The sequence below is a fragment of the Chrysemys picta genome, chromosome 2 (assembly GCF_011386835.1).
Source record: "Chrysemys picta bellii isolate R12L10 chromosome 2, ASM1138683v2, whole genome shotgun sequence".
NCBI classification, from domain to species: Eukaryota; Metazoa; Chordata; order Testudines; family Emydidae; genus Chrysemys; species Chrysemys picta.
In genome coordinates, this window is record NC_088792.1 from 156,149,887 (window position 1) to 156,221,975 (window position 72,089).

The 72,089-nt window shown below is 43.0% G+C and overlaps 1 protein-coding gene and 1 long non-coding RNA gene across 2 annotated transcripts; both read left to right on the forward strand.

The window, feature by feature from the left end:
- Positions 1–1,447: 1,447 nt before the first annotated feature.
- LOC135981131 (uncharacterized) lies at positions 1,448–6,556 on the forward strand. Its single transcript, XR_010598093.1, has 3 exons — positions 1,448–1,578; positions 2,133–2,325; positions 5,131–6,556. It is a non-coding gene; the product is annotated as an uncharacterized LOC135981131 (long non-coding RNA).
- A 14,636-nt stretch (positions 6,557–21,192) lies between these two features.
- Positions 21,193–52,563, forward strand: ADRA1A (adrenoceptor alpha 1A). The gene is made up of 3 exons (XM_005285183.5): positions 21,193–21,501; positions 22,979–24,705; positions 51,670–52,563. The coding sequence occupies exons 2-3, from the start codon at positions 23,823–23,825 to the stop codon at positions 52,188–52,190; spliced, it is 1,404 nt and encodes a 467-aa protein (XP_005285240.1). The 5' UTR covers positions 21,193–21,501; positions 22,979–23,822; the 3' UTR covers positions 52,191–52,563.
- Positions 52,564–72,089: the final 19,526 nt, after the last annotated feature.

The window sequence follows — 72,089 nt, forward strand, 5'->3', positions numbered from 1 at the left end:
AAGAACATTCTAAGAAAGTCACGCTAGGTCATTATCATTGGCTTCTTGGGCAGATAAAGTAAATTAATATACTGCTTTTCTCATTAAATTCCTCTTCTCCTCCTTGCCACCCTCCTTGCTAAAATGAGTCAGAGTTTTTAAGACACAGTAGGATGGTAGCAAAATTAGCACCAGGTTCAATAATATTGTGCTGCAGGGTTAAAGAACCACAATTATCGTTAGTTTTTCTCCTTAGCCTAAGTTGCTCGAGCATCAACAACAAATAATTGACTTGCTCTCCCACCTGCCACATACACACTGTTTTGGGTTGGTAAATCAAACAGGAAGAACAAGAAAACCCTTCTCCCTCAATTTTTCCAAACTAAAATCTTTTCCTGATTGATCTCCCTCTTATTAGTCTCCTGGGGATACTATGGCTCCAGGCTGCAATGACTGATCTTAACTCCGAGTTCTCACGTGGACACAGCACATTCTGTTTAGAGCCATGGCAAATTTTTGTAACAAAATCCGTAAGTGCGGGTTGATTTTCTTGAAGCTTATGAGCCGGATCCAGTTTATGGTTTTTGCATGGAAAACATAAAAGTCAAACAAAACTAAAAGGCTGGGGTTGGCGGTTTTTCAACTAGAACCTTATCCCAAGCCACGAAGTTCAGAGAAGATCTGGATCTGACTTACTTTCCCAAAGTTTGTGGGTGTTCAGATATAGAGTCTCGGTTCAGGCTCGTTTTTCAGTATAAAGAGAACTTTAAAATCCCACATCCCTGCCAAAAAAGTAGTATGCACAGACATCATGCAAATCAAAGGCCCCGATCCTATAAAAGGTTGAGCACACAACTCTTATTGTGGTGTAATAGCAAGGTGATAGCTACATTAGAGATTCACAGGTGTAGGCCCCCAAAATTGCTTGAGTTTTGCAAATTCTAGGGAGCAGGGATTTTCAAAGGCACGAATAACTCCAGTGTAATTAATTTGTGGAAATGCCAGTAAACTCAATGGGTTTACAAACACAATTCCCATTTTGATTGATCATTGTTGGAAGGTTGAGGGAGGATAATAGTTTCCACTAACAGGGAAACGTTCATCTGAATATCTCAAAAGACTTGACCAATATTAATGAATCTGTAGAACACCTCTGTGAAGTAGGTACTTATGTTCTTTCCCTAAGGCATAAAGTCAAATATCAGTCAATGACAGAGCTGGGAGTAGAACGTAGGAGTCCCGACTACTAGGCTCAGATCCACAAAGAGATTTAGGCACTGTAGCGGGGTAGTCACCCGCTCCTGCCTGGGAAGGGTTAAAGCCAGTGCTGCAGAGGGCTGGGGCTGTGGAAGGAAAGACCTGGGCTGATTGAGGGAAGTATCCGCAGCTGGGTCACACCCCAATCAGGCTTCAGCTGGCCTGTATAAAGAAGCTGGGAGGCAGGAGCTTAGCAGTCTCTCTTTACACCCAGAGAGAAAAGGGCCTGGCTGCAGGGAGCTGAGACAGAGTACCTAAGTGGAGCAGGGCTAGGGAAAGGCAGATGAGCTGGGGAGCTCCAGCCTGGAAAGCCCCAGGCTGTGGCCTAGCATTGGGCCAAAGGTACTGGGGGTTGCAGAGGGCAGCCCAGAGGTAGGCCAAGGCAGCAGGTCCAAACCCAACCTTGCCTGTGATGAGTAACTGATACTGCAGTCTACCCCAGGGAGTGGGGCTAGATGGTGACTGACAGTGGCCTTATTCTGAGGTGTGGTAGGGATAGTGAGTGGGGGTTCCCCTGGGAGGGGAGACCCAGCGTGTGTGGGTACTGCCAGGGGGCAGCACCCAGAGCAAGGGGCACCGGGGTCCTGGGAGAGACCCAGGGGCCAGAAGGGGCAAGGCGGATCACCGGCCTGCAGAGGGTGCTCCGGAGGCTGGATTGAGCTAATTCCCGAAGCAACCAGCAGGAGGTGCCGCAGGGGTGAGTCTGACCCTTTACAGGCACCTAAACCCCAGAGTTAGGCACCACTACGATCCACAAAACAGCCAGGGGGCCAGAGAGAGAGTAAGAATGACACTCTAGGATGGTGGCTTAGAGCACCCACCTGGGAGCAGAGGCACACCTGGATTCCTGTCTCCTTGTTCCAAATATAATTATTTATACTAAATTATTTATTTAGCAGGTGCATAGTCGTCTAGCCAAGCGATGGCATCTTCAGTGGCGTGATGCAGTTCTTCTAGGCCACCGCTGAACCTAGGCAGCAGGCATTCCTCGACAATGTGTGTCATCGTCTGTGTTGGCTGCACAGAGACCTTGCCCGGTCCGGAACCTGTTCAACAGGGACCACTGGCGACGGGGCAGGTCAAAACCAGGTGGGCAAATCGTGGGGTCGGCAACGAGGGACTGGTTGGGGATTATAACCGATATCCATTCCTCTCACCAGAGGGTTTCCACCCTAACATCCTGGCATGGCGGATGAGATCATAATGGGTGACATGACGGCAAAATGCAGCTGGTGGTTTAAAATGAAACCGTTTCAATAGAAGAGCTTGAGGGAGACCCACATCTGACTGCCTCATAGCCCAGTTGTTAGGGCACTGTCTTGAGAGATAGGAAACCCCTACTCAAATCTTTTCTCCTGCGTTTCTTGCAAGAACGGAGCTAAGGCCATCTGACTCTCTGAGACGGGTCCCCAGTTGTGGATCACAAGCAGAGACAGGTGCCGGCCTGTAATCTGGACTTTGGCACCTAAATCCCTGAGCGGGATGAGGTTTAGGACACAAACCTTTTGTTAGCATCTTCCATTGGCTAGCTCAGGCAGCTCCCTGCCTAGCATGCTGGCTTTTGTGGATCCCATTTGTAGGTTCCTATCTTTCCCCATGCATTGTGTAGGGAATCGAAGTGCCTAACTCTGGGTTTGTGGATCCCATTGTTGCTCCAGCTGTGCCGATGCAGTGTTTTAAGTGTAGACCTGCCCTCAGTGACACAACACTGAAGTCCTCTGTGGACCCTAGAGCCTGATTCTCCATTGCCAGGCACCTTGTATATCTACTTACCCCTGTGCAGAGGCAGTGTAAAACGCTTAAGTGGTAGCATTTTACTGCAGCCACTTTGCACTTGCATTGCACAGCTGTAAATGACTGCACAAAGAGAATCAGATCCCTATCCCACTGCCCTAACCACAAGGCACTCAGTACCTACTTGGTAATTCCCATTTGTTATCACTGAGTGGAAGACTGATTCCTTTTATATTTCTGCTTGGCATTTAACATGTGGTCTGAATTTACAAGAATTATTCCTTGGAAAGAATCACTGAGCAATTAACTGTAAACTAATCAGCCTCTCCTCCATCGACAGAATAAGAGAATTTGTATTTCTCCTTCTAATTGTGCCCTTAGTCCCTTAGGGTATGTCTACACTACGCGCCGGATCGGTGGGCAGCGATCGATCCAGTGGTGGTCGATTTATCGCGTCTAGTCTAGATGCAATAAATCGATCCCCAAGCACTCTCCCGTCGACTCCTGTACTCCACTGCCGTGAGGCACAGGCAGAGTTGACGGGGGGGAGCGGCAGCAGTCAACTCACTGCAGTGAAGACACCACAGTGAGTAGGTCTAAGTACGTCGACTTCAGCTACATTATTCACGTAGCTGAAGTTGCGTAACTTAGATCAATCCCCTCCTCTCCCCCCCCAACCCCCAGTGTAGACCAGGCCTTATATAGCCAGCTGTTTGTAGTTAGGGTTGGGTCCAGAGAGTGATAAATAGCACAATACATCATTCTTTCTTTATGAAATATATCATGCTTTTCCACTGTAACAAATAGCCCATTTCTTTTCACTCCACTATAGCACAGGTAATATGCAATTTCAAATTTAAACTGCTTTGTAATCCATGTAACAGTGGAAGTTGTTAGGAATAAATTGTGTTCTCCTGGACTTTCATTCATTGCCATAGAAGGAAAACGTAGCACATTTAACCATATACTTTGGTATACGAGTTGGCATTCCCAATATTATTTGTTCTTCGTGCTGATTAGCAGTACTTCATTCAAAGCTTCATGGGAATATGAGGGAGACGAGGTAGGTGAGATAATATCTTATCTGACCAACTTCTTTTGGTGAAAGAGACAAGCTTTTGAGCTACACAGAACTCTTCTTTCTCTTTTGCTGACAGACGCTGGTCCCATAAAAGATAGTATCTCAATAACCTTGTCGCTCTCATATCCTGGGACCAACAGGGCTGCAACAACACTGTAAACAATAAAGGAATATAAGAAATCTATTAGCTTCCAGTCCTCTGTAAGATTGTCCCTGACAAGAACACTTTATAGTGTTTTAGCATTTTCTAGTGTTCTGTTCTGGTGGTTTTTAAAGCACTTTCTGTTCCATACAACTTTCCAAAACAGACACGGAAAAGCCTTATTTTCAAACCCTGGCATCATACAAATCAACTCAGACTTAAGCACATACATGTCAGTTTTAGATGCTGATTTAAATGCCCAAATGTGGGATCTGAACATTCTCTGCTGGGGGAGGGCTTTGCAAAATAGACCCAGTGTATTTTACTGCTAACTGCTTGAATTGCAAATGAACTTTAAACAGCAAAATACTTCAGGGCCCAAACTGGTTTTATTTGGGTCTTATAGAATGACAAGTACATTAACAAAATAGTGATCCAGATCCAATTACTAATACTGTACCCTCAAAGTTTAGGTGTGTTTGGATTCAGGATTTTGCTTTAATCTATTATAGAGATAGGGAAAAATGTAACATTTGGAAGTGGAGTTGGCATTTTTACAGCTGAGTACTCGTGAGTATAAGTAGCTCCGTGCGGCCAACCCACAATATTTAAAAAAAAGGTTTGAGCTGAATCCAGTTCTAGAAATGGGTGAAGGTTGAAGGAGAAATCTTTCTTTTCCCTTCTGAACTTTGTTTGCTCCTTCATAATGTAAACTACTTTGTTTATTAGAGTGTTTTACAACAGATATATTTAAAAATCCAATATGCAGAGCTATAGCTAAGATATGCACCCAGTCCAAAGAAAAGATTCTAAGCACCACTCTTCCAGTAATTTACCTCTCCTTCTGGCATCCACGAAACATAAGCTAGGAATGAATAGCATCCTGTGATGAATGTGGGAATTTTAGTAATATTTTTATGATTCATGTATGCCTCAGTTTCCCTAGGTGTTTTGTATTGCTATGAATGAGTGTAAAGGGAAAGGCCGAGGTGTTTCACTCATGTAGCCACCTGATTGGACACCAGCATTGAACAGAGCCTATGCATGTGAATGGAGGAGCCAGAAGAGACAATGGCAACCCAGATGACTGACAGTTATCACCTGGGGAGGCAGCTGAACATGTGACCATAGCATGGGGAAGAGGTGTCAGGTGTCTGTGATAAAAGCTGGGCTCACAGAAGCATTGCAGCGCCTTCCTGGGACTAAGAGAAAGCGCTAGAGCTAAGAGAGATTCTACAGCAGCTTGGATTGGTGGAACCCTGGCTTTGGCCACTCTGAAGTCTCTAAACCTCTGGCTTCTCTATGCTGACCAAAGGACTTCTTGATGCTGTATTTCAGTTGACTAATAAACCCTACTCTGTTTTGAAAAGTCGCTGCAGATACCTGTGAACATGCATTGATCCCTGAAGGGGATAAAGTCTCTGAGTGACACAGACTCCTATTCAGACTCCCTGGGCAGAGTTCATGGTGAAAAACAAGAGTGCTGGAGCCCGAAGGCTCAGCCTTGGAGGCCACATGACCTACCTTTGTGAAAGAGAGTGACCCCTTGGGAGACCATCTATGGTCCGGGACATAGCACAGATCCTATAAATCCATGACGCCCCATTGGTATTGCACCATGCAGAATTAAGCTATGGGCTCCAGCTGCAAACTGAGGCTCCATATCTGGACTTAGAAACTGTCTGCTAACTCTATACCTCAATGTTCAGAGGACTCCAATGCTGGAGTTAAGTTTCAGCCCACACGATATCTATATCTATATATAGTGGAGCTGGGTTTAGCTGCTGAATAACCCCCTCTCTGAACTCCCATAGAGCTTAAGGCCAGAAGGGAGCATTAGTCTGACCTCCTGGCTACCACAGGCCATCCATTTTCACCCAGACACCCATGCATTAAGTCCAGACACTTTGGTTAGATTAAAACATTTCAGTGCTTAGGTGACTGAACTGTGTGTCACAGGGAGAGAACAGGAGCGATCGAGGCACCACCGATCCCCGAGACCCCTGTAAAGTCAGGGAATTGATGAGATATACCCACATGATCCAAGCAGAGAGCCAGGTCCCATGTGCGGAGGAAGATGGAAAAAAAACCCAAAGGTCCCAGCCAATCTGACATAAGGAAAATGTTTGTGGGTGTTCAGATCTGCAGGCTTTGATTCAATTCCATTTGTACTCCCATTTTCTCAGACAAAAAAGGACCAGGATAAAAAGCTGCAGTAGTCATCTGCTCATTAGAGCTGATTAAGGCTGCACTTCAGGTCACTACCATGTTTTAATTTTCTTTGTCACACTTACAATGGTACCAATTATCTACTGAAATAAGGAGACCATTTCTGCTTTGAAAGTCTCCTTGGGAAGAAATACTCTGAGCTTAGGAAAAATACCCAACACTGTTGCATTAAAGTCACGGCTGGTGTCAAAACATTTTGCTTTTGCAAGCCTAATTAGTTATTTTTGCCTGCTGAGGTTTTTAAGCAGAGTAGTTAAATATTCAGTCAGGAGGGTTGGTTATTTGCTTTGTTTTTATTGCTTTGATTTTAATGAAATGTTAATTTGCAGTAAATTATTATACAATCATAAGAATCTGGTTCTGAGGAAGGGAATTACTGATGTGTATTTGAGTAATAATGGCCAAAGAGCCGGAAAACCTAAGAAGAGGAATACATTACTCAAATACTCACATCTTTAGGGAGAAATGACAACCTGTTTGCTTTAAGGGTGTGAAAATGCTCATCAAGCCTGCCTCAAATCCCCACAGCCACAAGTCTGCCACTGAAATGTAAATCAATGTTTCCGATAAGCAGAGTTGATAGTAAATTAGTGGAAGAAAAACAAGAAACCAGCTTAAAAACAGAACTGACCCGATGAGTTTGTAACCACACTAGGAGTCTGGAAGTTGTCGATTCATTCTGTATAATGCTATTTGGGCTTTGAGATCCTTACATGAAAGAGCTTATAGAAGTGAAAAGAGTAAAGAACAATTATTTAGTATTTGTATACTAGTGATACCTGAATATCCTAATCAGCACCTGACTTGCTGTACAGAAATGAAGTAAAAAGGCAGCTCCTAGCCCATATCGCTTGGCTTATGACAAAACACAACAGGTGGATGAAGAAGCAAACAGATGCCAGAAGAAAGAAGCAAGCTGTGCCCAAGTAGCATTGAGAGGGTTTTGTTGGCAGCACAGAGTTGAATCTGAAGGAGGATGAAGCAATGTCTTTATGGATTTGGGGGGCGGGGGGAAGAGAGTTTTTCATGTAAAAACCTCCGTAAACCTGCTTTAAGTCTGTGTTGTCTAGTGGTTAGAGCAGGCGCCTGGGAACTGTGTGTATTCCCCCTGCATAATACCATTTGTGCTTTGAGATCCTTGGCACTATAAAAGTGCAAATCCCAATGAAAACTGTCTAGTAGTTTAGAGCAAAGAGCTGGGAGCCAGGATTGCTGGATTGTGGGCTCTAGAGAAGTGCAGAAGATTACAACGATACAATAAAGAAATACATGCTAGGGCGCTCTTTAAAAAAGGAAAGCAGTTATGTGACTTCCTCTTGATCTATGCCACAGAGTGGGGAAGGGGGAAGAGAGTCAGACTGCATATTTCGCCATTGCTCTATTTGTTTATCACTGTGCAGAGGAGAAGACTCCTGCCTCCTTGGTCTAATGAGCAAATCAGAACTATAATGCACCTGGGATCAAACTCTTCTCTTCAAAAAGCTTGATGCCACAGGACCATCTCTAGCACCTTAACCCAGATGATACCAATGGGAGCCAACCTATCAGAAAAGCCTTGTCAACAGGGCCAGTTGAAAATGTTCTGGTTCTCTAGCCTATTCCTTGGAAAGGACTCCCAAGGAGTGAAACGAAATGAGAAAGCATCGCAGTGTTGATTGTTAATGAAGACCAGCAACCGCAGACTTGGCCGTTTTTTCCCCCTACCAGGCATGTCAGAGGGTGTCATTTAATCAGTGGGAATTATCATAGCGGTTGAAGGGGGGGATTGTGGATACATCTAACCCCAAATCCACATAAATAAAATATCACATGTAGTCTAAACAGTGTGAGCAAAACTCCCCTGCTACCTTGGGATGATATTCCCCCTTTCTGTCCCCTAATTGACTCGCCGTCTCATCTAAAAACAATCTACTTTTGCTTTTCTTTCTTTCTTTGCTGTTATTTACTATTTAACTGTGTAAAATCGACGGGATAGAACTCGAATGTTAGGCTATGTACAAAACAAAGCTGTATTTGCCCCTTTAACAACGATTGCACTATTGCCAATTCTTGTGATGTTTCTCCTGAGCCTTGGGATATTTGTTGTCGTTTGTTTGTTTGTTTTTTCAATTCCCAACTTCTGAAGGCCTGTGATTATGAGAGACTCTCTGGAAGAAAACTTGAAAAATGTGAACCTTAACAACTGAAAAAGCAGAGGGTAAGTTAAAAAGAACTCAATGTTTCTTGTTTACAATCTCATGATTGGGGGAGGGGGACTGACTCATGATTTTTGAATGCTTGGGGCTGGCAATACGATATTGTGTCACATCTCATGAAGTCATCCTTTGATGTTGGTATAGAGCATGGCCTAGTGGATAGTGGACAGGGACTTCAGCTCTGGGTTCTCCTCCCAGCTCTGTCACTGACCTGCTGGGTAACCTTGGACAAGTCACTTCCCCTCCCCGGGCCTCAGTTTCTCCATCTGTAAAATGTGGATAATGACACTGACCTCCCTTGAAAAGCACTTTGAGATCTATGGATAATTTCATAGCTTTCTATTTGTATTAGAGCACTATTAATTATTATAGTATAATGGATATTGCAAGTGGGTGTGCTTTGAGAAAGGCTTGGAGAATGGAAGTTGGAAGAGAAGTTGTTCGTGGGTGTGCTGCTACCTGGGTGTGGAGCAGCTGCTATTGTTATGCAAGAGTGTTGGATGTGGCTGGAGAGTTCAAAGACTCCCCCATCAAGTAGCAATGCAGGGCTCTGACTGCTGATCAGAGCAGGGTGGCCTGCTGCAGTTAGAAGTAGCTTTGGTTGTCACCTGCTAGACGGATATAAAAGAAATGGGAACTTTATATGATTAACACACATCCTCCTAGTGTTCATGTGGAGAACAAGCTAGTCTGTAGTCAGCTCTGGGGCTGTGCAGGAGTGGGAGTACTCTGGCTGCATTATAGACTAATTGGATTTTTAAGACAAAGTGATCTCTCTCCTTCATTTGGTTACCCCGGATGCCACCCACTCTTCCATTGGTATGACACTAGTTATTTATCTATTTATACTACTCCCCCCATCACCTTTTCTTCTAGATTCTAGAACATCCCCTGCTGGCCAGTCTGTGACAGGATACTGGATTTGATGGAGCATTAATTTATTCTGGCAGTGCACATTCTATGTATAATAGAAAGAGGCCAGTACTCTCAGCAGAGTTTCCAGGGTTCCAAATATTGACTTCAATGGGTTTTGGGTCAGATACCTCAGTCCAAGGGATCATCCTGTCATCAAAAAGTTGTACACCGCTAAAATGACTTACTGTTGTCATATTTCTTTTAAAGCTGCTGTCTTTCGCTGGGTTCTTTTCCCGTTTATGAGGGTCTGGGACAAGATATATTGTCAGTAAATAATGAGGAAACATACTTCTGCAGAGAGACTGGTAAATCAGTAACACCATCCATTCTTTTCACATCCCCTCTAAAACACTATTGTGTAATGTTGCTGGCAGAGAATCGCTGCCTGGAGGTGGCAGTGGGTAAAAGAGCTCTGCATTTACAGTCTGCAAAGTGCCAGGGGCTTCTTCTAAATGAAAGGTCCTATCTATCAAATGTAAGTGATGGTTATGCTCTAAATTGCTTAGGAGGGAAATTCAGGCAAAAGTTGCTGTTCAAACACAACAGGGAGATAGGGACTTATAAGAGATGACAGTACAATATACTAAATTGTAGGGCAACCGAAATCGAGGATGGCAGCACACAAAGCCCTGGCTCTATAATGATGATCCCAGCAATCACTATGACATGAGAGGATAGATAAAACTCGGACTGAATTCCAGCTCCAGGCAGGAAAAAGCATCTATATAAACAAAAGAGAATTTCTTCCCCAAAAAGTTTTCAAAGTTGAGATTATTTAACGCAATCAGGGAATTGGTGATTGTTGTTTTTGGATAGGAAAGTAAAGGTGCAGACTTATAATGAACTGCAATATCAGACCTAAAGCTAAACGAACGAGGAGTACTTGTGGCATCTTAGAGACTAACACATTTAGTTGGGCATAAGCTTTTGTGGGCTAAAACCCACTTCATCAGCTCAAAGAGCGGAGTACATGAAAAAATGGGAGTTGCCTTGCCAAGTGGGGGGGGGGGGGGTCAGTGCTAATGAGACAATTAAATTAAAGTGGAAGTGGGCTATTCTCAACAGTAGAATACCAAGGGAGGAAAAATCACTTTTGTAGTGGTAATGAGGGCAATGTAATCAGGGTGGCCCATTTCAAACAGTTGACAAGAAGGTGTGAGTAACAGTAAGGGGAAATTAGTTTCTGTAGTGACCCATCCACTCCCAGGCTTTATTTAGGCCTAATTTGATGGTGTCTAGTTTGCAAATTAATTCCAGTTCTGCAGTTTCTTGTTGGAGTCTGTTTTTGCAGTTTTGTTGTTGAAAAATTGCCACTTTTAAGTCTGTTATTGAGTGTCCAGGGAGTTTGTTTTCCGACTGGTTTTTGAATGTTATAATTCTTGATGTCTGATTTGTGTCCATTTATTCTTTTGCGTAGACTGTCCGGTTTGGCCAATGTACATGGCAGAGGGGCATTGCTGGCACATGATGGCATATATCACATATATCACCTAAAGCTAGTTCTGTATGAGGAGCTGATGAGTAATACATTATTATTTCTATTCCAGTATTGCCTAGAAGCCTCAGTTGCAACCAGGACCCCATTGTGCTAGGTGCTGTACATGCACATAATAAGAGAATAGTCTTTGCCCCAAAGAGATTTCAGTCCAAATGGACAAAACCAACAAAGGGTGTGAGAGAAAACAGAGGTAAAGTGACTTGTCTGTGGTACCAAAGCAAATCAGAAGCAGGAACAGACCCCAGGTCATGTGATTGTGTGTCTGGTATACTATGCACTGGGCCATACTACCCCTTGATACATGTAGGTGGCTATGCAATATACAAATACCTCATTAAAGTGACCATTTTAAAATACATTGCTACAACATACGGTGCTCTTTCCATGTATTTATATATTCCCCCCCACACTAGAACAATTCTTTTATATAATACCTTTGAGCCCAAAAGGATCCCAAAGTACTTAACATACTGAAAGCTCAATTCAAGCTAGAGCAGAGAAAGTGGCACAAAACCCCACCTTCACCGTTAAAGGACTTTGTAGAAAAGCCACATGACTATTGCAGAGATGTTCAATCTGGAAACCTTGGCTAGACACAGAAGATAAACAAGAAAGTGTGTGGGGGGGAGAGTGAAACTGAAGTAGATTCTCAGCTCCTGATCGATCTGCTTCAGCAGTAGGTAAAATCAATCTTCCTGAGGTTAGCAATAGGCCTCTCTGTGGTTGGATGTTACCAGATCATCTGAGTCATAAGTCATGCCAAGAAATTCATTAAAGCTATTCTTCCTGAGTTCCATGCAAATAAATATATAAAAATATCTATCAGTGCCAATTCGTCAGCCTTCAGACGCACAGAGATCACACAATAGCCTCGGAGACAGCTCCTCAGCTGCTGGAAATTGGCATAACTCCATTAATTTCAATGGCCCTCTGTCTCTAAATATATCTCCCCCAACCTCTTGTCTCTGTTAAATTACGTGAACGAAACCATTCCAGGTTGGTGTTAGTAGCTCACTTCATTACTAACATTTCTAGGGTGTTCCAAAGATGACTGGAAAATAAAACTATCAGAGGGGTAGCCGTGTTAGTCTGGATCTGTAAAAAGCAACAAAGAATCCTGTGGCACCATATAGACTAACAGGCGTATTGGAGCATAAGCTTTTGTGGGTGAATACACATGCATCTTACGAAGTGGGTATTCACCCACGAAAGCTTATGCTCCAATACATCTGTTAGTCTATAAGATGCCACAGGACTCTTTGTTGCTGGAAAATAAAAGTGTGAGGGGTTGGATCACAGAAACCTCCTTGGGAGCTGCCACCCAATGTACCAAGACTACCCCTGTTCCTGTTTTCCCTGCCAGCTCAGGACTCCAGGACCCTGTCTTACTGAGCCAGACACTCCCGTCTGCTCCAACACAGACCCAGGGTCTGAATCACTTGCCCCAAAGCTGCAAGTTTACCTGAAAACAGCTCACAGTACTGTGCTTGTCTTTAGCACTCAGATGCCCAACTCCCAATGGGGTCTAAACCCAAATAAATCCGTTTTACCCTGCATAAAGCTTATGCAGGGCAAACTCATAAATTGTTCGCCCTCTATAACACTCATAGAGAGATATGCACAGTTGTTTGCCCCCCCAGGTATTAATACATACTCTGAGTAAATTACTAAATAAAAAGTGATTTTATTAAATACAGAAAATAGGATTTAAGTAGTTCCAAGTAGTAACAGACAGAACAAAGTAAGTCACCAAGCAAAATAAAATAGAATGCGCAAATCTATGTCTAATCAAGCTAAATACAGATAATCTCACCCTCAGAGATGCTTCAGAAAGTTTTTCTCAGACTGGACACCTTCCAGGCCTGGGCACAATTCTTTCCCCTGGTACAGCTCTTGTTCCAGCTCAGGTGATCGCTAGGGGGATTCTTCATGATGGCTCCTCCCCTCCTTTGTTCTCTTCCACCCCTTTATATATCTTTTGCATAAGGCGGGAACCCTTTGTCCCTCTGGGTTTCCACCCCCCCTCACTGGAAAAGCACCAGGTTAAAGATAGATTCCAGTTCAGGTGACATGATCACATGTCACTGCAAGACTTCATTCCCCACTTGCCAGCACACACATATACAGGAAGACTAACAGGTAAACACAGCCATCTGCAGACAATGGTCCTGGTTAATGGGAGTCATCAAGATTCCAAACCATTATTAATCACCCACACTTTACATAATTACAATAGGCCCTCAGAGTTACGTTTTAGATACAAGAGTGGTACATTTCTACAAATAGGATGATCACACTCAGTAGATTATGAGCTTTGTAATGATACCTTACAAGAGACCTTTTGCACGAAGCATATCCCAGTTCCATTATATTCACTTATTATCAAATCTTTATAAAACTATCCCAGTTACATTATATTCACTTATTATCATGTTTTTATAAAACCATATAGACTGCACAACCTCACAAAAAGTATTTTGCTTGTTGATTAGCAGTTTTAGGGATGAGGCCGCAAATCAAGGGTTGTGTGTTAGACTTAGAAATGGACCAAGTTTGGAGGATGGACCCAGCTTTCCCAGATGTGGAGCATGTTCCAATTCAGAGCAAGTCTTAAATTCTTTAACAGTGGGATTTTCATAGACTCGAGTCCCATTGATTTACAATCACTTAGGCACTTTTGCATATGCCATCTTGAACTCTAAGGCTGAGATTTTCAAACTCCCGCTGCTTTGAAAATTTCAGCCCTCGTCTTTTATCAAAGACATTTGTAAAAACCCCATCATTGTTCCTGTGCATAATTTCCAGCAGACTAAGTGCTGCTGTCCTGCAGAGAGAATAACTTTAATCTGACTGCATTCAAACAGTACATGTAGATCTGTTCATCAATGTCTCTCCAGTAGGTTTAACTATAAGTGTTATGCCCAAATAAATTTGTTAGTCTCTAAGGTGCCACAAGGATTCCTCGTTGTTTTTTCATGTATTCAATGATCGTCTTCAGTGTATGAGCAACTGTAACCCACCAGCAGTGATGCTGGCTCCTTTCTAAATACTCTGGAGTTGCAATTTACCTCCAACTCAGCTGTTCTATGAACCTCCGGCTTTCCTCATCTCTGGGGAAATCCTTTACCTGCTGAATGGGAGAAAAGTTTAATGGAGCGTATTTAAATCATTTTGCTCATCAGTGGGTTTTTCCTATTTACCCAGGTGTAAACTGAAACTTTCCTAAACCCTGGGGGCTGATTTCTCAAAGCAATACTTTTTATCACTTTGTTTTAACAAAGCCAATAACTTGATAGATAGGCTTGTCATAATTTGATTTTTATTGTTTATAATATTGATGGATAATAATGTTTATTTTAAGTATTTTTGTCTATTTTTATTGATTTAAATTTTCACAATTGTGGGAAATCATGGGGTTTAAGAATTTGTTTTTATTTTTTATCAGTTTCAATGTTCACAGTTGTGAGAAATTATAGAGGAGTCAGATGATAATTATTTAATGACAGTAGCCACTGAGATCTGAAAAGTTAAATCACACTGTTAATGTTGAAGTTAAATTAGAACCATTAAAACACATGGTCAATATCACATTAAAATGTACAAAATAAATATCCTGAAATCAATAAGTTCTCAAGCAGCATTTTTCTTACTTTCCCTATATGTAAATTTCAATTATTATTGATTGAAATATTTTTTCCTTGGTGCCTGTGTGCATGGTGAAATTGACACTTACCAATGTTTACTAGTAAAAATCTAATACTTCCAAGCCTATTAAAGGCATATCAAAGAGCTGGCACCTAAACCAAAGATTAAAATATAAAGAACTCTAGCAGCACGTTGTAGCTTATTTTTCAATTAACTCATTTGGGGGGAAAGCCATATTTTTAGATGCAACTAAAAGTCGTGATTATCCTCTCACTTACAGTGAAGAGGCTCTATTGATGCAAAGGCCTGAATTCACATTTATATTATGGGTATGTCAGAGATGTGACTGCAGCAAAGAGGGTTGCTTTGATCTAACATCAGACAATAACAGAGAAGCCATGGCAGCACAGTCAGCAAACACAACAAAAGGAGAGAAAAGTATTATTATTCACATTTTACAGATGGGGAAATCTGACGCATGGGGACTAAGTGCCAGATCCACCAGGGGCCTTAGGTACCTAAAGCCTAGATTTAGGCAATTAAATCCCAGTTTTAGGCACCACTGTAATGCACAAAGCCCTTCCCCCCGGCTTGGCTTGTAGGTACCTCCACACATTCAGTGCCTACATTTTTGCTACAAAAATCAGCCTTTGTGGAGACCAGTGATTTTCAAGGCACCTAAAAGTCCTTTTGTGGATCCAGACCTAAGTGACATGCCAGAGATTGAATACAATGTCTGGGGTAGAACCAAAAACTGAACCCACATCTCTTGAGTCCTACTCCAGTGCCTTAACGCTGAGACCATCCTTCCCTCTATGAACCTACGCTACTACTACCTAGGCCATCTCCACCTGATGATGTGACTAGGTGTAGATCTTCACTGCATTGTAAACTCTGATCTGTGGGACCCAGGCTAGTGTATTCGGTGTTTCCAAGCCCACCCTTGAACATCCACACTGCGTTGCAAAACCTGGGTTAACAATTGTTAGGCCCCGTTCTCTCCGCTGTGCTAATGCATCTATACTGCACTACAAAGACCTTAGTCAGGTCTGCGGCTTGAGCTGCATTCCACACCTCAAGATGACAGGGAGACCTAAGATTGACCCATCTTCCTGGCAGGGTCCTAGGACCTTGGCCCTGAGTGCTTGCTGACCCAAGTCAGACTGATTCATGCGTGAACGGAAAAGGGGCTTGGTCTCAAATCTGAGTCAGAGCTCTGGCTTAGTGGGCACAGTAAACATACCCTCTAATGGATAGACCATTTCTGGACCTCCAATTGCATGTTTTATATAGGCATATAACGGTCATTGTCAACCACTCCTCTGACCTTGGTCTGCTCAATTGTCTCTCTGTTTCCATGAGCTCCTCACTGCAAATGAATTTGTTTCTTTGTGGGTTGGAACTGCAGTCTGGCACTCTCTCCCCAAAGGGAAGTGAAACAGAAGGGTGTCCTAGGACAAGGACATTAATCTTAAATAAGGCGATTCCTCCTGAGCATGGCATTGATAAGTGCAGTCATGAATCTAAATTTCTTTTTAATTGTGCAATTAAGGGTGTGGAGTAAGCTTGCAGTGCGAGAAGGGTTGTACACGTCTAGACCCCTACAGTGAAGAAACATCAGCTCCATTTAAAATCAGTCTTGCTTCAAAACCTCTTGCTCTTCTCATTTTGATTCCAATTCCCCTAACTCATCAAAAGCCAGGACTGAACCACTTTCCTTCATTACTCATGGAAATGAGGACATTGGTTCAGGCTGATAGCCTTGCGCTGGCTATCTGCATGGGGTATGAACCACTCAAATCCAACTTAAGCCCTCAAAATAGACCCTCAATAGGCTTTGTTTTGGCTTTCTGAATTTCACCCTAAGAACACATCAGCAAGCCATGTAACGGAGATACTTAAACTTTATTTACACCAATGAGAAAATCATGTTCTGATCGATAAGAGAGTACACAACATATGTATATTTCTCAGCGTGACTTTATTGTAAAATACCAAGAACATGCCTTTAATAGAGTTTGTTGGAAAATGCCAATTATTTTTTTACAATACATTTTGTAGAACTTTTTTTTTTCCTCTCTCTAAACTTCCCTCAAGAATATTTGGGATTTTCAATGAAAAACTGAAACTGCATTTTTTTTTTTTATAATTGTGGTATTTTGATTTGCCTCCTTTCTCTCCCTATACTCCCCCAATTTTCCAGTGCAAAACTTTCTGCATATTTTTTTTTTCAGTTTTTCCATCAAGAAACTGAAAAACTTCAACAGAAATAAAAAATTTCCACAAAATTGGTTTCCACTGAAAAGCAATTGTGATGGAATTTTTTCAACCAATTCTAGTCTTGAGCTGTGAACAAAACAACTGCTTTTGATAGTGCCTATCTTCATTTGACTTTTCTCTTCACTCCAAATACCACTCATCACACTGAATGCTCATTTCAGTGAAAGGCTAACACTGAAAATTCTACTCACTGTAACAATATCTCACAAACAAGCATTTTCTGGTTGTGAAATGAAAACCCATAACACTTCAGGACTCTGAGATCTCCTATGAAAAACTGAGTAGTATGATCATTTTAGTAATAATGCTTCCCTTCTCCCATTTTTGTCTGTCTTGTCTATTTGGTTGTTTTTCACTATTTGTTTGTACTGCACCAAGGGCCCTGTCACAGGGTCAGAGCAGGCTCGCCCACTTTTGTGCCTGTACCTTGTGTTTAGACTGGTATAATAAAGAGCCTTCTTTTGCTGGATCACCCAAGTGTCTTTATTTACAGTACTTGTGCAGTTCCCAGATCCCACAACAGTTAGTGCCCCACAGACCCTCCTCAGGCCCTTGAGGTTTCCTTGTTGGTAAGAAGACAGAGATACTACCCTCCTATCTCCTCCCAGGCTAGCCTCCTCACTGAGGTTTGCCCAGAGCTTTTATAGCCCTCTCCTGCTCCAGCCTAGCTGTCACTACTTAGCTCCGTATGTTCCTCTAAGCCAGCCCTCATTAGGGCTTGCAGCTGGGCTCCCTGCTGAGTACCTGCATCTCTACACCTGGTCTCCTGGCCCCAGAGCAGGCTGCAGCCAGTATTTTGGCAGGGCTTCAAAGGGGGTTTTACCCCTTCCCCTGCCACAGACCCCAAGCAGAGCTGGGCACTCTAGAGTATTACAAATAAGAAATACAATCTTGAAAATACCTAGTAGGGATGAATGGGCAAACCTCAGAAGTTTGAGCATTTGTGAACCTCTTGAGCTATTTTTGAGGTTTGCAAGGTTTGAAAAAACTCTTACCTTCTCAGATCTTTTTCTTCTGTAATTTACTCCCATGGGATTTTGTGTTTTCAAACTAAGCTGGTGAATAATGAGTAACTGCAATTGTCATAAGATGAGGATGGATTCTACTTTTCAACCTCATTCCTGAATAAAAACATTTGGGATCTTCTCAACTTCATATGCTTTTCTGTTGTTCTCTTACACTTTTCTTACCTGCAGTAAAGGCCAGCAGGTGATAGCGAGCTGTATAAAGTTGTGAGCGCATGGGGTCTAGGAGTCAGCGCTTCTAATAGTCTCAGCTCTGCAATTGATTTTCTCCTTGCTAACTTGATGAGCACTCAAACCTTGCTTCACTACAGTTCACCAGTCTTTAAAATGAATATTACTCCCCAAACTCCAGATATTTAGTGACTTCACATGGGTGTTGTGAGACTAAAGGAATTAATGTTTGTAAAATACTTTGGGATCATTTCCATATTAATGTCTAGTATCTGTATCATCATTGCTGCTTTCCATAGGTTTGATGAGAAATTCTATTGGTATCATTTATGTCACTATAATGTACACAGATTGGATTCTTTAGGAAAGAGCAATGAGATTTTAAGTGGCATTGAGATACATATAGGGCCAGATTGTCAGCTGGTGTAAGCTGATGAAATTAATGGAGCTATGCTGATTTACACCTGTTTGGCCCATAATGGTCCCTGTACATTTTCAGTGCTGAAGCCTGCAAGGTGTGGTTTGCACCACACAAACATTTAATCCACTCTATATGAAGTCCATCGAATGGAAAATCCAGACCAGTTTTGATTTTCAGATCATAACCTTTGATAATGCTTCAGACCCTTAGAAAAACAGTTTCCCCCCACACACCTCATGGGAAATTATTCACAAATAGAGCTGTGTGCAGTGTTCTTTCTCTCTCTCTCTCACACACACACACACACACCCACACCCCAACCCCTCCTTGGCTGTCTAGGTTTCAGCTTCATTGCATATTCAGTATTCAGGGCAGGTTTGTCAAAGCACTGTGACTAATCCTTTTGTGAAACCACATGTGTGACTGAGGCAATGCTCAGAGCTGGACCTCAGTTAGACAATGATTTGGGGCTCAGTTCTGAGACCACATCAAGGAAAGGGGATGATCCTGAAAACGGATGCGTGCTTTTCATCAAATTTCTACCACATGGGATCAAAATAAGAGCTGGTTTTGTTTTTTGTTTTTTGTTTTGATTTGCTGGCAATTCTGAAAAGTCGGGGTGGGGGGGAAAGAGGTTATTTTTCTTGCCTTGATGTTCAAGTCTTGGGAAGATCATCAAAATAGCCAACAACGTTTTGGGCAGCCAGAATCACATTTTGTACTCTGTCATTCAAACTCAAGAAGGGAAACACCTCATCAGCCCATTGTTTGAGCTCTTTTATTTTAATGCTCTGATTGACAGATGAAATTTTTCCATATACTGTCGTGAGCTGTTTTCAGTGGTTTCTTGCAGTGCCTTCAGTGAAAGAAATCCAATAATCAGTGATTTGCTATGTTATGTGGTGTCTGTCGATGCTGGTCCATAAGGCTGTTCCTCCTTTCTCTCTCTTTCCCTGTGAAGCTGTCTAATTGGTGCTCCTTACATGCTGTTATGCAGTGAGGGATTTTAATTCCAGGATAATATTGTGCAAGGATCATGCTAATAATAATTCCTTGCACTTCTCTGGCACCTTCCAAAGCACTTTGCAAACATCAGTGAATTCAGTCTCACAGCATCCCATTATTCCCACTATACATGGGGGCAAATAGAGCCATAACGAGTCATGCACATAATGACACAGCATAAGTGGCAGAATTAGGAACAGAATTGCCTGACTCCCCAGTCCTAGACTTTCACCACTAGATCATGCTTCCCCTCTCAAAGATACTAATCTAAGAATTGTCCCCATGCCAGCAAAAATGATTGTGAATAAAGAAAAGACCTAAATTTGGCAAATGTTGAGTTTGATTAATGCTAATCAATGAGCTCTACTTCCAAGTAAGGGGCTCTTTTACCCCTTTTATGATGCTTTGGATGCTCAACCTGCATCCAAACCAACTGTGCCTCTTATGTTTCCTCCTTCCACTGAGATCCAGGGAACTATGTGGCACCTGATTACATGTTAAAATGAGACCATGGTGACTCTGCCATATTGGAATAAATCAGCGATGCATCTAGTCCAGTATCCTGTCTCAGACTATGGCTACAGGAGTCAATATAAAAATCCAACTCATTTTATCCTTCTCCCTGTAGGCATCAAATCTGAAGGCAGCTTTTCACACACACACACACACACACACACACACACACACACACACACACACACACTTTTGTGAAGTCATTCAGTATTTTTCTATTCACGTGTTAGTTGATATTGATACGGCACAAAACCGAAAGGTGCCAGTTCAATAGGTCAAAAGAGCCACAAGCAAAATGTCAACCCCCCCACAATTTATTATCTAAATACAAGATTTTCGTGCTTAACTTTCCTCAACGTCTTCCTAAACCAGACACTATTTCCTAATGCAATTCCCCAACCATTTAATTAAGCCCCTCTCCATCTCCCCCTCTCCAGGGAAAACCTGGGAAAAGAGGAGGACCGTTGCAATGTGGACCAAATGGGGAAAACATGCAATAACTGTCTGTCTTTGTTTAGCTAATCTAATCTCTAACAGGGCCGCCCAGGGAGGGCAAAGGGGGCAATTTGCCCCGGGCCCCACAGGGCCCCCCACGAGAATATAGTATTCTATAGTATTGCAACTTTTTTTTTATGGAAGGGGCCCCCGAAATTGCTTTGCCCCAGGCCCCCTGAATCCTCTGGGCGGCCCTGATCTCTAATCCAATGCATATACTCTATGGTGTGTGTGTATATATATGAATACTTGTCAGTCCTTGTTATTTTCTTCATGATCATTTTATCTGGCAAGCACTGCACGTCTTATAGTCCAACAGAGCTGTGTGAGACTCATGGGTTGTCTTTTTCCCCATGTAATTTCAGGTGATATTTTGCCAGTTCATTTTAGGGCAATTATCAACCCTATAAATTTTGTGAATGTGACATTTCTGCCAACTAGCTATCTTTCCCATTTGAAAAATACACTTTCTGAATTCTCACTCCTTTCCCATGCAAACCCGGTAAATCATCGCAAAAGACAATTGGGCATCCCATAAGTGCTCTTAGTTTCTAAGCAATACGGCAATGGCAGGAGATTACGGTAATGGCAAGGGATACTGCCTGCTACAGCAGCAGAGCAGTAAAGTTGCTGCTGCTTCTTGACAGTGTGGCGCTGAACATTGCAAGTGGTAGCGAGCGGAGGTTTCAGAGAAGCTGGCCCCAAGCCCCTCAGCCATTGGGACACAGGGAATTAGTGTAATTGTGAGTCATCAAAACACAAGGGGAGTTAAAAAGGGGGTGAAAGGCTGTTTGGAATCTCCGGCAGAGTTCCCCATCCCTGCATGCAGAGAGGAGACTGCAGTGCTGTGCTGTGGGCTGGCTGTGAATGTCCTTCCCAGATGCTCAGCAACAGGAGCTGTGCAGCCTTCCAGGAGGTGAGTGTGGGTGAAGGGCAAAGATAGGGCAGAGTCTCACGTCTGGAGACTCTAGCACGCAGGGTGAGGGTCGGGACAGATGTTGGACTGTTTGGAGCATATATGTATTACACCTCCTTCCTTTTCTACCTCACTTACCTTTTTTCTACCTTCTCCTTTCCTTTACTTGCTGGGAAGTTTTATTTCATGCACTTGGGAATGAAGTTTGATCATTTAATTCCCTGTTCCATCATCAGCCTTATAATAAATAAATAATAATATCAGAAGATGCTTAAAACTATGGGGGGGTTCATTTTTCATTTATGTGCTTATTCTTAAACCTTCCTTTTCCCTGGAGTAACTCGAGGTCCCATTCCCTCCTGTGGAAAGACAAATGTAAATGTAGCATTGGAAGGAAGACAAATTCCCACTGTGGAAACAAAGAGACCTTTTCTTCCCCACCGCCCCTGTGCATCTGAATTGGGCATCTACAGGTGCTAAAATAAGACTTTTATTTTTATTTCCATCCCTGTAGAAAAATACACACTCCTGGGATTCGTAGATGAGAATATTTTTGCTGCTGGATTGTTGGGAGTGTGTTTAATCAGATGGGAGAGTTAATTTGCAAGACATAATACAGTGAGCTTGCCCATAAGAATTTACTGAGGTTCTTCTTATCTGGGAACTGAGGTCTGTGTTGCTATTGATGGCCTTTCAAATATCTGATCAGTGCTTGAACGGGAAACCTAGACCATCCCTAACGTTATAAGAGATGATTAGCTGTCACTTATAGCTAACCTTCATGCCCTTTTTGACTCAAATTCCTATCTTCATTCTCACATTTCCATCTAATGTATCTTTTTTCCATCTTTATTCGGCCAAGGATGAATTTGGCCTCCAGATGTTTTGAAATGCTATTCCAGCCAGTAAAAACTCATTCTTTCTGCAACACCCCATCGATTTCACAAGTCACTTTCCCCTGTAGCTTTCTAAAATGTACAGCTTATCCCAATTAATGAGCAGTTTGATCTGTAAGGGACTCACTTTGGGGGATTCTAGACTCAAATCTGGACTTGCAGATTTGGTTCACAATCAGTTTTTAGTTCTGATTTCTGTCCCTTTGCATCTTTAATAAATGGTCCCTGTAGGCAAATTAATAATCAGGGTTGATTGCTTTACCCTCAGATCAATAGACGGCAGGCTTGTTCTGAACGTATAATATTGTTTCTTAGTTGGGGGTGTAGAGAGGTGGTCAGAAAAATTGATCAGGCAACAAAAATTCATATTGGTCTGTGTTTTCTGGAGCAACATCAGCCAAATAGCAGGGCTTCCACTGAGTGGAAGGGACTGGGATATTAATCTAATATCGTAGCTGATGGGGAGGGTTCACTAAAATAGATTCCCGGGCTCCAGAAAATATTTCTGCTTGGGAAACCACAGCAGTAGGTAGCCATGAGCTCTCTGAATCATGTTGTTCATGTCTTTTTACGTCCCTTAGGTGGGCCCCATGTCAGGGAAGAGCACAGTATCAAGGTGAAAACCTCCCCTTTCCTTTTGAGCCTACAACAAGCTGGTGTTAATAAGCCCAGATCCTCAGCCTAGGGGACCAAGTGGCAAGACAACAGTTTTCCCAGAGGTTCATAAACTTCTGATCAACACGTCAAGACCATGAAGCCTGCTATAGATGAGCATCCTTCAGCTGGAAAATCACAGAGATGATAGGGCATCATTACCACTGCCGAGGTTTCTACAAAGCCAGGTGCGAAATAGAATTGCAACACAGAGAAGGCCAGCAAAAGTGTCACCAACTTCCTTTTAGGAGGAATCCAAATTAAGACACTGGGGATTTTCACATTATTCCCTTCAACTCTACAAACTGAGTCTTACGGTCTCCAAAAAGCAGGAATGATTTTGGCACTGCAGCTCCATTTCTCCTGAGACAGTTATCCTGGAAAGTAGGAGAGATGTCCTCATTGGTGCCCCTACTTTACACCATACAGCTGAGACCCCTGCATCCCAGGAAGAATCCAAAGGAGGCCAGACTTGGAAAGGCTTCAAAATTGGGGCTATGTTGCTAATTAGCTGCCAAAAGCCACCAGAAGAGCAGAAGCTTAGAGAGAATTTTATGGATTTTCCATTATGTTTCTGGATCGGTTGCTTATCCTGGTTTTGTGTTTCTAAGGCATTATTATTTTTGTTATTATTAATCATTATAATACCTTTTACCAACGGAGCTGGGCAAATGTTGCCTGCAAAACCTTCAAAGAGTCGATCTCAGCACTGTAAGCAGTAGAAAGTCGAGTGCAGCACAAGAGTTGGATGAACTTAATCTGCCAGCGACAATGGTTTTCCTCCCTTTAAATTCCTCTGACTGTTCAAATTGCACCCAGACTGTGGGGATAGTGAACAATTTTAAGGCCATATTATTAGGGGTTATTTTAGGGGGGCTGATTATTTTTGGGGTGCTGGGTAATATTCTGGTTATCCTCTCAGTAGCCTGCCACAGACACCTTCAGAGTGTCACCCATTACTACATAATCAACCTGGCTGTTGCGGACTTCCTCTTAACTTCCACTGTCCTGCCTTTCTCAGCAATCTTTGAGATTTTGGGCTACTGGGTCTTTGGGAGGATCTTCTGCAACATCTGGGCAGCTGTCGATGTCCTATGCTGCACGGCATCCATCATGAGCCTATGTATCATCTCTATAGACAGATACATTGGGGTGAGCTACCCACTGAGATATCCAGCTATAGTGACAGAAAAGAGGGGACTCCTGGCTCTGCTAAGTGTCTGGGCTTTGTCTCTGGTGATCTCCATTGGACCGCTCTTTGGCTGGAAGGAGCCAGCTCCAGAAGATGAGACCATCTGTCAAATCACTGAAGAGCCTGGCTACGTATTGTTCTCTGCTTTTGGCTCCTTCTACCTCCCCTTGACCATCATCTTGGTGATGTACTGTAGAGTGTATGTGGTGGCCAAAAGGGAAAGCAAAGGCCTGACTTCTGGCTTGAAAACGGAGAAATCTCATTCTGAAGAGGTGACCCTCCGGATCCATCGCAAAAACACCTCGGTACGGAGCAGATCTGCATCCTGCACAAAGAACAAAACGCACTTCTCAGTGCGTCTCCTGAAGTTCTCCAGGGAAAAGAAAGCAGCCAAGACCCTGGGGATAGTGGTGGGGTGCTTCATACTGTGCTGGCTTCCTTTCTTTATAGTCATGCCTATTGGTAAGTAAAGCAAAACACCTTAACCTTTTATAATAACTTCTGGGGCATAGGGGGATCTCTATTTGCCTTGCTATGTGTTAGCGCCGGTCCGCAAAACTTCGACAGAACCATTTTCCATTGGAAAATGCAGTTCCATCAAAACTGAACCACTTCTCAAAATCATGTCAATTTCACCAATAATTTGTTTAGTAAAATCTCGGGGGGAAATTTTTTTTCCACAGTGTTGAAAAATCTCATTTTGACATTATTGGAATGCAATGGTTTGATTTTTCATTTTGAAAGGACGGTTTGTTTCGATTTTTTATTATACATTTGCAAAAAGTGGAAACTGAAACAAAACATTTTTATTGAGCTGAAATAAAAAATTAAAACACAATCAGATTTTTCCTTTGCAGAGCATGTTACACATGTCAGGGTTTGTGACAATTTGGAAGAAAGTCAGTTTTGAATTCCTCCACCAAATGGAATTGTTGTCCTCTGGCCAGCTCTATAGACATTATGGGCCAAATCCTTAGCTGGCCTAAAGGACACAAGCACTGTTAACTTCAACACCAAAGTATCTCTTTGCAAATTTACGGCCGGATTTTCAAAGGAGCTCAGGGACCAGACTTTCAACTGCTCAGTACCCACAATCAGGTCCGGATTTTCCATAGTGCTCCCATTGTGACAATTATGGACAGATTTTCCAGAGCTAAGCACTCAACAAGCATCCAAAGTGCTGAGACCTGTTGAAAACCTGGCAATTTACCTTGGTGCCTAAATGAGAATTGAGCTCTTGATCATCTGCTGTTTAGTACTTGATCCAAAGCCCACTGAAACCAATGGAAAGGCTGCAATTGACTTCAGTGGGTTTTGGATTAGGTCTTTATTGCAAAAGAATTATTTTAGCTTCCCTGTATTTTGTTGCAAAGGTGACCTTTTATTACAAAAACCAGAGAGCGACTGCAAATATATTTCTCTTTGAAAAGAGTGATTAACTCAACTGTTTGCTAGTTGCAAATGGAATGACATACAGTTTCAAAATGTTAATGCATCCCTTAAAAAAAAACAACGTACTCTGCATTTTAACTATGTTTGTGATGTAGCACAAGAGTCTGGTGTAGGTAATAGCTGGATTAGTAGACCAAATGGAAAAAAGAATGAACCACTCAAATTCTAGTGGGTTATGCTCATGGTTCTGTTTGTTGTGGTTTTTAAATTCAAGGGCCAGGTAGGTGTTGGGAATCAGTTCTATGTATCAGTGTTTCTGTTACAGATTTAGCCGCTAAGTTCAAACTTCAGCATTGAAAGGTTTGTTTAGAGAAAATGATTTTAATATAGAATTACTTACCCATTGTAATAAAATCCAGGATTCCACATGAATTACTGTTTTAGATGCCTGCAGAGCTTCCTCCCCCCCCTATTTTGGGGATACAAGCAAAACACATACGAAAGAAAAACAGGCTATAGTTTATAAGCTGTGGTTATTAAATCAGTTCTTGTTCAAACTAGTTAAGTCATCCTAACCATCAGCAAGCTAATCTCCTTGCAGCAGCCAATTTTTGCCAGAAAAAGCTTAAACAAGAGCTTTGAAATTGTGCCCTTATTGGAAAGCCTTATACAATTTCAGAAGCATGAAACCAATGAGGCTCTACAGCATCTTATGGAAATTACCCTAAAAACCTACAGAGTGAAATGGAAAATGATCTCCTTTCATCTATAGCTGCTTTGTGCCATTCTATAGGACTTCTATAGGGATATAATTCTCAATCAAATTCTAGGGGAAAGTTTTAAAAAAATAACTTAGAAAGGTGACCATTTTCAGTTAACTTCTATAGTATTCCAACATAATATTTCACTAAATCCTTTAGCTGTTATTGTCTCATGAATGTCAATGACTGCAGAGTCTATCTAATTCTGTCATCTGAAATGCTGGTCAATAATGAAAAAGTGTCTGAGTAAAGACTTAGACATTGCGTAAGGAAAAACCCCGGGAGGACTGGCTCTTTCTGCTCTGAGTGTCATTCTGTTGGAATGTTTGTTGCCAAGATGTCCCAAACATACCCAAAAAGGGTTTGAGAGCACATTACGCACACTTTGGTAAAAAAAATCCGCAAATGTGGCTGCCCACACAGAGCTGCTGCTGTTGATCCATTTGGTTTAAGTTGAAGAAAACTTCCTTATTCAAAACTGGACTTTGAATCTTTGATCCCTTATAAGGAAAGTTTCCTAAGGTTAGTCTTCCTATCTTTACATAGTTTCTCTGTTGTTTTAGAATCACATAATAAGTTTTTCCAAAAATCTGTTTGTCCTTTTTGTTAAAAGAAAAAAGAGTGCTAAACAGAAATGCAGCACAAAGAGACATATATTATGCAAAAACACTGTTACCTCTTGATCTAGGCTGTTTTCCTACCTACTTTGTATCACAGCCCCATAATGCTTAGCTTTTTTATATAGCGCTTTTCATGCATCATTATCCCCTTTTTACAGATGGGAAAACTCAAGCCCAGTGAGGGAAAGTGACTTGCTCAAGGTCACAAAGGTGGTTAATGGCAGAGTCAAGCATAGAATCCAGGGGCCAGATTTCAGAAATGCTGAGCATTAACAATGCTAGTTGAAGTTAATGGGAGCTGCAGGGTCTCAACAGTGCGGGCTAGAAAATAAGAATTCCATTACATGAAAAGTTTTGAAGTTCCACAGTTTGTACAGCACCTAACACCATAGAGTCATGGTCCATGACTGGGCTCCTGGGCATTACTGCGATACAAATAATTATAATAAAAACCATTTCCCAACTAATTCTATTTGAAACCTTTGACGCATTATGCAACCATATAATAATCAGAATAATCCTCGAAATACCCCTTGGAGGGATGTGGAAGTAACCATCAGTGAAAGCCCATATTAGTGATGTTGCCTTAAAGACTAACAGATTTATTTGGGCATAAGCTTTCGTGGATAAAAAACCCACTTCTTTGGTTTTTACCCACAAAATCTGTTAGTCTTTAAGGTGCCACCGGACTCCTCATTGTTTTTGTGGATACTGACTAACACGACTACCCCCTGATACTTGATTAGTGATGTTGTGACGTTTGTGAGAAAATAAATGCAGTGCTGATCCCTTTAGCAGGATATGCAAATTTAAAATATTGAACATCCAAAAAAAAGAGAATCAACAACAGACCCTTGAAACCTATTGTAATCTTGCCCTTTATGGAATAAAACAACTACACCTCTACCCCAATATAACGCTGTCCTCTGGAGCCAAAAATTCTTACCACGTTATAGGTGAAACCGCGTTATATCGAACTTGCTTTGATCCGCCGGAGTGCGCAGCCCCGCCCCCCGGAGCACTGCTTTACCGCGTTATATCCGAATTCATGTTATATCAGGTTGTATTATATCGGGGTAGAGGTGTATATGAAGAACTGCTAAAGAACATTAATAGAGGTGTCTGTTCCCATGTAGATAGCTCAGTGCAAGTTGGGGTCCAGAGATCTAGCATCATAGTCAAAGGCAAGGTATAGTTAGGAGAGCACACCAAGTCTCTGGACATAATGAGAGCATGTCTGGGGAAACCTAGTGGTGTGGTGCTAGATTCCTGGCTGCTGTGTAAAGTGCATGTCAGCCTAGTTCAGACAGGCCAGGTAGGGTGCAAAGCAAAGCTGAGAGTCAGCAATCAGAACAGGATCACGAGGAAGGGATACAGCAACCTGCACGACATGCTGTTCAGTGACTGATCAATGATGGGTGCCAGGGCCGGCTCTAGGATTTTTGCCGTCCCAAGCAAAAACAATTTTTGCCGCCCCACCCCGTTTTTTTCTTACCCCACCCCCAGCCCCGCCTCATCTCCGCCCCTTCCCCAAATCCCCAGCCCTGCCTCCTCCCCCCTTGCTCTCAAGCCTAGGAGGGAGGGAGGGAGGGGGAGAAGCAGCGCGCGCGCCGCGGCCACTCAGGGTCTCCCCCTCCCTCCCTCCCAGGCTCTCAAACCTGGGAGGGAGGGGGAGCAGTGGCACGCCAATCAGCAGTTTCATACGCCGCGGCCGCTCGGGATCTTCCCCTCCCTCCCAGGTTTGAGAGCCTGGGAGGGAGGGCGAGCAGTGGGGTGCGAATCAGCTGTTTCGCGCGCCATGGCGCACGAGCGGCAGAAGCGGAGGTGAGCTAGGGCGGCCGGGGCACATTTTTAGGGGTGGCATGGCCGCCGCCAGAATGCCGCCCCTAGAAATGTGCCGCTCCAAGCACCAGCTTGTTTTGCTGGTGCCTAGAGCCGGCCCTGATGGGTGCAGAGATGCAAGGGGGAAGCTTTCTTCTCTCTGCGTTAGTAACCAATGTGTCCATAACAACAGTGTCTGTATCAATTACCTGTGCCTGGACTGGAAGAAGGACACTTGCAGGACCAGTGTAGTGTATCAGAGGGGTAGCCGTGTTAGTCTGGATCTGTAAAAAGCAACAGAGAGTCCTGTGGCACTTTTAAGACTAACAGATTTATTGGAGCATAAGCTTTTGTGGGTGAATACCCACTTCGTCGGATGCATGTGTAGACATTCCACTTGCATGCCTGCTCGCAGGATGTACACAGGAATTTAAACATACCCAGGCTTTACATTGGGGGAGCATGTTCTTGTGAGCGACAGGTAGATCATTTCATCAGCCACAAGTTGCCATGTGCCCTCTCAAATACCTTAGGCAAAAAGAGCCCTCCAAAGTAGTTCAAGACCAGCCTCTGAATGGAGAGTGCTGGACAATCCTCGAGGTGAAATTAACACAGATAGGTGACAATCAGGAGGGGTTGGTTTAAAATCAGGGTAGGTAATGCCCTCCCAACCTTTCCTGAGGATCTTCCACTGCATGAGCACTTTCATTTTAGGCCAAGCTTTTAGGAGCCCTTATTCCCAGGATAGACAGCTGCAGGATAGGTGTTAAGCCCATTTTACCCCCTTCTGGCTTGGTTGGGGTGCTGTTTAGTAGAGCTGGCTGGAGAACAACAATTCTGTTTGGTGAGAGCTTCCGATATTTTGGAAAAAAACATGCATTACACATTGGAACTAAAAAAAAATCCCCTTTTGAATGTTTTGGTCAAAGGGGGATAGTGTCGAAAGCTGTTCATTTTCTACGCAAACAGGTCAGTTTTTTTAATCCGCTTGCTCTCTCTGACTCTGTCTCTCAAATTGACCAGAGAGTCCATCCTGGACCTCGGAAACCTTGCCAGCAAAAAGCTCATCAAAATCAATACGTCTCCACAAAACATTTCCGCTTTGATGAAAACAGCAGGTCTGGAAAACAAAATTGTCAAAAATATTCCAGCCAGCTCCACTGAGGTTTGCACACCCCCTTCCCGGACAACTCTCAGCTTTTCCCGGACTGCATGTGCCTAGTGAACCGCAGCAGAATGGTTTCCCTTTCCAGGCCAGGACTAAGGGAGACCCAAGTGGGGATTGTCTCTCAGCAGCACAAGCTAAATTTAATCTGGAACCAGGAAGAACCACAAGGTACTTTGTCTGTGTCCAGCAGCAACTCCTACAAATACTTTTGATTATTATCTATTAGATATCCTGTCTCTTCTCTGCCGCAAGGGAAACTAGAGTTTGATGGTGCAAATGCCCTTTATATGATATTTGCACCTTCTTTTGAACTGCTTAAGTCCTTGGACAAACCCTGACCCCAGTGCAGAAACTGACCCATTTTGGAGAAATTCTGCCTGGCTTCACCTATGCTCCCCACTGAATGTCACTGCACAGGAGTGACTGAGGACAGCCTTCGGGCCTTAATGTTTATGGTGTCCACATTTGGTTGTGAAGGATGGAAAAATAACATCCAGGTAAGTCTGCAGCCATGATCCTAACACATTCATTGTGAGTCTGTAGTGGGGCTGCATAGGCCACTTCTTTCTAATGGGCCAGATTGCATCTGGGTTGCGATGGCATAAATGGGGGGGGGGGGAGAACCAGGATCAAAGAACCTTCCTCCATGTTTCACCCCTAGGGAGAGGCCAACAAGGACTGCTTTGAGGCTGCTAGCATTAGCTACCCTATGAGCTCACCCAGTGAGCCAAGGCAGGCATGGAAATTCACCTTGCACCCTGTGGTGGGGCTCCAGCTCCCAGCATGTGCTGTCCTGGAGCTCATAGAAGAATCTGAGCTGAGTCAGCCAGAATTCCCAGCTCCTGCTGCACCTCCCCCCACAATGCGAGCTGGGGCTTAAAGCTGCAGTCCAGCATTATTGGGGGGAGCGGGTAGGGATATGAGGCGGAGGGCGGGCAATGTCTGCCTTTTGAACGACTTGCTTTTTCCCTCTTAGAAACCCTGCAATATTTTCACGCTCTGCCTTTCCACTGGCATGGACTGGAGTCTGCTCCTGATTAGAAATTACCATGGGAACAGCTACCTCTCTGAGGACAGTTATGATCCATTCCTTCACAGGAGGTGGCTAGGAAGAGGCTGGTGGTGTGCTCTCACATGCCGTCTCTCGGTGCAGTTTCCCACTGACCTTCCTCCCCTGGACAGCGCAGCCTCTCTAATCCCAGCCTTTCGCTCCCTTCCCCTGCGGTTAGTCACTTACATTGCACCTGCCAGTGTTGCTTTAGCTTCCCCGTGTTGTTTACCTCCATTACAATCCTGTTGGGTGCTGATAACAGCTTTAAATGCTTTGAATACCCCCCCCACACACACACACACAACATGATTGGTCTGCGATTGACAAGCTGATGATGTGGCAACATTCTGGCATTCGATTCAAATGGATGTGATGAGTGCAGGTTGTGTATTAATTAGCAAGGGATTATGGAATGTGCGTTGATTTACATAAACAAAAATGCAGCGCCTAATTAAGGAAGGACGGTCTTGTCGCTACGACACAGGACGGGGAGTCTGGAGATCTGGATTTTCTTCCCAGTTCTGCTGTACCCTTCTTTTCATAAATCTGGGCCAATTTCTTAACATCCGTGTGTCTCAATTTCCCCATCTGTAAAATGGGATCATAATTCCCTGCGTTGCAGAGGTTTCATGTTTTGTTCAGGTACTTTGAGCTCCCTGGATAGAAAGTATTATAGAAGTGTAAAGTAGTACTGATAATTTCTGCTCTTAAATATTTGAAAAGATTTGATATTGGTCTCTTCAATTTATTAGCCAAAAGGTCTAACATGATCCAGTGGGTGGACGCTGAAGCTAGACAAATTCAGACTGGAAAGAAGGCATACATTTTTAACAGTGAGGATAATTAACCACTGGAACACCAAGGGACGTGGTGGATTCTCATTATTGACAAGTTTTTTAATCAAGATGGGATGTTTTTCTAAAAAAATCAGCTCCAGGAATTGTTTTGGGGGAAGTTCTCTGGCCTGTGTTATGCAGGAGGTCAACCTAGATCATAGACTCATAGACTCATAGACTTTAAGGTCAGAAGGGACCATTATGATCATCTGGTCTGACCCCCTGCATGCTGCAGGCCACAAAACCATCCCTCCCCGTTCCCTGGACTCTGTTGTTGAAGTCCCCAATCCTGTGTTTTAGTGACTTCAATTGGCAGAGACCCTTCTGCTAGTGATCCCTGCCCCATGCTGCGGAGGAAGGCGAAAAACCTCCAGAGGCTCAGCCAATCTACCCTGGAGGAAAATTCCTTCCCGACCCCAAATATGGCGATCAGTAAGACCCCGAGCATGTAGGCAAGAGTCTCCAGCCTGACCTCTGTTAGCCATTATATTATTTACCCACCATTGCTTGGTATTCCTTGGCTACTATGATTTACCATTAAACCATTCCCTCCATAAACTTATCTAACTTAATCTTAAAACCAGACAGGTCCGTCGCCCCCACCGTTTCCCTCGGAAGGCCGTTCCAATATTTCACCCCTCTGACGGTCAGAAACCTTCGTCTAATTTCAAGCCTGAACTTCCCCACGGCCAGTTTATATCCATTCGTTCTCGTGTCCACATTAGTACTAAGCTGGAATAATTCCTCTCCCTCCCTTGTATTTATCCTTCTGATATATTTAAAGATAGCAATCATATCCCCCCTCAGCCTTCGTTTTGTCAGACTAAACAACCCAAGCTCCTCTAGTCTCCTTTCATATGACAGGTTTTCCATTCCTCTAATCATCCTAGTCGCCCTTCTCTGCACCCATTCCAGTTTGAGTTCATCTTTTTTAAACATGGGAGACCAGATCACAGTGGTCCCTTCTGGCCTTAGACTCTATGAGCAATAGCTAATGTAGCTCTGTTCTGGAGTTAGAATTCACAATTCTAGATCACAATAGGTGAATTTCATTCCTCCAGAGCTTGGTTCAGATGACCACATACAAATCTGGATGCTTATCAAAACTGGCTGAAATTGTACAGCTGAGCCAGAAATCTCAGAAGAACAGGTTTCCTGGCAGACTGTGCAGCATTTCTGCATCTGCTTCTGAACGGACATGCCATCAGAACAGCCTGCCTCAAAGCGGGTTCCTCCTCCTGTTTGTCTCTGCCAGAAACTGCAAGGGAAATGTAGGAATATCTCAAAATATGAGAGCTTGAGTTAGGTTCTAAAAACGGAGGAAGGTTTGATGTGTTTACAGCTGTGATGGAACCAGTCTGGAGATGGTGCAAAGCAGGGGATCATACTTTGGTATGTCAAAACTTGCTGCAGGGCTGGAGAATGCTGGGGGCAGAGTAGCACAACTGATTGTTGTTGTCTGGACACCTACTGTAGAAGGCTGGATTGTATTTACTGGGACATAATTGTTGCCTCAAGGACTCAGGAATGGGAGAAAAACTAGGGTCCATCCAGGAAGCTGAGGATGGACATGATCGTGGGGACAGGGTGCTATGCTGGAAGAAAGTTTCCCCAGGAGAGCCCTGTTTATCACTAATCCTTCCTTGTTCTTAGGACACAGGGAACAGAGCGGAGAATACCCAAGGGGGTATTTGTGTTTGTAACATAGCAGTAAATTAATCTTGGGAACTGGCACAAATACTTTGAAGGGAACCATCAAGTGCTGCCTACATGCCTCTCTGCAGCAGGATTCTAATTACTGTTTTGTTGTTGTCGTGTCCGAAGCCCAAGAGGACAACAGCTTGCAAACATCACTAGAGCTAAACCTTCAACTGCCTCCTTCCGGAGCATGAGAAGCCAAGTGCTGTCTGTGCTGTTGATGGGATGTCACAAGTAGCCACAGGGAGGGGTGTAGTGACAGCCACAGAGTCCGAGATGGGGGCAGATTTGTAGATGGTCATATTTTTCTTTTGGGTTTGCTTTGGCCGAATATGTTCCTCGTCGTGTCCCTCAAAGCTGCAGATTAGGGCCTTTGCAGGCTTCCCCCTCCCTCTGGCCATTTCAGAGAGGCCAATGGACTTGCAGAACGGAATTCCCAAAGGCCATGCCAAAAACAATTCGTCCCACCTGTGCTACAAGAGGGAAATCCGCCCATTGGGCCTGGCTTGATATGTCTCATTAAACAGGAATATCGGAGATTTGATCTGGTTCTGTCTCGTGGGAGAATCCTGTCCCTTGGGAACAATTTTTGGTGAGCCTTAAAGTTCGAAAATCAGTTAATTCAGCGGCCCATCCCTTACCTTTCACCCCACCTACTTACTCTACTCCATTGCTGCTCACGCTCTGTAATGGGAATCGTTGGCCCAGATTAGGTTCACAGCATATATAGATACAAACAAATGCTCTTACTGGAAGGTTGCAACATAACACGACTTTATTCCTTAGAATTCAGACCAATACCGCACAACAGCAGAGACGCACAAGGCCAGCTGCTCCCTAAGGCACAGTTCACCACAACCTGTTTTAAACTGACTCTTTCCAGGCCGACTAGTGTCTGTTGGCATGTTTTGTTACAAAGCTTCCTCCCCGGCAAGCAGGACCAAGAACCCCCGCCCTCTCTCTTAGTTGGCTATTCCTCAATAGACTCACATGGATCACATGACTGGGGGGTAGGGAACTAGTCTGGTTTCTTGCCAGTGCCCCTGCTGCCTTGCAGTTTACATCACGCCTTTGCCATTAGGCCTGCGTCCTACCCACCGAGTACATCTGGGCATTGGTGACCTGATGGATGGAGCCTGGAAGTACGATTTTGGAATAATGCAAACAGCCAAAGGCCTTGGGAGCAATTGAAACAGGATGTTCAGGGTCCTCAAGAGGCACATAAACCTAGTTTTATGACTTTGCACAAAGGGAAACACCAAGAGTCATGAAGCTGGCAATTCATCCATCTTACATGGCATAACCAGCAAGTCAATGGCAGTTGCCATGCCATAAAAGATTAATGAGCCTAGCTAATCTGTGATCTCTTCCCAACACTGGCAAATGCTAGATGCTCCAAAGGAAGGCGTAAATCCAAAATCTAATTTTTCAAGAGGCCTTTATTTTATGATCATGATACTTTGCACTGATGCAGCATATTGTGCCTTTTATCCCAGAATCCGAAAGCCCTCTGAATGGAAGGACCCACCGAGTCCTTTTGTGAGGTAAGGGTGGTTGTTCCCACTTTGCAGATGGGGAAACTGAGGCACAGAGCAGTGACATGACTAGAACAACATATCACAGTCAGTAGAGCCAGGGACAGAATGCAACAGTCCCAACTCCCAGTCTCCCAGCACACTGCCTTCCCATGTACTCATGGACAGTAATAACACGGGGAAAAAATAATAGTGGCTGACAACTGATTTTTCACATTTTTTCACTGTGAAATCCTGGGGTGATTTAGGAATGTATCTAAATAGCAAGTCTCTCATTCTCCTCATGAAATCACAGCAAGAAAATCAATGACAATGAAGAAAGGAATAAAGAACAGAAACAACCATTTATTTTAATTGGGGCAGTGTAGCACTGGACTGGGTTTCAAAAGACTTGTATTCTATTTCTGGCTCTTCCATTAACCTTGGTCATGCCATGCCCCACTCTGTGCCTCAGTTTTTCCATCTGTAAAATGGGGATAATGATACCGACCTCCTTAGTAAAGTGCTTTGAGGTCTATGACTGAAAAGCACTATATAAGAGCTGGATATTATTGTTAATAATAATAACTTAATGTATGTGCCAAACTAAATATAAGGCAAGGTAAGGTATGAAACTCCCGAAATCCTTGCATGAGGGTTCTATCCCATCTTCCTGGGTGGCAGAGTGGTCTGGAAACTTTTCCTGAATTATTCTTTTGTCTCATGTAATTTCAATGTCCTCACATTTTGCTTTGCCACAAAGTGCTGTCTAAAGGGTTTTGTGTTTTTTTTCCACATCAAATATGTACATTTCCAACCTGAGACTTTTTGAATGTTGCCGTTTGGAATTGGGCCTGGGTTGGGATGAAAAATTCAGACGGTGTTGACATTTTTTGGCAGAATCAATACTGTACTCCAAATAGTTTCACTTGTGTTGCAGATCCATCTGTCTACTACACTTGTCACCCTCCACCACCATGGTATCTGAGCACCTCACAATTTTCAATGTATTTATCCTCACAAGAGCCAGTGTGGTAGGGAAGTGGTATTATCCCTATTTCACAGAGGGGGAACTAAGGCACTGAATGAGGAAGGGCCAGACATTCAAAGGAATTTAGGCATCTAATGCCCATTGATTTTAATTGGAATTAGTTGCTTAAATACCTTTAACGTTCTGGCCCTAAGTGACTTAACTAAGGTCACACAAGAAGTCTTTGGCAAGGCAGGGATTTGAACCCACATTTCCTGTGTCCCAGACATAAGAACGGCCATACTGGGTCAGACCAAAGGTCCATCCAGCCCAGTATCCTGTCTACCGACAGTGGCCAATGCCAGGTGCCCCAGAGGGAGTGAACCTAACAGGTAATGATCAAGTGATCTCTCTCCTGCCATCCATCTCCACCCTCTGACAAACAGAGGCTAGGGACACCATTCCTTACCCACCCTGGCTAATAGCCATTAATGGACTTAACCTCCATGAATTTATCTAGTTCTCTTTTAAATTCATGGACTAGTACCTTAACTACATGCCACGGATCAGCATTAAAAGCCATCAGAGTTACTGCTAGTTTAACTGACAGCATGGGACAAATATAAGTGCAGCTGTGAAGAAAACATGATGGCTTGAGATTAGAAGTTAATGTGAACCTTTATTCTCATTTCACGTCCCTAGGCTCCACTTTCTTCAAGTTTCCCGAGGAGTGATACTCGACTGAAACTGCTGTGTTTTGTTTGAAGTGGAAGTCACCCAAGTTCACTTGAACAGGGCTCCCGCTCAATCAATATATTGACTCCAATTCTGAGTAAGACAAGCCACAGCACGTTTTACCACCTTCGAGGTTTCATTACGAGAAAGTTTCACCCAGCTCGTGCGATCACTCTATTCCCATAGGCTCTGCTAGGAAAAGGCTGTTTCCCTTTTTTGAAATTTACGATGGTTGTCAGGAGAACTTGCCTGTCGTATAATAAGAATCCAAACTCAACATAGAAAACAATTACTGCCAAAGCTTGCAGGAAGTCATAAAATGACTAGGAGCGGTGACATCGGTGTGCTTGGTTTATATTTTATTCCTATTCTATAAAATACCATAGGGGCCTCTTCTTCTTCTGAAATATACTATACCATATCATGAAAGCCTTCTGCCTTATAAGCACTATCAATTTAATGCCAGATTCTATTACCCTTTTTGATGTTGAGTAATATCTTATGTTTCTGTTCTGGCTATTTAGATTGGAATCTCTTCACACTGTCGCTCAGTGTGTTGATGGTTGTACAATGGTCCTATCTCAGTTGTGGCCTCTCAGAGTTACTGTCATTAATAATGGTTCCTAACTGAGTTATAAACTGAGATTCCTGATTAAATTAATTTCTGGTGGAGTTATGCAACAACCTCAAGTAGAAGGATTCATGGCGGATATAATTATTAATAATTGCAATTATTATTTTACGAGGCAGTGCCCTGGACTGTGCTCAGAATTTGACCGGGAAAATAAAGACACAAGATGTGGGCCTGCCTGCTCAGATCTGACAGTGTTGATTGTCAGATGTGACAACAAGTGAGCAGAGTGGAATAAAGGAGTCACAAGGGTTGAGTAATAGGGCTGGGTGGCTAGTCATTTATGTGCATGCATCGTTTTTCTTTGCAGTAGGATAACCTGGTAGAAAGTGGTCATCGAGGAGCTAGCTGGGTTAATCAGAGTGTTATGTGCTGAAGCCACCCGTCCCTTACTGCCTGTTTAGTTAGTAGCTGACTATGGGGTGGCGTGTAGCTGCTCCACCCCAAGAGCAACCAGAGAACAACATGGGACTTTCTCCTCTGCTCCCTGTTTGCACCAGGGAAGGAGTGAAGTACTTTGCCCCTTTTCATGCAACAGCCCCCTCTCTCCTGTATATCCTGCCATCTGCTCTGACCAACAACTAACCTGGTGGAGGCAGTGGTCCCCCCACTCCATGCCCCTCTCCGCCCCTTCTGGCTTGCCAGTTACTCCCTGCTCTGCAAGTAGCCTATGCTCTCCCCCAGCCTAGCAAAAGTCACAATTTAAGCAGGGTTGTGCAGAGAAGAAAGGAGGAGACCTTACGCCCCCTTGATTCCCTCAAAGCGGAATAAAGGCTAAGACTATCCAGCCCTAAATGGTGTTGATGTTAGAATATATTATATGTGGGCCCCAGGGACAGCATTCGGATCGAGACTCCCTGTAATAGCATCTTAGCATGTTCCATAATGACAGAGAAGCACTGCAGCAGAGCAGGGTGGCAGCAGGTCAGTGAGATGGAGCGCATTTGTATACAACAAGAAGGGTACATATGCGTGGGTGTGGAGCCGCTGAATATAAAGAAAATAAACCGAGAACGGCAGCTGGAATATCTCTTTGGAGTGTTTCTTCAACACAAGGGGAATCTGCCATAAACATGGATTGCAAAGTCCTTGTTGGTTTGGGGATGAAAGTCTCCCATTTGACAGGTAAATAGGATGAAATCCTGGCCACGTTGAACACAACGGCAAAAGTCCCTTTGACTTCAAAGGGGCCTGGATTTCACCTGTGGAATTTAGACCTGTGTCCCCCGAATCATATTCCAGCCAGTTTGACCTAAAAATGAAAGAAGAGATTTTTAAACATTTGCCTTTTACATGGTAGTGACTTAAGTTCTGCATGTAAAGCTTTCCTGGATGATTTACCTGTCAAATGGGAGACTTTCCCTCCTCGCTAAAATGTTCTTGTCTTCTATAGGAATGATTTCAAGTCACCGCTTTTATGCCCCTAGAGTACATGAGCCAGGAGAAATGTCATTTTCCACTCAAAAAGATGTCAGAGTGCTTTTATGCATTATGCATCAAGAGGTGGGAATGGATGAGCCACAGAAGTTTGGGTTCAGTTCAAAAGTTTAAGGGACATATTTTATTCATTTGCACTGGGGTGTGAATCCCAGTATTACCAACCCCAAATGTTCCAAAATCATGTTAGCCGCCCCCAGAGCCCGAGTGGCTTGGAAATGAGATTTTTTTTTTAAATAAATGTTGGGCTCTTTTTATTTGCCTTCTGGGTTTTGAGCCTTTAGGGTTCATATTTTCAAGCTTTTTTTCTGAAACCACGAGGGCTACTTTTTAAATAAAAGCTGGGATTGTCCGTTAGTCACATGACTCCAAGAGCTGGGGCCTTTAGAGAAAACTTAAATAGCATGATAGAATCACAAGTGTTGCAATGCTAGTATCCCAAGTAATTTCATTGCAACCAGGTTTTTGTTTTTTTTAATCAGTAATGGAGTTGATCTATCAGTTGCTCCAGATTTACAATGATGTAATTGAGAGCAGAATTTGGCTCCAAGTGTTTAGCTGAACATTCTGAGTCTGCAGATCCGGGCTGCAAATCTGGCAATTACTGGCTTGCCTATGTGATATTTGGTGTTTGTTTCTTATGCCAGAAATATTTATATTATGTATATAACTGGCACTTATCGTAACTGGACACCACATAACACATAACATAAAACACTCCTTAAAAAATCCAAGCAGAGCACCCAGACATAGTGACATCTGTAGATCATAATAAATATTTCCCAATTCCAACACCCATCCCAGCTTCCCGCTCTCACTCAATCAATCCAATCCATCAGTTGCCTTCCCCTGCACCGTGTAGCAAAAGCGGTGGGGAAACAGGTGAGTTCTACCATAGGTGCTGACTTCTACTGGCACCGGTGGGTGCCTGACCCCCCTCTGCCCCCAGACCCACCCTGACTCCACCCCTGCCCCACCCCCTCCCACCCCCATTCCCCAAAGTCCCCTCCCCAACTCCGCCCTCTCCCTGCCCCTATTCAACTCCTTCCCTAAATCCCTGCCCCGGCCCCGCCTCCTCCCCTGAGTGCGCCACGTTCCCGTTCCTCCCCCTTCCCTCCCAAAGCTTGCTACAGCTGTTTTGTGGCAGCAAGTGCTGGGAGGTAGGCGGAGGAGCGGGAACGCAGCGTGCTCAGGGGAGGAGGCAGAGGAGGAGGTGAGGTGGGGTGGGGCGGAAGGTGAGGGGACCTTGGCTGCCGGTCGGTGCAGAGCACCCACTAATTTTTCCCCATAGGTGCTCTAGCCCCGGAGCACCCATGGAGTCGGGGCCTATGAGTTCTACTGCATGCTCTAGCGATCCTTGAATTCAAAGTCTGGTGCATGAGAGCAGCTTTTCTCTTGCTATTTTGGCATTTCCAATTCCAGCCGATTTAAGAAGTGCAAAGAATTGGAAGGTGAATAAGAATAAATCACTTATACAAAACATTCCAGAATCCTGGAAGAGGGTTCATAGGCACTGAGGTTTCTCCATTCTGCCTGCCCACTGGTATTAAGAAATAAACCGCCCTTCTGTATTAAGTACATTAATTTAGTGCTACAAAAATCTGGAGCATTTCCTACTTTTCAAAGCTTATTTGATCCTATATTTATTCCCACTAAAGATTCTTTCCATAGAAGAGGGCTGGGTGAGACGTGCTTCAGGGCAGTAAAAATACAGAGCACAGCTGTGATCACTCTGAAGAAGAGATATATATATATATATATATATATATATTTCTATGGCATATTTTCTATTTGACCTGAGAATAAGGAACAGTGTAGGTAGGGAATGGTCACATGGAATAAAATCCAGTGCAAACTCCAAGCTTGGGAGCAAAGGCAAAAATGGGTTTAACCATGTCTGGTGAGTTCTGTCTCGCAAACTGCCTCACTTTAGGTATTGAAAACCATAGATAACACAGGACCAATCTGTCTGAGGGAATGTCTGCTGCTCAGCCTTCTGTCTTCATGCTTTTTAATTTGTTTTAATTTGTATTTCCACTGGAGCCCTCAGGCACCTTCAGATGCAACCCCCTCATCAAATAACACTTAATAATAAGCCTCATTTGTTTCTATCATCTCAGAATGTGCTTATGAACCACTGCTCTTTACTGGATGGAATGTGACCATTTGTGTGTATGTGATTGTCTCCCACTCATCACTGCATCTTACAGAGAATATAAAGCCCTAATATTTCTACACAAGCATGAATATTTCACAGGTTACTGCTTGTTCCTTAGTTCATCCCTGTGCTCTTACTCCACCACTGGACTTTGAACACACATATGGAAGAAATGAAGTGGGGAACATAACCTTGAAAATGATGTTGTCTAACATCCCTGATTCATAGTCCTCTACATGTTTTCAGAACTTTCACCAATATACCATTCCTACAAAGATCCTGAGGACACAAAGACTTAAGGGTTACTAACCTCATGCTGCTTCCTATAATGTGGAGTAGGATACCACTATATTAAATAATATGGAAGGCAAGAAACCTGTATAGGCTGGGGACTCCATATGCCATGTGCTTTCCATTAACACATCCATACTTGACATCAGTACTGATGTTTGAATACACTGTAATCAAGCAACTCCATAACTTCTAAGTAATTGATTTACAGAGAAATCAGAGAGTGCCTTTGCGCCTGTCCTGGCATTTAATCAGCAGCAGGATGTGGAAAAGGTACAGCTGTTAGCTCCAGAAAACAAAGTTGGCAAACATAAAAATAAAAGCTTACATTGAGAAAAACAAAATCCTCACACATTGGGGGATGGAAGGAGGAGGGGTAAATGATGGGAAATGTTTAATCTGGAAAGCAAATTAAAGAACTGACAACACTAATAACAAATTTTATTTCTGAACAAGAGGAGACTGAATCATGCTAATGACTCTCTTAATAAAACTTATGTTAGAATGCAAAACATAAACCAAGGATCATTTAACCAATCTACAATGCATAGGAATTAAAAGTTGAGTTAATCTTTTTTTCCTGGTTGTCAGCACTACCTGGAGGGAATTTAGGTAAACCAGTATGATATGAACATGGAAAAGCTTAGCGCCTGATTCTCTAGTGCCTTGTACTTTATGTAGTCATTTACACACTTGAAAAGTGAGTTCAGAGTGGGTGTAAAACACAACTGGTGTGAATGGAGAATTCTGTTTTGTTAACATTTTTTCACTCCCTTTGCACAGATGTAAATAATTCTCCAAGAAGAAAGGAAATGGGTTAGGGAAGTGGTGGAATCTCCTTCCTTAGAGGTTTTTAAGGCCCCGCTTGACAAAGCCCTGGCTGGGATGATTTAGTTGGGAATTGGTACTGCTTTGAGCAGGGGGTTGGACTAGATGACCTCCCGAGGTCCCTTCCAACCCTGATATTCTGATTCTATGAAATTAACAATGGTGTTTACCAGAATTTAACCTTTTACTTCTGCAAAAGAAATACTAGCTAAGACATAAAAGTCCATGAGGATTAGATTGAATTGGATTAGTTATGAGATATAAAGCCTTTCATGGCTTGATTGCTGGTTGTGATCCAATCTATGTCAGCAGTCACTTGAAAAATGGTAGATACTGACAGGTTTTTTTGCCGGCCTACATCAAACAAATTAGCATTCTCAGTCCAGGCTGGTAGTGGGTGAAATGTTCAAATCAACATTGTGACTAATTGGCAGACACAACAGAGTGCATGAATGAGGACTCTGAACTCCCTCCTCACCTCTAGGGAAGATGATCTATCCAGAACAGGGTTGTGGCACAGTGACAAGAAGCTTGCTCTGCTGATGCTCAAATTGTATCTTGTTCTATGCACAGAGTTCGACAGAACCCAAAGTATTTTAGTAGCAGTTATCCTTTCTTAACACCCTGCTTGCTTCTTCTCCCATCCTTTGGCTCTGCTAGGAAACATTGCAAGTCCACTGTCGAACACTCACATATGCTAAGCAGTAGCAGCTGCAGTATAGGGAAATAAGTAATTAACCAGATGGTGAGGAGGAAAGTACATGAACAATTCAAAGTTAATAATTTATTTAACACTCTTTTTTTTTTTTCTATCTGTGAATTATCCTTAAGCAGACTTTGATTTTTACTAATTCATTTATTATCCAAAATTGTTTCAGGGATTCCGTTTTTACAGGCAGAAAGAGCCATTAGATCATTTAGTCAGACCTCCTGTATAATGCAGGGCAAAGAATTTCACACAGTTACCACTGACCACCTGCTAGATGGCATGGCATTGTACGCAGGAACAGGCCAGGTTGGGTTTAATGGATGAACAAGCCATTGACAGAAATGAATGGTGACACTGTATTGTTCCCTGCGTTTACAAAGATGCCCTGGGATAAAGAGGAGAAGATAACCCCAGTATTCAGCCCATTAATTTGTGTTTTGCTAAAGCATATCTTCCAGAAAGGCAGTCTGTCCTGATCTGAAGACATCAAGTGATGGTTTGTTCAATGATTAATCATCCTCATTGTTAAAAAAGGGTATTACAGTAAAAGCTGTGTTATCCGGAACTTTACAAACCGGAAAGCTTTATTAACTGGCATTTCTGATATCTCCCAATACAAATCTTCAGTCTAGTAACCGGGACTAGTATACAGCCCAGGAGGTTATGCAATTACGCATTCTGCACTCTATGTTTATGCAAAAGAGGCAGAGGACAAGTAAGTAAGCAAGCTGGTATCAGGGATTTATTCAAAAAAGCAGCTTCCAGGGGGTGTCATAGGGCCATTACAGATTCAGCCCAGCCTTCTACACCTTCCACATTGACAATGATAATTGATGTTGATAATGATGATTCTGAGGCACTGCAAGATCCTGAAGTGCCTTCTGAATCATCAAAGAAAGATTAAATTATGTTCAGTATTGTTTTAGTGTTAAGTATAGTTTTAGTGATCTGGGTGACCTGAAGTGTCATAAGATAACCTACTGTATAGAAAACTTTCCCTGTATACACCTAAGTGCTTCAAGAAACCAACCACTCTGCAATGCAGTACTACTACTGGATTGGTGAGTACCTGTATACTATTTTATACTTTATTCATTTTATTGTAGTCTAATTCTTTGAAAATTGGTATTCCATTGTTAAGTCCTAGTTAACCAGAATTTTTGATTAACCGGCACCTCCCATACCCCCAGCATGCTGGATAACAAAGCTTTTACTGTATTTCTAACTTGAATTTGTCTTGCTTTAACTTCCAGCCATTGGTTCTTGTTATGCCTTCAAATGCTCTGAATGAAATACCTTAAGACAAGTCTTAACGCCACCAGTTAAAGATAATTTCCATTCAGCACTGAATGCATCCACCTCTGGTCTTAAACACATTGTCTATTTAAATGCATACAGTGACTCTACAAAATATTAAAGGATTGGAAGAAAAATATCAGATCCAGTGGGTTCTCAACCTAGAGGTAATGAACTCCGCTAGTGTCACCCTGCCGTACCCATTCAGCTAGATGGGAAGGGAGTGTGGGGATGTGGAGAAGAGTCATGGCATGGAAGATGTTGATAACTACTGCAGAACCAGTTGAAACTGCTGGGAGAGTATAATAGGCAGAATGCAATTGCCCTGTATTGGTGTTTGTGCAGTATATCAGGGCTAACACATTTATTGTTGCAAAATATACCATGGCTCTACAATGACCAGAAATAATCACAGAATCATAGAATATCAGGGTTGGAAGAGACCTCAGGAGATCATCTAGTCCAACCCCCCTGCTCAAAGCAGGACCAACACCAACTAAATAATGAAGCCCTTGCTTTCATAACTCAGTTGAACAACTCCAAATTTTTAGAGCTGAGCAGGAACTGCAATTTCTTGTTTTGTGGGACATTCCACCATTTCTGAATATATTTTTGTTCAGGGGAAAGTGGTGAATTTTGGAAACTTAACATTTTAGGTCAGTTAAAACATCTTGTTTTGATTAACATCAAAACATTTAGTTTCAATGTAGACTTTTTATTTAATTTTAATGTTTTTATCATATGAAATGAAATTTCAAAATGAAAAGTCATTTCTAAATTAATATTCTGTACTAAAAATGTCTAAATGGAGCACTTCTACGTTATTAAAATGATTCGCTTTTTAATGAACATTTTACCAAAATGACACTTTCCACAGAAAGTTTTGGTTTGAACAAAACAGTATTTTCTGACAGACTATGTTTCTCTAGGTTTTTTTTAAAGGATGCGTATCTACACTGCATATCATATTATTTTGTAAATTATGCTTTTCAACCAAATTCCTATATATTTGCATTCATGATTCTTACACTGTAACATTATGGAACAAGAGCCAGTGTTGTTATAGTCTTTGAGCACTCTGTGTGTTCATTTCTCATATTTATGGTGCTATTTTTGGACAGAGGATTGGGCCTTTATATTTATTGGTAATGAGTTTATATAAGTCATCAAATAAGTGCCATAATCAGTGGGGTTCCTGTCTAGCTTTTTCCAAGCAATGTGATTTTGATTCACTCTTTCAAGGGCAAACAGTACAGCAGAATCGTGGCAGGAGATTACATTAGTCATGTCAAGCCTTCGCTTGGTGCAGAATAAAAATTATACTGTTTTTGCACTTCATTACCCTTCGCTGGTTTGAGCACTCTAAAGTGCCAAAGGATGTCGTACATCACACTTGGCATATTTCTCCTTGTTTCACATAGTAGGCGGGTGTAATACAGTGACAGACTCATGAACTGATAAAATCACACTGCAGAATGTAAGATTTGTAAGTGCTGTATGGAGGATGATTTTGTGATTAAGGCATAGGATGGGGAACCTGTAGATCTAGGTTCAATTTCAGATTTTGTGCGTAACTGGGGAAATTCACCTAGACTATGTGTACTTTAGTTACCCTAGCAATACAGTGGAAATAATATTTATTTCATAGGGGTCTTATGAGGGTTCATTCATTAATGTCTGTAAAGTGCTTTGAAACTCATGGATGAAAGATAAATAAAAAGTCTTTCTGTCTGTAGAAGATACATAAAAACATAGCATTCTCCTGTCATTCACTTCAATTGACATCACTCGGGACCTTAGGGCTTCTGCCTGTATTAGCTGGGGTGTAATAATAGTAACTAGACACGGACATGAACATCAGCCCAGATGTAGCGGGACAATCTAAAACTTTGGATCAAAATATATCCCTAGCTTTGGGGGTGAGTAAAGTTCTGGCTTCAAGTTCTGCAGCATGAGACTAACGTTTTATAGCTACAAAGCACTACACAAATGCTAATTACACCCACAGTCTTGTTTTATGTCCATTATACAGATGAGACACAGCTTAAAATGTCTTGCCCAGTCCACACAGTGGTTTAGAATGTAAATATCCTCAACTCAGTTTACCAGTGCTCTGCCCTTGTGCAAGCCATTTACACTGGTGTAAAGAGGGTGCAAAATGCTACTATTTTGATTTAGAAGAATTTTACATTCACTTTGCCCTGATGTAAACACCACTGAAGGCATGTGCAACACCACTGAAGTAGACATACTAGATCTCCAGTTGGTGTAAATCTGCAAAGCTTCATTGATGCTTGACCCAGCTGATGTCTGTGAAAGCACAATTTTGTCTAAAATGTGCAAGTTACATCTACCATGGGAATGAAAGAGTTAAGAAAGGAAGATGGTGGCTTCTACAGATGGCAACCCATGTTTACTGTTAAAGCTACTCAATGTCCTTTTCATGTACAATGTGCTGTTCCAAGATAGGAAATCACTACACTGATCAACCAAAAAGGTTATATTAATAAATTAGCCTACAAATCTCCCCACCCACCCATTAAAGCAGGAGCGTGGCTTTGACGCTGGCTATTTTCTATTTTTAACAGTCTTTGGCAGAGTGTTAGCATTCCATTTAAAAGGAGCCAAAAGTCACAGCAAACAAGATTTTTTTTTCACCCACTACTACATTTGGCTTAATAGAGCACTTGCTGGACTTGGATTTCATTTACCTTTTCCATTGAAACAAAATGGGAAAAGGAATGGACAAACTGATGTCAGATTAATTCAATGGAATTGGGGCATCTTGGTCTCCTTAGGTTCTTTTGAAATTCCCAACCAAAAAGAACCTTTCAGCGAGATAATGAACAGCTGTAGGGCATTTTGTTATTACAGGGAAATAGCATTTGTATATTAAGAAATTTCTGGAGTAGTCACGAAGAAAAATCATGAAATACTGATCTGATATCTTTTGTACAATAGTTTGGATGATTCACTTGGTAAAGAATTAAAATATTATCAGTATTGCATTGAATAGGAAAGGTATTTTAAACTATTTTCAGTCAAAAAAGGCACATTCACATAGGCAAATGACTGGATTTGTTTAGTTTGGAAAAGGGGACATGATAGCAGTTTTCAGGTATCTAAAAGGGTGTCATAAGGAGTAGGGAGAAAACTTGTTCATCTTAGCCTCTAAGGATAGAACAAGAAGCAATGGGCTTAAATGGAGCAAGGGAGGTTTAGGTTGGGCATTAGGAAAAAGTTCCTAACAGTCAGGGTGGTTAAACACTGGAATAAATTGCCTAGGGAGATTGTGGAATCCCCATCTCTGGAGATATTTAAGAGTAGGTTAGATAAATGTTTATCAGGGATGGTCCAGACATTATTTAGTCCTGCCATGCGGGCAGGGGACTGGACTTGATGACCTCTCGTCCCTTCCAGTCCTAGAATCTATGAATCTATGAATGCACTAGTAGCAATTGTGATCCACAGCCAGACATCTACCTGTTTGAAAATAAAGAGCAAGGTTCTCTGCTGTGCCTAACCTGACTGTCAGGGAATCAGCTACAACTCTCTCAGATGTTGCCCCAATCATAGCCCTGGGGCATCTTAGAGCAGCCTAGTGGCTGCTGTAATTTGCACCAATTGGCTGTGGTCCCTAAGGGACCTTGCACCAACTGAAGATAACTAGATTACACTGCACTCTGGCCACATGTCCCATTCCTCACTTGCCCCCAACATACTTCCTGTGCCCATCATTTCAGCTCAGAAAGTGAGGGTTTGTGTTATGGTGGATAGACATCGCTTTGCATTTGACAATAGGGATTGCATTCAGCAGAAGCAGAATGAGAGTCATTATTCATTCTCATCATTTGTGTGCCTGGTTTAGGCAATATCCTTATATCTTCTCACACATACACATTGGCCCAGAAAAACTCTCTTCAGTGCCTGCAGCTTAAATAACTTTTCTGAATTTTCTAAGTTTCAGATTGAACACGTATCTGGAAGCAGTTGAGTTCAGATCCTACAGATGAATCCATAAATTCCCCTACATTTTCAAAAGTCACCTCATTTTAGGCTCCCCTGAAACCAGAATGAAATGCTGTAAAGTTCAGGAACTGCTTTCTGGCATGGTTCAAGAGCAGAGAAGCATTAATGCAATGAAGTTAGGATCCACATCCGAACTTCAGCTTGGGGGTTTGGTTGGGCACACAGAGGTCTGTGTGTGATCTGAACTTCCCCAACATTCAGTTAGAATTTGAGATCTTTTGTTTTCGTTCAGGCCCATGTCTCTAACAGTATTGTTGTATGTATGATTTTGGAGAATAAAAATGATGAATGCTTATGTACTGGCAAACTTCATGTGTTGTGTAAATAACTACTACAATAGCCCTATCAATCTCAGCATGTTTATGATTTCACAGGGGCTGGGCGAGGGGGATGTGTCAATGTTAAAAGAGCTATTGATCAAAATCTTGGCTGTAAAGACCCAAACAAGCAAATTGTGTTTTCTGGGAATTTGGGATGATGTTTATATCCAAGATATGTTGTCCAAAGTAATCACTGATTTTGGAATGATAGGATCACATTATTTGAGGCAAGTACTTTGAAAGCATAATAATGAATGACCTTTCCCTCAAAAACTTGTTAAGGATTAATGCAATGGTGGATCTGCAGCAGAAAGTGGTCCTAGAGGCTTTTTTATTTACCATGGGCCCCCAGAACAGGCAATATTTTGACAACATGGAATCCAGTTTTCTGTTTCATTCACAACCAGACAGCACTATTTTCATTTCCAAGAAACTTGAACATGTGAGCTAGAGAATTGTGGGATCTTATTACAGGTGAATTTCTAGTGTTATTCTGGGACCACTAACAGCAGCTTTGTAAACAATTCTCCATAAGCATCAGTGTTACATCTTTGGTATCCTAGCTGTGTTTCTATATTTTGGTCCTTATGGCCCTGATTCAGCAAATCACTTCGGCACATGCCTCTCTTCATGTTACAAGCATCATTTGAATAATGTCGGTAAGCTTTCTTACTATAACTCAAGTTTATGGGTGAAATGTACAGTCATGTAGCAGGCCAGTCTGAGGCCTATGCACCACTTGCATCCTCGGAACAGAAGGATACCACACATGCTAGCAATACTTTTAGTCACTTTGCTTAAGTGGGACATACCAGATGCATAGGCATTGTGCTGGGCCTCTGCCCAAGAGTGAATTTTACTCTACAAGTGCCAAGCGTCAGTTGCAGAATTGTGTCCAATCCTGGGCACCACACTTTAGGAAAGATGTGGACAGATTTGAGAGAGTCCAGAGGAGAGCTAAAAAAAATGATAAAAGGTTTAGAAAACCTGATCTATGGGGAAGAGTTTAAAAAACTGGGCATCTTTAGTCTTTAAATAAGGCTGAGGAGAGCTTTGATAGTTTTCAAATACGTTAAGGGCTGTTATAAAAAGGACTATGATCAATTGTTCTCCATGTCTACTGGAAGGTAGGACAAGAAGTAACAGGCTTATGCAAAGGAGATTTAGGGTAGATATTAGGAAAATCTTTCTAATTATCAGGGTAGTTAAGCACTGGAGCAGGCTTCCAAAGGCGGTTGTGGGATCCCCATTATTGGAAGTTTTTAAGAACAAGCTGGACAAAAACACCTGTCAGGAATGGTCTAAGTTTACATTGCTCTGCCTCAGCGCCGGGGACTGGACTTGATGACTTTTTGAGGTCCCTTCCAGCCTGGCATTTCTATGATTCTATGTCAAGCAGGTTAAAAAAACAGTTTTTAAAAAATCACTAATTTCATAAACCCTTTTTACTGTTTTCTTTCAATTTCAACACAAAAAAAATGAAAATCAAAAAAATGTATCCAGCGCTACCGCTGACCAAATAACTTAAAAAAAAAAAAAAAAACCCTAAGTGGTGACTTTTTTGAAGGAGTAGATGTGGCATCAATCAAAATCTGAATTTTTGGCCATTTTAAAAATTTTGATCAGCTCTAGTAAAAATCTTTAATTAATCTTTAATCTTTCAGTGCATGGGATAAAATCTTTACAAAATGGAAAAGTTAGCAGAAAATTCTTACTTTAAGTGTGTTTGGGATAGTTGCTCATTGTATCCTTTTACAAGAAGGTGAAAAGACTGCCTTTGCCAAAGACTCAAGTATCAAAGATTAGAGGAATGTCATGAAATGCAGTGAAAATAGCATAACTCTCTGGTCATTTAGAAACTACACAACTGTCTTCCTCCATCACCATTCAGAGCCTCATTGCAACAGCTGGGATAGACCACACAACCCCGGCACTTAAGCTAACAAAATATTTAGTAGGTGTTTGTAGTACAGGCTTTATGATACACGTTCCAGCCTGGAAAATGGCAGGGGTAGGTATCCACACAAGCCAGTTCATTACAATAGATGTCCGGTACTATTAGTCAAAAACAAATTGCTGGCATGCTTTGTGGCTTTTGTAAATCTGTGGGGACAGAGCATGCCCTGAATGGCTGGCTGCTTTCTTTGACAGGAGAAGGTTTTCTTAAAAATCAATACATTAATTGAACAATTTCATTTTTTTTTTATCAGAGCGTTAACCAAGGAGGGAGCTTTTTAAGTCTTGCACACATGTCCGTACATTTGCTCATGTTGCAGGCAAGCTGGAGCCCAATGTTATTAAGCAGAGGGAGACTGGTCATGTGATCCCTTAAAAAAGGATACCTGTGCGGCCTTTTCACTGACAATCAGTGTTCCCTGTAGCTGACTACAGCTGAACAAAGCATCAGCCCGTTTTGGCTTTGAGCCACCTTTCCCTTCCCTTTTTAATTAGCTCCATGCGAAACATCCTTACAATTGTAGCAACTTAAGTTAACCACTGCTAAGCACTCTCACTGCAGGATAGAAAAGACATTTTGAAACTCCTACGGTTTATACAGCAATTGCTCACGGGCCTGATCCATGCTCATTGCAATCAATGAGAGCCTTTCCATTGGCTTTTATGAATTTTGGATTAGGCGCATGACACATAAAAATCTGTAGGCTGGGATTTTTGAAGGATCCTAAGTGAGGGAGGCATCCAGGTCCATTAGGATCCTTTAAAAATTCCTGTCTGAAAGGGATCATTGGGCTTTCCATTAGCTGGGATCCCAGAGGTGGTGATTCCCTGGCCATTTCAAATCCCATTAAGTTGTCTCCTTGCTTATCTGAGCAGTCTGGTGCTTTAGCTCCTGGGAGGAAGTAATTTCCCTTTGTCACCTCATTTCACCAAACTATGGACTCTGTAGAACCTAAAATATGAAATTACTGCTGCATTTGTAACTGAACAGATAGGTTCCCCTGGAACAGTTATTACATATCGTCTATGTAATTGTAGAGCACCATAAATTCTGAAATGTTCTCTTCCCCAGGAGGAATGAGTCTGTTGTTGGAGCATCCAAAAATCATGAACTTTGTTGTTTTCATTGTTATCTCTCTTACACTTTGACTATCTGCAATTTCTTGCCAGTTTTGTCTTAACACTCCCTGTATTTTCCATTCCAGGCGTTTTCTTTCCTGCACTCAAGCCCTCAGACACAGTTTTTAAAATAACGTTTTGGCTTGGGTATTTGAACAGCTGCATCAACCCGATCATCTACCCGTGCTCGAGTCAAGAGTTTAAAAAAGCATTCCAAAATGTCCTACGAGCCCAGTGTTTCACAAGAAAGCAAGCAGCCAACAAGCATTCCCTTAGCTTCAATCTGAACCAGCCAGCTAGCCCCAGTATGGACGGTGCCAAGGATGTTGTCCGTATCCCTGTAGGATCGGGGGAAACCTTCTATAGGATTTCCAAGTCCAATGGGGTCTGCGAGTGGAAGATTTTCTCCACCATGCAAAGCATGTCTACAAAAAGTGCAATCTCTAAAGACAAGTCCAGCTGCGCCAGAGCCAAAGTGAAGAGCAAAGGTTTCCTCAGGACATGCTGCTGTACTGGCACATCAAGGAGCGTCGCTCGGGAGAACCTTAAAGTGCCAACCATTAAAATACACACTATCTCCCTTGGTGAAAACGGGGAGGATGTCTAAGGGATCGAGATCTCTAATGGGACTGGGGAGGAGGAGGGGAATCTTTACATGCAACTGTTCAGCTCTGGCAACCCTGCTCTGCTGGCATAGTTCTGCGAGCAGGAAGTTGTTCTTCTTAATGGGAAGTAGGGATGGATGCTGAAGTAGGGGGAGTGGCCTGAATCAAAGGAGTAGCATGTCATAACACAGTGTGGGTCAAAGCTTTTTAGAACTGAAGTCATTGAGAGTTGTGGACTTGATCCAAAGCCCATTGAAGTCAATGGGAATCTTTCCATTTATTTTAATGGCCATTGAAGCCCCGAAGCACCTTTAAGCACCGGCCCCTTGAAATGACTGTAACATCATTTCCCTACCATTTAAAGGCTTTGATTTTCACTGTCTCTTCTTTTTAAAGCTCCAGCGATTCTGATTTTGAAGTGCAATCGGGTGGAGGGAGGGGGACAAGAACATCTAATGCATCTTGCAAGAGAGAATTATAAATATACCATGATGGTTTCAGCATGGGTACATTCGGAGAGCTCTAACTTTAGAGCCACTTCATGATATAAACTTTTTTTTTTTTAGTGGTTGGACCCGTTGACCCAACAGCAACAGAAGTTAAGGGAAAGGGGGAAAGAAAGCATTCATTGGAATGTTATGTATCTCTGAATGGTCTCAGTTAAGGGAGTTCTGACATGAAGACTTTTCAACTTCCGATCACCTCTGCTGCTCAATTATGGTCCAGTCCTTAGAGACAGTGAGCACCGTAGATTCCTGCTGACGCAAATAGGGATTTGACAACACATTGGGTCAGATCCATAGTTGGTGCAGATCAGTGTAGTTCTATTGACTTCAGTGCCAATGGAACTACGTTGATCTACACCAGCTGGGGATCTGGCCCTCTGTGACTTGCAGAAGTCCCCTGACCCCAAAGCTGTCTGAAGTTCAGTGGGTTCAGCTTTCAGGGCTTGGTAAGGATATTCCCTTCTGCTTTGTGTTTTGGAGTCTAGTAAATTCCATCTCAAGGAAACACTTGATGAAAGGGGGTGAATTTCACCTCGTTTCAGAAACTTGCCACAATGTTCTTTTCTTTTTTAAACACACTGGTCATCCCAGACTCATTCAAAATGTTTCTGAACCTTAATGCTTTTAAACCAAAACTCGAAACCAGGCAAGATGTGTGTATCATGTGGTTTCCGGGAGACCTTTGTACTCAGTCATATTTTCCAGTCTCTATAAGGTCCAGGGGGGGCCATTTAAAAGTTCAACACTTCCTGCTCCAGCTTCTTGCCAGAGCCACAAAATCTTCCTATGATGTAGCACAAGAGTCGCAGATGTCAGGCTGCCCTGCTGTGTATTTGTACTGCATTCTCTTCTTAATGCCTTCTCTGCAATGTACTGAGCCTCTCACACGGCTCTGAGCACTAGGCTGTTCATTCCTATTCAAATCAATGGGAGTTACATGCACAAATGAGTTAAGGATGTACCCCAATGAGAATGGGCCCTCCCTTGTAGATGTGGGTGAAAAAAGCATTCGGGAGCCTGTTATATTTTCCTGTAGCTATTCAAACAAATAAGCAATTCAGGAGTTGAAAGAAATGGTGGGAGGAATTATTTGCACAATATCAGAAATAAGCAGCTCATAACATAATTACCCACTGAGCCTGCCAAGTAATAACGCAGCTTCCTTGGCATGAAGCATTGACGTCTTTCCCAGTATGGAAGAGCCAGTTACTGTGAGGCACTGAACGCCTATTGATTTGAATGGGAATTATAGGTGTCCAGCACATTGAGAGGACATTTGGAATTTTGCAGGGCAGGGCAGGGCTTTGAAAAGGCACCGAATAATATTGATGAGGAATCATTATTCATTCATCTCTCATCCAGTAATAACTCCTACATTTGGCAGTGTTTGATCTCCCCCCATGGCTTTCATTTATGCATCCCTAAGACACTTGTTAGCTTCTGAGAACCCACGCGTCACCATTGGGTCCTTACAAATTGTCTTGGAGACTTTGCAAAACTAGAATTTACAGGGTCGCTTCACATAGGTCTGGCAGCGTAAAGCAGCCTTGAGGTGAGTGTAAATGTAATTTGCACCCACACTGAGGCTCCTTTACACAGCCAGAGTGGTATAAAGCAGTCCTAGTGGAAATGAGAATCGAGACCAAAGTAAACAAGCAGTAAAAACAGCTACCTAGGAACACCATTTTCTGTTCAATAAACTCCCAATCAAACCATCATCGCACCTTGGGGGCAAGTTCACAAAGGTATTTAGGCACCGAAAGATGCAGATTGGCACCTAGTTGGAGTTACAAAAATGCCTAAGTGAGTTAGATGCTTAACTCCCATTGACTTTAGGTACCTAATCAGCTCAGGCACTTCTGTAAAATCTAGTAGGGGCCTATCTGCATATTTAGGCACCTAAATCTGGCCTTTGGTGTCCGACCACCGGAGATCAGATTCCAACTGTCCTCACAACAAACTTGCTCACAAACAATCTAGAAGTCATGAATTATTTGCCCAAATGAAGTCATTCTGAATGATGAATTCAAGAAAATTTGCAGACAATTCACAGAGGCAAAATTGTCCAACTTAAATTTTTACTCTGCTCGACTCTGAATGCATTAAAATCGTTGTTTAAGATTACTGAACTCACAGTTGTTAACACAGTACAAAGTGCCCAATCCCATTGAGGCAAGATCCTTGCTACCGATCTCAAAGGGATCAAAGTGAAACCTGTAAAAGGAAGGCGGGGGGAGGAGGGGGAGGGAGGGAAGGGGAATGTGCTTGTTTGCAGATCAAATTGCTGGTATCAGTTCAGATAATGCCAGTGTGTTTCAAAGATTTCACAAAAGTGGAGAGGCATGAACCATCTTGAGAAGCTGGCATTTTCTTTCCTCTATAACAATCAAGAGCACTTTGGGCCCTCTACGGGTGCCTGTCATTTTCCACTCAACTGCCATTGCCTCAAATAAGTGTTTTGTGTGAGTTTACAGGTGCTGAAAGAATACAGTGTGTTCACAGCAAATTTGCAAGGTGGCAGTTGACCTACTAGGGGTGATCCCGAGGAGTGTAGATTCTGCTTCGCTCCTCATCTTAAAACAGTTTGCAGATTTTCTTAAGCAGCTAGGCAAGAGGCAAAACATAGGCCTACCAATGTGCTTGTTTCCTCTATATGATATGTCGGGAACATGAGTTGTGTACAGGTTTGTGACGTAAGCAGGGGAGAAGCAATTTGCAGTGGCATGTGGTCCAAATCCCTGTAGGAACAGGGGAACCTTCCAAAAGATTTCCAAAAACAATCACATATTCCAAACCTGAGATGTTACGGATGGCATACAAATAGGTCACTTCTGGATGGAAGTCAAATTTTCAAAACAAGGAATAGAGTAAACCAAGAAAAGGGCTAATTCGTGAACACTTCCTGTAATGTAATCATTACTCACTTGATAATCCCAGTAAAATTAACGGGACTAAAGGACTGCAGGATCAAGCGATTAATGGCTGTCCTCATTACTAGGATCACTGATCATAATGGGGAGCCAAAGTTCTCCAGATAAATGACCAAACAGCCAACCATGCACCCAGTGAAACTTAAAGGGATCTTCATTAGGCTGCTGCTGAGATTCCCTTTCTTGCCTCTAATTTGCACCACCCAATACCATTGCTTTTCAACCTTCAGGCCTCTGAGCGGTAGTCCTTTAGATTGATCACTGTCACAACGTTTTGGGCACCCATCTAACCCTCCCAGGGGGCTGCCTGCCAGCCTGCCAATGGTGATAGAATGTTGCTGCAGATTAAGGACAGGCCTCTTATTACCAGCTGAGTTTAGGTAGAAATTCTGTTAACCTAGCAGCGTTAGGGCTCATATCCTCTGAGGACCAGCTGTGTGAGGCCCTGTTGACCCCAACTGAGCAAGCTTCATATTCTCTCCAGTAGAGGATAGTGGTACAAATACACACTATCCTGTATGTTATAGCACAATTGGGATACTCTCTGGGAATACGACTTGTTTTGGGAAAGGGTGATCTAGAGTCCGTGACATAATTACTGCTGCTATTTAGCGCTTCAAGCATACTATTTAGTAGTGGTATAATTGCTAATCTTGTTGACATTAATTCATTTCTCTTTCCACCTATAAAGATGCTACCTATAAATAGAGGTTGACAGTACACTTGAGCTGTCCAGCATGAGAGCTAAATTAAATTATAAGAAGGGCAGTGCTGAGGTTTTTCCAATTCACCAAAGCTTCATTGTATTCTGCAGGTCAGTAAATGACACTTCATAGCTTTCTTTGCACTGAGGGACTGAGGCAACGAGTTTAGTTGATTGGACTAATTAAACACAGCCATTTGTTCAGTTCTCCCATATGAATGTTTTATAAGAAAACTGGAGAATATCTTAAATAGTTTTAATTAGAGATGGGATCAGATCAAAACCCTGGATCTGAACCTCTCTGACTTTCAAATGGTATATAGGCCTGGACCCCAAATTTGTGAGACTAGCCTATTTGTCGTTAAACCACCCTTTAGAACTGAACTGAACCTTTCCAAAGATTTTGAAATAAAGTCCAGGATTTGAAACCAGCAAGTGTTGAAATACGCCATGAAAACATTTATTCTCATGGTATTTCAAGCCAAGATGAGAAGCAGAAGAGATGGAAATCTCACAAGAAAGCCCTGCTCTTGCGAGGTTCCCAGCCAAGTTTTGCAATCTCATGGGGTTCAAATATTTTGGATACCAAACCTGAACTCTAAAACATTTGAAAAGTGCCCATCAGAGTTTCTTAACATGAACATTACTGGCTAGAGCTTGAAATCTTCAGAAGTTGGACACACAGTCAAAGCCTACGTGACATCAAGTTACTGACCAATAACATCAGATGGACAAACTGTTGTTTTCGTCACTCATCTCCTCACGTCTTCTGGACTGCACGATTTACACTGTTGCTTTTTCAGAAATGTATATTTTTATATGCTGTAAAACAGGGGATTATTGTACAGCTATAAATAGGCTGGAGCAAATGGGACAATAATTTCAGAGTAATCCTAAAATAATGTTATATTAAAAACCTGAGATGTTATTCAAAAGATGGCACCATGTTCAGGTGGTATAAAAACAGACAGGCAATCAGGGTCATCTCTGGCTCAGAATGCTCCTAGATGTGAAAGTCAAAGGCCAGAATGATTAAGCGTTTAACCCCAAAAGTTCCTCTTCAGCCTTGTTGAGATACTGAGAATTGCCTCCCATGTAAACAATGGCTATTTTACTGTTGGGACATGATCACTCATAGTCCAGTCTCTCAATGCACTACATCCCAAGAGTAAACTAGAAGAGGACCTTCTGGGACAAAACTCCAAATCCGGAATGGCAGGAGGTCATTAGAAACTGATGTGGCAGGGGGGATGGTATCTCTCCACCAGAGCTGCTACTCCCTGCCAGTCTGCTTGTCGAGCTCAGAATCTGAACTTAGATTCTCTGCACAGCAGTGTAACCAGATAGTTACTAGTCTGCTTGGCCTGATTTAAACACCTCCCATGGAGAGGGAGAGGCTGAGGGAACTGGGCTTGTTTCGTCTGCAGAAGAGAAGAGTGAGGGGAGATTTGATAGCAGCCTTCAACTACCTGAAGGGGGGTTCCAAAGAGGATGGAGCTCGGCTGTTCTCAGTGGTACCAGATGACAGAACAAGGAGCAATGGTCTCAAGTTGCAGTAGGGGAGGTCTAGGTTGGATATTAGGAAACATTATTTCACTAGGAGGGTGGTGAAGTACTGGAATAAGTTACCTAGGGAGGTGGTAGAATCTTGATCCTTAGAGGTTTTTAGGGCCTGGCTTGACAAAGCCCTGGCTGGGATGATTTAGTTGGTGTTGATCCTGCTTTGAGCAGGGGGTTGGACTAGATGACCTCCTGAGGTCTCTTCCAACCCTAATCTATGATTCATGGAACACTGTTAGAAGAATCAATTTGAGGAACCTCCCTTTCAGTCATACTCACTGTCTGCTAACATGGTGTATTTGCCATTCTGTCACCCTCTGCAAAGGCCATCTGTGATGACAGAACACGATGCTCCACACACATACCCCTTTTAGCTTCTATTCAGAGGGGATAAAATTGCTCTTCTTTCAGAGGAAATATTCAAACTGTGACACTAGCCACTTCTCCGCTAACACTATCACTGCTGTCACATTTGCCAGCAAGTATAAATACAAACAGTTGGTTTCGCTCACCCAACAGGAATTTCTGTATGAAAACTGCCGAAAACTTTGCTGAACATAGACGCTCGTCAAGTTGACGGACGTTTGGGTTGACGGTTTCCAAATCTATTCCGGGAACTCTGGGGAAAATAAAGTGACTGGCAGCCCATATGTTTCTTGTTTAAAGTGAATTTGGCATTGAGGAATGATTGACAGCCTGGAGGAGTGAAGGTCTCTATTATCCATCAAATAGGCATTCGCAGTGCAGCTTCCCTCAATGCCCTGCCAGTTACTATTGTTTGTATTACCAGAGCACTCAACTGAGATCAGGGCTCTATTGTGCTAGGTATTCTTCGAACGCATAGTGAGAGACAGCTGCTAGCCCAAAGAGCTTACAATCTAAATAGACCAATGGTGAGAGGGGAAGTAGAGGCACATAGGGCTTGCCCAAGGTCAATCACTGAGCTGGAAAAAGAGCCCAGGTTGCCTGACTCCCAGTCCTGTGCTCTGCGTACCAGACCATGCTGCTGCTCTGATTTAACTATTCTGAAAGAACTCCAGAGAAAGCTGAGAGAGGAGTACTGCCCATTCCATCGTTTTACTGAGGCCTGGTCTACACTGTGGGGGGGAGGGAATCGATCTAAGTTATGCAACTTCAGCTACGTGAATAACATAGCTGAAGTTGACGTACTTAGATCGACTTACCAGGGTCTCTTCACCGCAGTGAGTCGACTGCTGCCGCTCCCCCATTGACTCCGCCTGCGCCTCTCGCGGCGCTGGAGTAGAGGAGTCAACGGGAGAGCTCTCGGGGGTCGATTTATCATGTCTAGACTAGACACGATAAATCGACCCCCGCTGGATTGATCGCTGCCCACCGATCCAGCGGGTAGTATAGACATACCCAAAGTCAGACAACCAAGGCCCCGGTCCTGAGTGGACCTGAGCATCTCCCATGGAGCCCTGAGCATCTTCAGCTCCAAAAGTCTCTGAGGAGAACTCAGTATTGTCAGCACCACACAGGAGGCTCTCAGCTATTTGCTGGCTTCAAAATGTATATTGATACCATTGGCCAAACCTAAGCAAAAAGCCACAGAAGGAAGCAGAGTTTGTTCAGCATTCCACCTTCTGGAGTTTGGTCAGACTTTATCATCTATTGATTTTTCGGGTTTATATTCCCTCTAGCAAGCACTTTTAGAATCCTATTGTCTGTAACTGTGGATTTTTTCCATTATCCTTGTAAATGTCTGACACTTTTTCTGATTCATGCTAAGCCTTGGCCCCAATGGTATCTAGTTGGGGGTGAGTCCCATTGATTAATTATCCATTGTGTAAAAATGATCCATTGGGTAAATGGGTTTCTTTTGGCACCTCCAGTCTCACTAAGATAGTAAAACATCCCTGCGTTGACCTTATCTATTTTGTGGAAGGGAAGAGTTTATTGAATTGGATGTTCTGTGGGTCATATCCTGCACCCATTGACATCAGTAGCATAACTCCCATCGATTTACAGCAGAATTTATTTTAATTATAGACATATCTATGATGCTCAACCCACCAAAGCAGCTGAGCACCTTGTTAAATGAGTGAATTCTCATAATGCCCATGTGGTAAGAAAATGATGTTCCCGTTTTATAAGTAGAGAAACTGAGGCACAGAGACGTTAAATGACTTGCCGAAGGAAGCCTTTAGCAGCCATGGGTGCAGAATCCATATTACCTGGCAGCCAGTTGTGTGCCCTAATCACAAATTAATCCTTTGCTCCTAAAACTGTTTGAGTGAGGAAGAGGATGAGTAATTAACAAAGCTGAAAATTAACCCCAGGCATGACAGGTTACAGCCGATGGCACTTATTTCTCCAAAAATTCAAGCCATCAAAGATGCTATGCTAAGCACAATACATCTGTAAGAATTCAACGATAAACTATAAGTGCTTGCCAAGCAGCAGAGAGATGGGAGGGCATAACAGCTAGCAAGAAAACATCTTGTAATGATCCAGCCTTGTTTAAGGAGCTGCTGTTTATCTTTGTTTACCACATTAGTCACAGTCTATTTCAAATCATAATTTCATGCAGCGCCCTTTTAATCTCACTGGCATTTTGGCTTTTCATTTGTTTTCCCACCAAGTCCAATAGTCCTAGAACAACTCCCATAAACCCACAACCAGTTGTTTACAAGGCTCGCTTTCTTGCCAAATTAAAATGAGACACTCAACGAACTCAAGGGAGAAGGGTGGAAATATCTGTACAAATAATCCATTGGTTTCCTAGCATGACACATAAGTGAACACAATCGTCAATATCTATAACCTGCAACTAATTCAAAAACGTCATCAACTCCCTTTAAACAGCATTCACGCGCAGATATTGTAGTATTCAGGACAGTATTATGAAAAAATCCTAGATTCTGGGAGAAAGTTTATAGTGCATTTAAAATAAAATTCTTCTACCCAGTTTGATAAATGGAATTGAATCACTGTAGCTCCCAAGAGGAGATTCAACATTTGTATTAAAGGTTCAAGTAAACGGTCATGCCTTATACAGAGAGTCACTGCATATTATTCATGCTGGCAAAGAAGGGGAAAAAAAGAGAATGTATGAGCTATGGAGGAAATGAAAAGATAGAAGGAAGAGCTATGTATTGGACTCTACTGAAGTATGAAATAATGTATCTTTTAAGGTATGACACAGAAAAGAGCTAGGTTGATGTGGATTATTATCTCTCTGTAATAGCAAACACAAATCCATCTTGAAAAATATCTTCTGCTTTAAATACTACAATACCTTGCAATCTCTTTCACCCATAGTCCAGAATGGCCAAGTATTTATACTAAAAACAACACAAAAATGTGAATTCATAGTACTCTGTGTTTCAGGCTGAACAGCAAAATGTGTGCCTCTTGATCCATATTTATCCGGTAACACTTGGCCTTTGTAAGACAGTTCTGTGAAGCAAGACAGAGCTCAGAAATCCGACCAGCATTTCTACAATTTTCCACATGAAAAAGCCTGCCCACTGATATGTGAGATCTCAGCTAACGATCACAGCACCATTATGTTTTGTGAGACTATAAATATCTTTGCTGAATGTTGCTGGCCGGTCAGTTGTACTCTATATGTTATGACAGTCAGAATTATAATGTTTTTAACGCTTACCTAGTTTTTGGTAGCAGGAATATGCTTGGTTTCCTTCCGTTGATTGCAGCATTTTACATCCACACCGTACAAGATGGGCTACGAACATTTAAGATATTTCGCTCTCCTGGAATAGGCACCACATGTTCTGAATATGGTGTTTCAATGTTATTGAATTTTCTATATGCTGTTTTTATAGACCCATTGTTTGATATGTGACATGTTTGAACAGTCATGCTGGTCATTTTCTTGAACAAAATTGAATGTTTATGAAATATTACCAGGTAAACAAATAAATTATTGGGGAAAAGGAGATATTTTGTGAAACGTCAACCACAGTTTTTTTCAAAATCGTTTGGGTTTCCTATAAATGTGAGTTATCCCCAGTTACAGATTTTTCCCTATGTGCCGGACCAACATTCTATTATTCACATTGAATCAGACCTTACTCCACAGATGATCCCCATTGATGTAAGTGGTGCTGCTCTGTAATAGGGTGTTCACCCCACACCAGAAAGGAAGGGGTTAAAAGCAGGCAAGGGAGGCTGTGCAGGGAGCAGCTAATTGGAGGGAGGCTGCATGGAACAGCCAATCAAGGCCCAGAAAGCTCACATAATAGGACCTGCAGGGCCAGAATGAGTCAGTTGCTACAGCGAGCCCAAGGAGAGAGGTCTGTGTTCCTAGTGGTCTGCAAGAAGGTAGTATGTTGGATAGGGTTACCATACGTCCAGATTTCCCCGGACATGTCCAGCTTTTTGGTGCTCAAATCCCTGTCCGGGGGGAAATTCCAAAAAGCCGGACATGTCCGGGGAAATAGGGAGGCATAAGGCAGGGTCCGCCCGGCCCCAGCACGATCCGCTGGGTCCGCAACACAGCCCAGCCGCCCCGGCTACATTGTAGCGAGCTCGGGCGGGGGGGGCTCAGGCTTCCCTCGCAGGCGGGGACCCCCTGGCCACTGGGGGACCCTTCCTGTGGCCCCGTTGCCCCACGCGGCTCGGAACCCGGCCGGGGAACGTGCTCGGCAGCGGCAGGAAGGAGGCGGCGTGTGCCAGGGCTGCAGGGACCCACACTGCCGAGCGTCTGAAGCCCCCGCCAGGCAGAGGCTGCTGGGTGAGCGGGGGAGCAGGGCAGGCGGGGGGGGGGGTGCAGAGGCTGCAGGGCGAGGAGGAGCAGGGCAGGCAGGGGCATAGAGGCTGCAGGGGCGGGGGGGCACAGGGGTCTCAGAGGCTGCAGGGGTGGGGGGGTGCAGAGGCTGCAGGCAAGTGGGGAGCAGGGGTCTCAGAGGCTGCAGGGGCAGGCGGGGTGTAGAGGCTGCAGGGCGAGTGGGGAGCAGGGGTCTCAGAGGCTGCGGGGAATGCAGGGGGGCGCAGGGGCAGGGCAGGCAGGGGGCGCAGAGGCTGCAGGGCTAGTGGAGAGCAGGGAAGCACTTAGCAACCCCCAACCAAGATCAGAGTGGGAGGGAAGAGGGGAAATGCAGGGTGTTCAGAGGAGGGGGCAGAGTTGGGGCAGGGACTTTAGGGAAGGGGGGGAGCCGGGGCGGGGCCAGGCCAGGGCCCTCGTGGAGTGTCCTCTTTTTTCAGTGCTGAAATATGGTAACCCTAATGTTGGACAGTGCAGTTGCTGGGAGGAAGCGAGGGAGCTCCTGGCTGGCTACTAGAACTTGCAGGCTGGAGGCCCTGAAAAGAGGGCAAAGACAGTGCTGGGGCTGTGGGGAAGTGGCCCAGGGAATTGAAGCAGCACTGGTGGAGAAGTTAAGGAGAGGCAGCAGGAGGCTGCTATCTACAGGGACCCTGGGCCGGGACCCAAAGTAGTGGGCAGGCCCGGGTCCCCACTCCCTGCTACCACTGGGGAAGTGGGTGGACTATTTGGATTGAGATACTTCTATCCCAGAAGAGGGAAATGTTCCTCTGGCATGGAATCAGAATCAGTCCCTTCATACTTATTGTTGTTATTATTTGTATTGCAGTAGTGCTTAAGAGCTCCAGTCATAGACCAGGGCTCTGCTGTACCAGGCACCGTACAAATACAGAACAAAAAAATATGGCCCTGGCTTTAAAGAGCTGTCAATCCAAGCCCCTTGATCTTTCTCCTGAAGGTCAGTCTGGGGTCACAAGTTGAGGCTCTTTTCTTAGGAGATATCTAAAGCCACTGAAGTCAGGGAGAATTCAGGGAGCTGGATACCTTGCAAAAGTAGGGCTTTGTAAGATGGAATTACTTATGCTTAAGAATAAATGATGCTAAAGCACTTGAACATCTAATATATCATATGAGGCCTGCCAACCTGACCTTGACTGATGAAGCAAGTTAATAACGTTATAACCATAACTACTAACGTACAGACTTAGCTGTGCAATATTTAGATATCCTGTCAAATGGAAGGGTTTGGAGTTATTTTTATAAGTGGTGGGAAAGCGGTGCTGGAAGCACATTTTTCTGCTTAGTCTCAGAGTATATGCATTAGGCAATAAAATCAGTTCAGGTAATATAGGAATATGCCCCTCCTTCTAACATGGTGGTGGTAGCCCTTTCTCTAGCTAACTGTGATTTAGGATGGGTTAGTGGCTAGCACATGGGACTAGGATGCAAGCGATCTGGGTCCACTTCCTAACGGAGCTACAGTTGTGTTGGGTGACTTTAGGCAAGTCAATTCATCTACCCTGTACTAAATTCCCCACCTGTGAAGTTGAGAGGGAGGACAGTTCAGTTCTTTGGGCACTAGCTTAGGCACTGAGAGCCCTATGTGCCACTCCCTGCTCTACCACAGACTTCTTGCATGACCTTGGCAAGTCACTTAGCTTCTCTGTGCCTCAGTCCTCCATTTGTGCAATGGGGATAATAGCACTGCCCTGCCTTCCGGGGGTGTTGTGAGGCTAAAATTCCATTATGGATTGTGAGGGACTGACATACTACAGTGGCGAGGGCCTATGTGAGACTCGTTGATGCTTTTGGTTAATTTAATTATGTCTACACACATTAGGTATTAATCCCTCCAGTGCCTATGCCCTTTGTTAACTTCATGTCCTCATTTCCGCCTCTTCACTAAAGGCCTGGCTCTAGCCTTGTGACAGCTCCCATCCACTCGGTTTCCTCTTTTGTAAAGGGCAACGTTTAGGGCCAGATTGGAACCCTTGCTGTATCACAAGGCTGCTACTCCCACCCATTGCTGAGGGGCGTGGGAGAGCCGGGGGCTTGAGTCCACCTCCCCGACATGTGGGCCAGCCCAGCTGAGCCAGGGAAGTAATTGGTACCAGTTATATGGCAGGGGCAGATTACTTCCCCCTCTCAGGGGCAAGAGGGGAACCGAGGGCCACGTTGTAACTGCAGAGAGGCAGGAAATGATTTTGTATCTTCATGAAATTAATTTCAAAGACGACAAAAGTTTTTTCTTCCAGATTTTCATTTCTCCGAGGAAAATGTGAAAAATTACATAAAACGGCCATACCGGGTCAGACCAAAGGTCCATCTAGCCCAGTATCCTGTCTACCGACAGTGGCCAATGCGAGGTGCCCCAGAGGGAGTGGACCAACAGGCAATGATCAAGTGATCTCTCTCCTGCCATCCATCTCCATCCTCTGACAAACAGAGGCTAGGGACACCATTCCTCACCCTGCCTGGCGAATAGCCATTAATGGACTTAACCACCATGAATTTATCCAGTTCTCTTTTAAACGCTGTTATAGTCCTATCCTTCACAACCTACTCAGGTAAGGAGTTCCACACGTTGACTGTGCACTGCGTGAAGAAGAACTTCCTTTTATTTGTTTTAAACCTTCTGCCTATTAATTTCATTTGGTGACCCCAGTTCTTGTATTATGGGAACAAGTGAATAACTTTTCCTTATCTACTTTCTCCACATCATTCATGATTGTATATACCTCTATCATATCTCCCCTTAGTCTCCTCTTTTCCAAGCTAAAGAATCCTAGCCTCTTTAATCTCTCCTTATATGGGACCCGTTCCAAACCCCTAATCATTTTAGTTGCCCTCTTCTGAACCTTTTCTAGTGCCAGTATATCTTTTTTGAGATGAGGAGACCACATCTGTACGCAGTATTCGAGATGTGGGCGTACCATTGATTTATATAAGGGCAATAATATATTCTCAGTCTTATTCTCTATCCCCTTTTTAATGATTCCTAACATCCTGTTTGCTTTTTTGACCGCCTCTGCACACTGCGTGGACATCTTCAGAGAACTATCCACGATGACTCCAAGATCTTTTTCCTGACTTGTTGTAGCTAAATTAGCCCCCAGCATAGTGTATGTATAGTTGAGGTTATTTTTTCCAATGTGCATTACTTTACATTTATCCACATTAAATTTCATTTGCCATTTTGTTGCCCAATCACTTAGTTTTGTGAGAGCTTTTTGAAGTTCTGCTTTGGTCTTAACAATCTTGAGCAGTTTAGTATCATCTGCAAACTTTGCCACCTCACTGTTTACCCCTTTCTCCAGATCATTTATGAATAAGTTGAATAGGATTGGTCCAAGGACTGACCCTTGGGGAACACCACTAGTTACCCCTCTCCATTCTGAGAATTTACCATTAATTCCTACCCTTTGTTCCCTGTCTTTTAACCAGTTCTCAATCCATGAAAGGACCTTCCCTTTTATCCCATGACAGGTTAATTTACGTAAGAGCCTTTGCTGAGGGACCTTGTCAAAGGCTTTCTGGAAATCTAAGTACACTATGTCCACTGTATCCCCCTTGTCCACACGTTTGTTGACCCCTTCAAAGAACACTAATAGATTAGAAAGACACGATTTCCCTTTACAGAAACCATGTTGACTATTGCTCAACAGTTTGTTTTTCTATGTGTCTGACAATTTTATTCTTAACTATTGTTTCGGACTTGTTTGTTGGAATTGTTTATTCCAAACTATTATTTGCCCGGTACCAACGTTAGACTTACCGGTCTGTAATTGCCGGGATCACCTCTAGAGCCCTTTTTAAATATTGGCATAACATTAGCTAACTTCCAGTCATTGGGTACACAAGCTGATTTAAAGTACAGGTTACAAACCTTAGTTAATAGTTCCGCAACTTCACATTTGAGTTCTTTCAGAACTCTTGGGTGAATGCCATCTGGTCCCGGTGACTTGTTACTGTTAAGTTTATCAATTAATTCCAAAACCTCCTCTAGTGACACTTCAATCTGTGACAGTTCCTCAGATTTGTCACCTACAAAAGCCAGCTCAGGTTTGGGAATCTCCCTAACATCCTCAGCCGTGAAGACTGAAGCAAAGAATCCATTTAGTTTCTCTGCAATGACTTTATCGTCTTTAAATGCTCCTTTTGTATCTCTATCATCAAGGGGCCCCACTGGTTGTTTAGCAGGCTTCCTGCTTCTGATGTACTTAATTGCAAGAAACCCCACCGACTGTTTGCCAAAATGTCGCATTTGGCCAAACGCTGTTTTTCGTTGCTTAAAAAATTGAGACAAAAACATTTCAGTCAGCTCCGATGGTGACTCAGAGGCCCAGCCGGGTGCCTGGCTGTTCCTGAGTCCGCCCAGCTGTGCTCTGCCCCTTGCTTTGAGCTGGTGGTATTGAGCCCTTAAAGAGCCAAATTCTGATCTCACATCAGGGCCAGCCTGCAGTAACTTCACCAAAGTCAGTGGAATTACTTCAGATACATACGTGAGTTCAGAATCTACCTACATCTTTTGGAAACATTAACTCGTTCTCCCCCGCACTAGCTGACTGTTTTTTCCCCTCTGCTGTACTGTCTCCATTTCTACAATATCCTCTTTATTAGAACACAAGCCAAACTGTGCTCAGCATTACAAAAAAAGCCTAATCGATCCTGAGTGCAGAGTTTCCTCTGATTTACATTTGATCCATCTACAAATCGGAGTTTTATTTGAGTTTCTTACCATAAACATGGTACTACAGAGATGAAAATAATTTAAAGAGCCAAAATATTATTTCTGTAGTACACTTCATCCAAGTATCTCAAAGTGCTTTTAGAAGCATTGTGAAGTAAATTCCACTAGACGTTTCCCTTGGAAGAACCGCCAAGCTCTTTTATAAACTTAAACTGATACACAAACTATGCACGAGGACAAATTTGTCCTCGACTGAAAAGTGCCACCTCTAGGGTAAAACAAGACAGCTATTCCACAGCTTATATTAACATTATACTTCCGTTTTGATCAGGAAGTGCAAATTGCCCCGTCCAATTGAAACTCCAGGGGAAATGTAGATGGCAGAATCTAATTACCTGAGTCAGAATTGTCCAGGATACACAATTTAACACTACAATATTTTCAAAATGAAAGATATGTGATATTTAATGAACACACGGGGAATGCCAATACCCTGAGCCACTCAGCCTCCCAAAGATACGACCGTGATTTTTTGCTAACATTCTAGAGAACCGGTGCTTCTATTTTACATAGTTCAGACACTGCAGAGAGTTTTAATCATGGTCCCTTGCAGAATCCTTATGATCAGCAGACATGACAGCCAGCTGGCTCCCCAAAGAGAAAGACGTTGATTAAAGAGGAGAAGAAAACCAGAAACACGCCATCTTAATGCTGCAGCTTCTGTACAATCAGTCATCTGAGTGCAGTGTAAGGTCGAGACATACCTGGACTTCCTTGGGGCGCAAATGCTTTTATGATAAAAGTGACTGTGTTTGCAACCACATGAGCACATAGGTGCTGGATCTGCCGCACCCCCATGGCTTGAAGTACTAATAACAACCCAAATACATGTTTTCCACCTTCAGCACCCCACCATTAAAATTGTTCCAGCACCACTGCATGAGCAGCAAGCGTTAATGAAACATCCAGTTATTTTTAACAGCCACATATTTTATTCGGCTAATGCTGCAGCACACTTCCTGGTGTGATTCTTTCACTGTTCATTAGAGGGGTAAGTAACCCAAATGTATATCAGTTAATCCATTAGGTCACGTAATGCATTTCCCAGCCACCACTCTGTCTGTACACTGTGGACTGTTGAACTGATTGAACTAGTCCCGAGAAGTGTCTGCCCCACTGTCTGCAAAGCCTTCCCAGGATTTGGCTTTCAGCATGCAATCGATAGCATCCTTTGTGTAAAAGCAAATGCATTTTCACAGGCTGTTCATACAGCTGCACAATAATCTATGGGGCTGCTGGGGCTGCTTATTTCTATAATGCTATAGGTCAAGTTGACTTTGAGCACAGGAAGTGCTGAATGGAATCAGACTGTAGTGCACCTAATCTGATATCCTGTCTCAGACAGCAGACAAGTACCAGCTGCTTCAGAGGAAGTTGGAAGAAACCCTCAGGTAGCGGATGTGGGATTGTTTCCGCCTGTAAAATTGCATGCTAATCCCTAACAGGTAGAGATTGGTATAACCCTGAAGTATAGGAGCCGACTACCTCTCTACCCAGGGGAGTGCTCGACCCCTCCTCCGCCACAGGCACCACCCCCACCCTATTTCGCCTCTTCTGGCTCTCGCTCTGCCCCCAGCCCTGCCCCCCATTCCACCCCTTCCTCCAAGGCCTGTACAAAAAAATTGGAAAACTTTTTTTGCCAAAAAATGCAGAATGGGTGAAACTGAAACATTTCATGACTTTGTGTCAGATTTGCCAAATAGTTTCAGCTAAAACAAAACAATTCCAAAGAATCAAAATGTTTGGTTTCAGCATTATCGAAATGAAATGTTTTGATTCAAAAGGGCTTTTTGTTTTGAAATTTACTTCAGTTTCATTTTTTAAAATGTCAGAGTTAAAAAAAAAAAAAAAAAAGTCAGAAATGAAAATGTTTCATTTGCCCCAAAACTAAGTGTTTTCAACACTTTTAGTTATCAAAAAATGTTGGGTTTGCATCAACCCAGAACAATTTTTAATTTTTCAGCTTGTCCAGTGAACTGAAAAATCAAATATTTGCACAGCCCTAACATTGCTTACACTTCACATCACCCCTGTGAAGTAAGATTATCCCCAGTTGGGAGATGAGTAAATTGAAACTCAGAAGATTCTGATCCCTTTGCTATGTGATTTTTAATGGAATTACTCCTGATTTACATTGCTCTGAGCTCAGAATAAGGCCAAACTGCCACCACTGCTCACATTGAATAGTAATATAGGCTCCAAATTCAGCAAAGCTTATAAGCATGTATGTACATGCATGACTTCAAGCACATGCATATATAGCTTTGCTGAATCAAGGCCAGATACTCTGGACAGTCCCACAGAAATCAGCGAAGCTCTACATTACTGCCAGTTCGACATTCCGGTGATCAATGCACCGGGGGTCGATTTAGTGGGTCTTCACTAGACCCGCTAAAGCGACCACAGATCGCTCTCCGGTTGACGCCGGTGCTCTACCCGGAAATGAGAAGAGGTTCCCCTTGCGCTTCTCGTTGGGGTGAAGTACCGGAGTCGACACTAGAGTGATCAGCGGTCGATTTATCGTGTCTATACTAGACACGATAAATTGACCCCCACTGGATCGATCGCTGCCCGTCGATCCGGCCGGTCGTGTAGACAAGCCCTAAGAGACATTACAAATGTGGGGGGAGATCCTCAGCTGGTGTGAATTGGCATGTTGAAGTCGATAGAGCTACACTGATTTGCCCTAGCTGAGGATCAGGCCCATACACTGTGAAGAAGCAGCAGTCTGAAAAAACAGTTACCGCTCAGCACTCCCACACCAGAGCACATAGTTTTGACATTCCAACTTGGTTCTTAAGTTGAAATGTTCTGTTCAAGTTTCTAGACAGCAAAGTGCCTGGCGTGCTTCCTGCTTCCTGGAAGCTTTCCTGGTGTTTTTTTTTTTTTTTTTTTTTTTTTGCTTTTTCCTCCTGACATGTTTTTGGCAGAACACATGCACAAAAATGAAGAGTTGACCCTCTTTCTCCATAACCCAATTAAAAAAATATATGTTGAGCAGCATCCCTTACCCCCATCAGCCGTCAATCACACAAGTAATCCCATTAACTCCACTCAAGCTACTCATGTGAGGAAAGGTTGCCACCTCCTCCTTCTCCTTTGGCAGCTTCGTGCTAAAACAGCATAAAGCACCTAAGCTCTAAAGAGGGTTCCCAGCCTCAGAACTGCAAACAGAGCAGTCTATGAGAGGGGAGAAGGGTGGGGCTTAGCGCACACTGCATCTTCCATTGGCTAGTGTGATGGCTTTTGTGAATCACAGTCTAAGGGGCCTCTCTCCCCATTTATTGTGTAGGAGTTTACATACCTAACGCAGGCTTTGAGAATAACAGTGATTTTTCCAGGCACCTAAAAGAGAGGCAGTGTGACGCTGAGCATTCCAACACTTAATGTTTTTTGAGCATACAGCCCCTAAGTGACTTGCCCAAGGTCACACACAAAGTCTGTGGCAGAGCCAATTAAAGCCAGGTTTTCTGAGTCCCAGTGTAGTGCCTTAGCCACAAGACTTTTGCCAGAACACTGCACCTTCAGGAGCACAGCACCTATCATGCCTTGTGATCGGTTGGGTGCAAATTCAGAGAGAAATATGCCACCGACCGAGCCATCAACACAACTTCTAGAGAAGCATCTAGTTGACCTTCGGAGGCCATTCACCCAAATGAAGGCCCAACCTCTGCTTAGCTGATGGGATCAAGGGGACACAACTGCAAATATATAACTGCCCTTAAAAGAAGTGGCACTAGCAGGTTTTTATGCCTTTAGCAAATAGCGTGCAATGCCAATGAACTCTGAACCAACACAGATCTTATTTTCATTTTAATCTCCCTGGAAATAATGATATAGAGAAGAGAAATGCAAATGGAGATATCAGCAACATAATTTCTAAATAGAATGGATCTTTAATCACACTGGGCCAGAACCTTAGCTCATGCAAATCAGCATAAGTCATAGACTCATGGACTTTAAGGCCAGAAGGATCATGATCAAGGAGGAATGGTCTCAAGTTGCAGTGGGGGAGGTTTAGGTTGGACATTAGGAAAAACTTTTTCACTAGGCGGGTGGTGAAGCATTGGAATGGGTTACCTAACGAGGTGGTGGAATTGCCTTCCTTGGAGGTTTTTAAGGTCAGGCTTAACAAAGCCCTGGCTGGGATGATTTAGTTGGGGGTTGGTCCTGCTTTGAGCAGGGGGTTGGACTAGATGACCTCCTGAGGTCCCTTCCAACCCTGATATTCTATGATCAGCTGGTCTGACCTCCTGCACATCACAGGCCACAGAACCTCATCCACCCACCCACTTCTGCAGTAGGCCCATAACCTCTGCCTGAGTTACTCGAGTCCTCAAATTTTGATTTAAAAAGACTTCAAGTTACAGCGAATCCACCATTTACTCTAGTTCAACTCCATATACTACAGTGGAGGCCTGCCCTTTTACACAAGTTAAGGAGGATCTGTCCTAATGTTTTGACAGTGAAGATGATGGTTTATTTGTTTTTAAATCTAACACACTCAATTTCCTTTTACATCATGTGGTTTTGTGTTTACATAAAACAACAGCTGGGACAGTTTTCTTCACCAATTATTTTTTCCCATTATAGTTGATGTATGGCAGCAGTACACAAGTGAATGCCAACCCTGAAGAATAGTTACATTTAGCATTATCTGCCCTCCAAAGTGATGTCCTTATATTCCCATACTGGAGTCTCAGCA

What these genes read in the sequence shown, in the direction of transcription:
- ADRA1A (XM_005285183.5), top strand. Translation starts at nt 23,823, where the DNA reads ATGGTTTTCCTCCCTTTAAATTCCTCTGACTGTTCAAATTGCACCCAG. An exon ending in CTTTATAGTCATGCCTATTG is followed by an intron (nt 24,706 to 51,669) that starts GTAAGTAAAGCA and finishes TTTCCATTCCAG; the next exon opens with GCGTTTTCTTTCCTGCACTC.